Genomic DNA, 72,089 nt, shown 5'->3' with positions numbered 1-72,089 from the left:
ATCTACTCACCGCCAGCGACGCCAATCCCCACTGTACTCGTTGCTTGCCGTGCCTCCATTGCTACCCAGCATAGAAACACAGCGCATCATCAGCTACACAGGTCCTGATCCCCAACAGGCGACATCCGTCAAAGGTGTGAACATACCTTTAGGTGACAGTGGTGTGAGAGTGCTAGCTAAGAAGTGCTATGCTAATTACTTTTGGAAAGAGTAACTCTGCTCTTGTAAGTTACCTTGGTCACTATTGTATTACAGAGAAATCTTGCTGCAAAGGAAAGCATGCTTACATAATAATAACAGGAAAAATCCCTCATTGCTGTCCAAATGTAACTACAACATCATCTAATATGCAGGAGATATGAAAGGTCCATCTCCATTCCTCAGTATAACATCATCGCATCAACAAATGAGGAGGAGACACTGTACACCATATGAAACGCCCATCTCCATTCCTCAGTATAACATCATAGCACCAACAAATGAGGAGGAGATACTGTACACCATATGAAAGGTCCATCTACATTCCTCAGTATAACATCATAGTACCAACAAATGAGGAGGAGATACTGTACACCATATGAAAGGACCATCTCCATTCCCCAGTATAACATCATAGTACCAACAAATGAGGAGGAGACACTGTACACCATATGAAACGCCCATCTCCATTCCTCAGTATAACATCATAGCACCAACAAATGAGGAGAAGATACTGTACACCATATGAAAGGTCCATCTACATTCCTCAGTATAACATCATAGTACCAACAAATGAGGAGGAGATACTGTACACCATATGAAAGGACCATCTCCATTCCCCAGTATAACATCATAGTACCAACAAATGAGGGGGAGATACTGTACACCATATGAAAGGTCCATCTCCATTCCTCGGTATAACATCATAGTACCAACACATGAGGAGGAGATACTGTACACCATATGAAAGGCCCATCTCCATTCCTCAGTATAACATCATAGTACCAACAAATGAGGAGGAGATACTGTACACCATATGAAAGGTCCATCTCCATTCCTTGGTATAACATCATAGTGCCAACAAATGTGGAGGATATACTGTACACCATATGAAAGGCCCATCTCCATTCTTCAGTATGACATCATAGTACCAACAAATGTGGAGGATATACTGTACACCATATGAAACGCCCATCTCCATTCCTCAGTATAACATCATAGCACCAACAAATGAGGTGGAGATACTGTACACCATATGAAACGCCCATCTCCATTCCTCAGTGTAACATCATAGCACCAACACATGAGGAGGAGATACTGTACACCATATGAAAGGTCCATCTCCATTCCTCGGTATAACATCATAGTACCAACAAAGGGGGAGGAGATACTGTACACCATATGAAAGGTCCATCTCCATTCCTCGGTATAACATCATAGTACCAACAAATGGGGAGGAGATACTGTACACCATATGAAAGGCCCATCTCCATTGCTCAGTATAACATCATAGTACTAACAAATGAGGGGGAGATACTGTACAGTATATGAAAGGTCCATCTCCATTCCTCAGTATAGCATCATAGCACCAACAAATGAGGATAATACTGTGCACCATATGAGAGGCCCATCTCCATTCCCCAGTATAACATCATAGTACCAACAAATGGGGAGGAGATACTGTACACCATATGAAAGGCCCATCTCCATTCCTCAGTATAACATCATAGCGCCAACAAATGAGGAGATACTGTACACCATATGAAAGGCCCATCTCCATTCCTCAGTATAACATCATAGCGCCAACAAATGAGGAGGAGATACTGTACACCATATGAAAGGCCCATCTCCATTCCTCAGTATAACATCATAGTACCAACAAATGAGGAGGAGATACTGTACACCATATGAAAGGGCCATCTCCATTCCTCAGTATAAAATCATAGTACCAACAAATGAGGAGACACTGTACACCACACAAAAGGTCCATCTTCCTGTGATCAGGTCTAGACCAACTACACATTCAACTAACAATAACATTTTCTTTCCAACAGATGTACAGAATATGGGGAGCCCCTCAGAGGGATGTCTTATCTCCCCTCCAGATGATAATGGACAAGATAATGGTGTCACACAATGTTCTTTAGGAAGAAAGCTCAGTATTGGAAACCCACATCACAGAGATTATAATGCAGATAGTGGAATGGATCCCTTTAGTGGCTGGAAGGCTCATGAGAAACCCTATTTGTGTTCAGGCTGTGGGACAGATCGTAAATTGAAGCCACCACTTTACAGACATCAAAATGGTCTCTCTGTGCAAGGGGGGTGCCCAGCATGTTCTGAGTGTGGGAAATCATTCAGTTCAGGCATAGACTTTGTTGAGCCTGAGAGCATTAATAGTGATGAGAAGCCGCATTATTGTTATGAGTGTGGGAAACCATTCAGAAAAAAAGCAGACCTTGTACGCCACCAAAGAGTTCACACCAGTGAGAGGCCCTATCCTTGTTCTGTGTGTGGGAAATCTTTCAAAGCAGCAGGACAACTTCGTACGCACCAGAAAATCCACACTGGCGAGAAACCTTATCGTTGTTCTGAATGTGGGAAATCATTCAGATCCAAATCAGAACTTGTCAGCCACTACAGAGTCCACACTGCAGAGAGGCCATACCCCTGTTCAGAGTGTGGGAAATCATTTAAAACAAAGTCAATTCTTCTTACACATCTCAGAGTTCACACCAATGAGAGGCCTTATCCTTGTCCTGAATGTGGAAAATCATTCATTCTGAAAGCAAAACTTGTCATTCACCAAAGAGACCATACAGGTGAGAGGCCCTATCCCTGTTCAGAGTGTGGGAAATCTTTCAAGTCCAATTCTGAACTCCTGAGCCATCAGCGAATTCACACCAATGAGAGGCGCTATCCTTGTTCCGAGTGTGAGAAATCCTTCAGAACAAAGTCCCACCTTATTACTCACCAGAGAGTTCACACGGGCGAGAGACCCTTTGACTGTTTTGAGTGTAAGAAATTATTCCGATCAAGATCAGAGCTTCTTAAACATCAGAAGGTCCACACGAGTGAAAAACCTTATTCTTGCTCTGAGTGTGGAAGATTTTTCAGAAAAAGGTCCGATATTCTTAAACACCAGAGAGTTCACACTAGTGAGAGGCCCTACCCTTGTCCTGAGTGTGGGAAATCATTCAAAACACCAATACAACTTGGCACGCACCAAATACTTCACACAGGTGTGAGGCCTTATCATTGTTCTGAGTGTGTGAAATCGTTCAGATCAAAGCCAGAACTTCTCAAACACCAAATCGTTCACACTGTGGAGAGACCATATTCATGTTTTGAGTGTGGGAAATCATTCAAAACAAAGTCCAATCTTGTGACACACCACAGAGTTCACACCCGGGAAAGGCCCTACCTTTGTTCTGTGTGTGGGAAATCATTCATGGCCGTGGGACAGCTTAGTACACACCAAAAGCTTCACACTGGAGAGAGGTCTTATCTTTGTTCTGAATGCGGGAAATCATTCAAATCAAAGTCTGACCTCCTTAAACACCAGGCAGATCACACTGTGTAGAGGTCATGTTATTGTTTTGGGAGTGTCTTCAGACAGTTCACCCTGGTGAAACACCCTATCCTCGTTCTGAAAGTGGGAAATCAAACTAGTCGATAACTTGGTAGAATCAGGAAATGATCAATGAAATGCTACTTTCCGAAGCTGATGCAATGTTCTGTTGCAGCTTATATGCAGTTTGGATATGGGCCAATCCAGTTCTCCGTAACTGCCTTGGGCTGTCCCAAAGGTGAGAAAAAAGTTGCAATTCATTGATTATCTTTCAAGTACATAGTAAATAATTCACACTGGTGAGAAGTCCGACCATTCTTGTAAGTGTGGCAAAACATTTAGATCTTATTAGTCACCAGAGAATCAGAGCTGAATCATCCACAAGGCAACTAAGGCAGGTGCCTGGAGAGAGAAAATGGGCCTGGTTGATGCTAACCTCCACCAAAACTATCCAATAAAACAGAGGTGGCCATCAGGGATGGGCCAAAGTTGCCATCTTGCCTCATTTCATCTTAATCAATGTCTGCAGAGAATTCAAGCTAATGAGACATTATCCTTGGCCTGAGTATGGGAAATACTCTTAATGGAGGTCTTGGCCTGAGTATGGGAAATATCTAAAGGGAGGTGTTGGCCTGAGTATAGGAAATACTGTAAATGGAGGTCTTAGCCTGAGTATGGGAGTAATAACCTCTTTGATCAACTTGATTCAATATAAAAAACTTTACAAAGACAGGAGACTTGCTTAGACACACGATCGTCCGCTTAAAAGTTTACCTTTTAATGGTCTGTAAGCAGCAATCTAATCTTATCATGCAGCGGGTGTAAGCACTCACGGGACCAGCAGGTGGCAGCACTGCACAGGCTGAATGGCTTTGTCCGTAGTATGACACGGTAGATTCTGATATGTCAATTTGAGTTTTACAGGAACTGGACATTTGTGGCCATTGAAGCCGAAATTAAGATATACAAGACCGGTTTATATGCATAATAGACAAATATATGCACGCTCCATGTTACAACCAGGGCTAAAGGATATAATGTCCAAAGTAAACCAGTTCACCGATGCCACTGTCAGACAGTAGGAGGAGGGAAAGTAGCTTCCAGAGCAGCTCTAGCAGAGGTGGGATTTGACTGGTGTCTGTATCAGAAAAAGGAGAGAGAAGAGAGCGCTTCTATGGTGCAATGCCTTTATTTCAGTTTGCAAATTGCAAAAGAAATGCACATGCAAGATAGCAAAAGTGTACAAGCGTTTCTCACATGCTTTGTGAAGCTATGAACACGCCTATGCAACAACTGAAAGAAGCAGTGACTGACAGACACATCTGGCATGCAGAAGTACATATGGTCACAAAGAGACGAAGTCAACTAAACAAATGAAGAGAGAGAGACAGATATCACATGCCAATGTTTGACTCATTGGACATCAACCGTGGCCAGCGGGGGCATCAACAAAGATATGTGGGAGATCTAGATCCCGACTGGATAAAGACACACCGGTGTGTGGAAATGTGTTGTCACTATTTCCCGGGACACGGAGCTTGCCTGGCTTCTAGACTTCTGCATGCCAGATGTGTCTGTCAGTCACTGCTTCTTTCAGCTGTTGCATAGGCATGTTCATAGCTTCACACAGCATGTATGATAAGCTTGTACAAATTTGCTATTTTGTACTTGCATTTCTTTTGCAATTTGTAAACTGAATTAATGGTATTTCACCATAGAAGCGGTCACTTCTCGTTCCTTTTTCCTATATAGATTAGCCGCATGCCTTTTCCAGGTGGGTGATTCACACTTTACTAACCAGAGAGATCAGCAGGACTGCCAGGCAACTGGTGTAGTTTAAATGAAAATAAATATGGCAGCCTCCATATCCCTCTCGCATCAGCTGAGCTTCAAGGGAGTTCGAGGCGAGAGGGATATGGAGGCTGCCATATTTATTTCCTTTTAAACAATACCAGTTGCCTGGCAGCCCTTCTGATGCTGTGTCTTTAATACTTGTAGCCATAGACAATGAACAAGCATGCAGCAGATCAGGTACTCTGACTCAGCCGACTCAGGTTCTACTGGATTAGCCATATGCTTGTTCCAGGGATTTGACTCAGACACTATTTATGCCAGATGATCAGCAGGGCTGCCAGGTAACAGGCATTGTTTATAAGGTAATAAATATGGCAGCCTCCATATCCCTCTCACCTCGGGTTCCCTTTCAATTCCTGTTGAACCAGAGTCATCAGAAGGGGCTCCTGTACACAAGTTTAATCCAGCATACGACACAGTATTTTCCTCAGGTGCAATCATCTTTTTACAATCGAGTTGTACAGAAAACCACACGGTATGTGTAGAAAATTGACGTGAAATGATTCTATGGTTGATTGAAATACAGAATTTTGTCGAATGTTGGATTTTACAGTCCTATCTGAAGAGAGCAAGTTGCCCTAAGCAACACGTTTATTGTAACAATTGGTAAATTACCTTCTGATTACTTCTGATCCTGCAAATCTGATTAAACATTCGCGTCTGGGGAAATATTGTACAGTTACTGGCCACCTTAAGAGAGTGGAGTCATGTGAGTAAACGCTGAGATGTTGTTGCTTAGGAGCCCCTCCCATGATGCACCAGAGGTTTTTTTTTTGGTGGGGGCGGTGACAATCTGCTGATTGGCTACTCACAGTTATGTATTATTTACATGCTTTTATTAACTGTATGTAATTCTTATATCTTCAGGCTTTGAAGTTTCCTGTACTGGATATTGCATTATTTGCACCACTGCTGTGTTGTGTTTCTGATATGTGAATGTTGCTGGTGTCACTGTTTTCCATGAGCGGTCTGTGGCAAATGCAATAAAAGATGACCGTAAAACACAAAAATCGTGTACATCCAGATCTATTCCATGTATGGCAGGCTGATGTCTAGGGGAGGAGCTTTGGGGGATAGGAGAGGTAAGTGTGTGTAAGAGAGGTCAGGTGCAGCTGAACTCCCTCTTTCCGTGGTTGTTTGGAGTTTCTAGACGTTCAGGCTGATATTAGCAGAATTCATTGCTATTGAATTCCCTATGGATATTGTAGTAAATATATCCCATATGGAAACAAAACGTCTAGGAATAAAAAAAAGTCCTTTATGGATGATTGGAAAGGTTGCCTATAAGGTCCTAAAATGAACGCCTATAAGGTCCTAAAACAGGAGGGGACCGAGGCTGCATTAAGTAATTATAAGGAGTGCAATAAAAGTTGTAAAAAATAAATTAGGCTGGCAAAGATTGAAGCTGAAAATCAAATCGCTAGGGATGTCAAATCCCAAGAAGTTTTACAAGGAAATCCACTCTAAAAAAAGAAAGGTGAACTGTATTGGACTCCTAAAGGATGAGGCAGGAATCTCGATAGTGAATGACCAAAGTAGGGCAAAGCTTTTGAATGATTGCTTTATTTATTTATGTATTTATATAGAGCTGACATATTATGCAGCGCTGTACAGAGTATATTGTCTTGTCGCTAACTGTCCCTCAGAGACGCTCACAATTTAGTCCCTACCATAGTCATGTGTCTATGTAAGTATCGTGTAGTGTTTGTATCAGCTTTGCTTCTGTCTTCACAAGGGAAATATCAGTGGTGCAAATCACAGATGTAGAAGGGTCCGAATCTTCTATTTTTAACATTAAATACTTAATGTCAGAAGGAGTGAAGGCAAGACTAAATAAAATCATAACTGACCAGGCACTTGGCCTGGATGGCATACATCCCTGGGTGCTAAGGGAATTAAGTTCAGTTATTGATAAACCCCTTTATCTTGTGTGACTGTTCTAAGTGGGATAGCTCCAATAGACTGGCATACAGCCCACTTTTTCCCATTATTTAAGGAGGGCAAAAAAGATCTGGGAAAATTAGAGACCTGTAAAATAAACATCAGTTGTGTGCAAACTTTTGAGGGGTTCCTAAGAGATGCTGTACAAGACTTCATAGCAGAGAATAATCAAATTTCTCAGTAGGGATGGAAATGCTTAGAACAGGGCTGCCCAATGTGTCTACTAGGTAGATGGCGAAGTACTTGAAAATAGTGCACCAGACGCTGACTATGCAGTGCCGGCGTACCATCTAATTGTGCTGCTCTGCTGCCCTACGCAGAGCAGCACATAGCCTATCAGAGGAGGCGAAGGGAGAGCCGGGGGCGGACCTTTTACCTCTTCTTTCCGGGCCCACCCCACTTCCTCCACAGCCACCGCTTAGCCTCTCTTTTCCGTACTCTGGGATCCTTCTCGTTGTTGCTGCATGCTGGGCTTGGAGACCTCAAATCAGCGGCGACCCGCAGAGGAGAGCTGCGGCGTAGGAACGGCGCATATACGTGCTGTTAGGTCTCTGAGCTCGGCATGCAGCCACAGCGAGCAGGATCCCATTGTGTGGAGGAGAGTGGTGGCTGCAGTGGAGGGGGGTGGGGGGCAATACCTGGCTACCTATGGCCACATATGCCTGGCAACCTATACTGGCCACATCTGCCTGGCTACCTATACTGGCCACAATTGCCTGGCTATCTGTACTGGCCACATATCCATGGCTACCTGTGCTGGCCACATCTGCCTGGCTACCTGTACTGAGTTACCCCTCCCCCTGCCTCCCAACCTTTTTATCCAGGCCCCTTCTTCTTCCCTTCTCCCACCCAATGCTGACAGTACAGCATTTCAGCAGAAAACAAATGCAATTTGGGCAGCATTTCAGCAGAGAACAAATGCAATTTGGGCAACATTTCAGCAGAAATGCAATTTGGGCAACATTTCAGCAAAAAACAAATGCAATTTGGGCAACATTTCAGCAGAAAACAAACGCAATTTGGGCAACATTTCAGCAAAAACACGCAATTTGGGCAACATTTCAGCAGAAAACAAATGCAATTTGTGCAACGTTTCAGCAGAAAACAAATGCAATTTGGGCAACATTTCAGCAGAGAATACACGCAATGTGGGCAACATTTCAGCAGAAAACAAACGCAATGTGGGCAACATTTAACCTGGAAAAAAAAGAATTTACTCACCTGACAGAAGTCCCCTCACCCGGCCGCCCTCTGGCACGCAGCTCCCTCAGAGATCTTGCTCCTCCAATCTCCCGTGCTGAATGGAATAGCAGGGCTACAGGAAGATGGCGCCCGAAGCTCTACTGGAGATACAAATGGTCTCCAGTACAGGGCTTCGGACGCCATCTTCCCGTAGCCCTGCTCTGCCTGCCGGAAGACTATCCGGGCTGGAGCGGGGCTGCGGGCTATGAACTGGCACGGCATCTATTAGACACCGCAGCCAGTTAATGCAATGGATGGTGGCCAGAGTCCCGAGGCCGGCGGCTAAAAGTGGGACGGACATAGCGCAGCCTGGGACAGGGGACCCCGAATCCGGGACATGTCCCGGCTGAAGCGGGACGTCTGGTCACCGTAATAATGGGCACCAGCAGGTGATTTTATTCCTTTTATTGACTTTGCCGGAGAAACGTCTGTACAGCCACCCAGTGCTTATCCTTCTCTGCCTGCACACCCTCCCAGTGCTTATCCCTTGCATCTACCCAGTGCTTATCCCTTGTCTGCCTACTCAGCCAACCAGTGCTTATTCCTTGTCTGCCTGCACAGCCACCCAGTGCTTATCCCTTGTCTGCCTGCACAGCCACCCAGTGCTTATCCCTTTTCTGCCTGAACAGCCACCAGTGCTTATCCCTTGTCTGCCTGCACAGCCACCCAGTGCTTATCCCTTGTCTGCGTGCACAGCCTCCCAGTGCTTATCCTTGTCTGCCTGCATTGCCACCAACCTTTATTCCTTGTCTGCCTGCACAGCCACCCAGTGTGTATCCCTTGTCTGCCTGCACAGTCACCCAGTGCTTATCCCTTGTCTGCCTGCACAGTCACCCAGTGCGTATCCCTTGTCTACCTGCACAGCCTCCCAGTGCTTATCCCTTGTCTGCCTGCACAGCCACCAGTGCGTATCCCTTGTCTACATGGACAGTCACCCAGTGCTTATCCCTTCTCTTTATGCATGCACAGCCACCAAGTGCGTATCCCTTCTCTGCCTGCACAGCCACCCAGTGCTTATCCCTTGTCTGCCTGCACAATCACCCAGTGCTTATCCCTTGTCTGCCTACACAGCCTCCCAGTGCTTATCCCTTGTCTGCCTGCACAGCCACCAGTGCTTATCCCATGTCTGCCTGCACAGCCACCCAGTGCTTATCCCTTGTCTGCCTGCACAGCCACCCAATGCTTATCCCTTGTCTGCCTGCACAGCCACCCAGTGCTTATCCCTTGTCTGCCTGCACAGCCACCCAGTGCTTATCCCTTGTCTGCCTGCTCAGCCACCCAGTGCTTATCCCTTGTCTGCCTGCACAGCCTCCCAGTGCTTATCCCTTGTCTGCCTGCACAGTCACCCAGTGCTTATCCCTTGTCTGCCTGCACAGCCACCCAGTGCTTATCCCCTCTCTGCCTGCACAGCCACCCAGTGCTTATCCCTTGTCTGCCTGCTCAGCCACCCAGTGCTTATCCCTTGTCTGCCTGCACAGCCTCCCAGTGCTTATCCCTTGTCTGCATGCACAGTCACCCAGTGCTTATCCCTTGTCTGCCTGCACAGCCACCCAGTGCTTATCCCCTCTCTGCCTGCACAGCCACCCAGTGTTTATCCCTTGTCTGCCTGCTCAGCCACCCAGTGCTTATCCCTTGTCTGCCTGCACAGCCTCCCAGTGCTTATCCCTTCTCTGCCTGCACAGTCACCCAGTGCTTATCCCTTGTCTGCCTGCACAGCCACCCAGTGCTTATCCCCTCTCTGCCTGCACAGTCACCCAGTGTGTATCCCTTGTCTGCCTGCACAGCCACCCAGTGTGTATCCCTTGTCTGCCTGCACAGCCACCCAGTGCTTATCCCTTGTCTGCCTGCTCAGCCACCCAGTGCTTATCCCTTGTCTGCCTGCTCAGCCACCCAGTGCTTATCCCCTGCCTGCCTACACAGCCACCCAGTGCTTATCCCTTGTCTGCCTGCACAGTCACCAGTGCTTATCCCTTGTCTGCCTGCACAGTCACCAGTGCTTATCCCATGTCTGCCTGCACAGTCACCCAGTGCTTATCCCTTCTCTGCCTGCACAGTCACCCAGTGCTTATCCCTTGTCTGCCTGAACAGCCACCCAGTGCTTATCCCTTGTCTGCCTGCTCAGCCACCCAGTGCTTATCCCCTGCCTGCCTACACAGCCACCCAGTGCTTATCCCTTGTCTGTCTGAACAGCCACCCAGTGCTTATCCCTTGTCTGCCTGCACAGCCACCCAGTCCTTGTCTGCCTGCACAGCCACCCAGTGCTTATCCCTTGTCTGCCTGCACAGCCTCCCAGTGCTTATCCCTTGTCTGCATGCACAGTCACCCAGTGCTTATCCCTTGTCTGCTTGCACAGCCACCCAGTGCTTATCCCTTGTCTGCCTGCTCAGCCACCCAGTGCTTATCCCTTGTCTGCCTGCACAGCCACCCAGTCCTTGTCTGCCTGCACAGCCACCCAGTGCTTATCCCTTGTCTGCCTGCACAGCCACCCAGTGCTTATCCCTTGTCTGCCTGCACAGCCACCCAGTCCTTGTCTGCCTGCACAGCCTCCTAGTGCTTATCCCTTGTCTGCCTGCACAGTCACCCAGTGCTTATCCCTTGTCTGCCTGCACAGCCACCCAGTGCTTATCCCCTCTCTGCCTGCACAGCCACCCAGTGCTTATCCCTTGTCTGCCTGCTCAGCCACCCAGTGCTTATCCCTTGTCTGCCTGCACAGCCTCCCAGTGCTTATCCCTTCTCTGCCTGCACAGTCACCCAGTGCTTATCCCTTGTCTGCCTGCACAGCCACCCAGTGCTTATCCCCTCTCTGCCTGCACAGTCACCCAGTGTGTATCCCTTGTCTGCCTGCACAGCCACCCAGTGCTTATCCCTTGTCTGCCTGCTCAGCCACCCAGTGCTTATCCCTTGTCTGCCTGCACAGTCACCAGTGCTTATCCCTTGTCTGCCTGCACAGTCACCAGTGCTTATCCCTTGTCTGCCTGCACAGTCACCAGTGCTTATCCCATGTCTGCCTGCACAGTCACCCAGTGCTTATCCCTTCTCTGCCTGCACAGTCACCCAGTGCTTATCCCTTGTCTGCCTGAACAGCCACCCAGTGCTTATCCCTTGTCTGCCTGCTCAGCCACCCAGTGCTTATCCCCTGCCTGCCTACACAGCCACCCAGTGCTTATCCCTTGTCTGTCTGAACAGCCACCCAGTGCTTATCCCTTGTCTGCCTGCACAGCCACCCAGTCCTTGTCTGCCTGCACAGCCACCCAGTGCTTATCCCTTGTCTGCCTGCACAGCCTCCCAGTGCTTATCCCTTGTCTGCATGCACAGTCACCCAGTGCTTATCCCTTGTCTGCTTGCACAGCCACCCAGTGCTTATCCCGTGTCTGCCTGCTCAGCCACCCAGTGCTTATCCCTTGTCTGCCTGCACAGCCACCCAGTCCTTGTCTGCCTGCACAGCCACCCAGTGCTTATCCCTTGTCTGCCTGCACAGCCACCCAGTGCTTATCCCTTGTCTGCCTGCACAGCCACCCAGTCCTTGTCTGCCTGCACAGCCTCCTAGTGCTTATCCCTTGTCTGCCTGCACAGTCACCCAGTCCTTGTCTGCCTGCACAGCCACCCAGTGCTTATCCCATGTCTGCCTGCACAGCCACCAAGTGCTTATTCCTTCTCTGCCTGCACGGCAACCCAATGCTTATCCCTTGTCTGTCTGAACAGCCACCCAGTGCTTATCCCATCCCCAATTTTTGGGCATGCTGTGTAATATTTACATGCATATTTGCAACTTTCTTAAGAATTCCCAACCTTTTCCCTGCATGGTTGGAAATTCTCCTGACGACATCATGAAATCTGGTCTTGTAGTGAGTGTCTGGTATAAGGAGTGTTTTATGTGCTGCTCCATTTGTTGGAGATAGACAGGGTGAAGGTAGAAGACGAGGGATGATCAATGAGTTGAAAATCGTTCTGCTTTTATACAGCCTTATGCCAAATGTGTTTCCAAATTGATGCAGTTTGAAAACGGACCAATCAAATCCCGGTGAGGTGGCATTTTCAAGCTGCATAAATTATTATGATCCTGTAAGAATCTGAACGTTTTGCATCACATTGACCATCCCCATAAAACCTTGCTTCATTTCCACCTGTTCTCACCTCTTGATCCTTACTCATCCGATACTGATGAACATGTAACAGGGTGAAACAGCTACAGAAAAGAGGCACCAAAATAGAATAAAATGTACTAAAACAGTTTAAAAAGGGAGGTAGAGGTGGACTTACCGCCCTAAAACAGAGTCAGAAAGTCGCTATTTTTGGCTCACTGTTCAGCAAAGCTGCCCCTTTTATTGTCCTGAAGAAGCGGGTAGATGCCTGCGAAATGTGTTGCCTGTTTGGAACTTTTTTTTTTTTTTTTTTTTTGGGATTAAAGTCTAAATTTATGCTGAATCGCAACTTCCTGAGTCTATGTTTGAGGAAGTAAGTCCACCACTGCCTCCCTTTTTAAACTGTTTTGAGTACATTTTATTATATTTTGTTGCCTCCGTTTTACTACCAGTAGTTAACTCTTGGTGGAGGGGTGTCACTCCTTTTGTTGTTTTTCAACATCAACCACCCGTCTTTGCAGTGGTTACCTTGGTGGTAACCCACACTTGTGAGCATTCGTTCACTACGCTAAATTGGAGATTCTCTCACTTAACTATCACTGCACTATCAGTGGGACTCGATTGTCTCCTTTTTATGTGACGGAGAAATAATGAAAACTGTTCTTTGTAAACAATGAAATGTATTTATTGATAATGTCGACTATATTTCAATATCAAAGGTTCCAACTGAGCATCATAATAAATGAATGAATGCCAAGATATCAAAATAATACCTTTAGGTACCTCAACCATTACTGTGCGATTAAGGAAATTATTTTCTGATTTGGACCAGAAACCATCAAATGGCCCATGATTTTCAGGCCCAGTCCTGCCCTCGCTCCTAGCGGGTGCTGTATGGCACCTCTCCCTCCTCCATGCAGTATGGGTCTCCTGTGCCCTTCCTCTCTGTCATCTAGCCAGTCACTGAGCACATAAAGTATATGCAACCACTCCACACGACCCGCACCATCAATAGTCCATATTTATTGTTCAATCCATAAAATACAGTACATAGTAAAATCTGTATGGGTAAGTATAAGGTGACGCACAGGCGTAGTTTCAGACTATTGCAGTCCTTTGTCAAACCATCACAGACCCACATGTGGGTCTGTGATGGTTTGACAAAGGTATGTGGGTCTGTGATGGTTTGACAAAGGTATGTGGGTCTGTGATGGTTTGACAAAGGTATGTGGGTCTGTGATGGTTTGACAAAGGTATGTGGGTCTGTGATGGTTTGACAAAGGTATGTGGGTCTGTGATGGTTTGACAAAGGTATGTGGGTCTGTGATGGTTTGACAAAGGTATGTGGGTCTGTGATGCAATAGTCCGAAACTTCGCCTGTGCGTCACCTTATACTTACCCATACAGATTTTACTATGTATTTTATGGATTGAACAATAAAGAAGGACTATTGATGGTGCGGATTGTGTGGAGTGGTTGCATATACTTGTGACTCCAAAGTTGATCTCGGCACATTGAGACCATTGGTGCAGAAGCAATTACCAAAAAAACTGATCACATAAAGAACATCCTCATTGATTGGACGTTAGGTGAAGGGGGAGGGGCATGGGAGCATAGCCGGATTTATACTTATATCGGCCCTAGGCCAAGTATGTTGGGGGCTCTCCTTCCATGCGCATCAGCACTCCTCCCATTCCATGTGTAGCCCCCTCTTCCATGTGTAACATCTATATATATCTACATATATATATCTACATATATATATATACATATATATATATATATATATATATATATAGATAGATATATAGGTGTCCCCTTGAGCAGTAGCCTTTCCAGAAATCCGGTCCAGCACAGGAGAGGGAGGGGAAGCTGCTGCATGATGCCCCCATGCAACAGGTAAGGTAAAGGGCTCCCTGCCCCAGGTATGCCATCTGCCATGTGGATCTTTCATTGTCAGATACATCACTGGGGGTGCATCACAAGGAGAAAACCATCACTGGAGGTTCTGTCACTGAAACGGTATATCCACTTGCACAATCTGTCGTGCATTTTGGAATGATCACTGTACAGATGCTGTTTGGCTTCTTACTGAGCAATGTGTTCTGCTCTATGGATTATGAGGGGTGGGGCTGGGGGGCATCCAAGCAGCGGAAGAAAATGAAAAGTATTTGTGTAGCTTTAGTGATCTATGATTAATGCACTGCAGAAAGGGGCTCGGTCGGGAGGGGGGGGGGGATCTCTACCCAATGGGTAATCTGTGATTACTGGGCACTAACACATAACATTATATTGGGGAACAGTATACGGGGGTATTATGATGGGGGTGCTATAACTATGACATTATTATGGGAAGCACTATTACAGGGGAGCACAACATAACGTAGTATTATATTGGGGGCGCTTTTATATGCAGTACTATAATGAGGGACCACCATTACAAGTGTACCAGTATGAAAGGTACTAAAGTGAGGGTACCATTGTTGGGGGCATACTTCCAGGGGCACTACCATGGGGGAGGGGGCACTAAAATGACAATTATTGTAACTGTGAACTATAATTGACAATACTACAGTGGTGGCATTATGAAGGAGGAAGTGACATGGGAACCACTGTAATGGGGTGATAAATTGAGGGAAGTGAGGCAGAAGTCTGGAGGATAGACACCAGCCCTTTGTATATAAAGTTTTGTCCCGCAGCAGCATATATGAATTCTTAATATCTGTATATAGCCAATATAACATGTGACCTGCCCCACTGTGCCCCGCCCCCACTGACATCAATCAACAGCAACACAAAGACTTGTGTGTGTGTGTGGGGGGGGGGGGGGGGCGGAAGGGCAATAGCTACTAGTGTTTGTTTGAATTCAGGATCCTGCATTTGGAAACCCAGATTATGCTGAACACCACACTTCAGTGACTCCGCTAGTGGACAGGGTCACGGGTTGCAGATAGTGGATAGGATCACGGGGATGCAGATAGTGGACAGGGTCACGGGTTGCAGATAGTGGACAGGGGCATGAGGTTGCAGCTAGTGGACAGGGATATGAGGCTGCAGATAGTGGACAGGGACACGGGGATCCAGCTAGTGGACAGGGACATGAGGTTGCAGATAGTGGATAGGATCACGGGGATGCAGATAGTGGACAGGGACATGAGGTTGCAGCTAGTGGACAGGGATATGAGGCTGCAGATAGTGGACAGGGACACGAGGATCCAGCTAGTGGACAGGGACATGAGGTTGCAGGTAGTGGACAGGGACATGAGGCTGCAGCTAGTGGACAGGGACACGGGGATGCAGCTAGTGGACAGGGACACGGGGATGCAGCTAGTGGACAGGGACACGGGGATGCAGCTAGTGGACAGGGACACGGGGATCCAGCTAGTGGACAGGGACACGGGGATCCAGCTAGTGGACAGGGACATGAGGCTGCAGGTAATGGACAGGGACATGAGGTTGCAGGTAGTGGACAGGGACATGAGGTTGCAGCTAGTGGACAGGGACACGGGGATGCAGCTAGTGGACAGGGACACGAGGTTGCAGGTAGTGGACAGGGACATGAGGTTGCAGGTAGTGGACAGGGACATGAGGTTGCAGGTAGTGGACAGGGACATGAGGTTGCAGCTAGTGGACAGGGACATGAGGTTGCAGCTAGTGGACAGGGACATGAGGTTGCAGCTAGTGGACAGGGACACGGGGATGCAGCTAGTGGACAGGGACATGATGTTGCAGCTAGTGGACAGGGACACGAGGATGCAGCTAGTGGACAGGGACACGGGGATCCAGCTAGTGGACAGGGACATGAGGCTGCAGGTAATGGACAGGGACATAAGGTTGCAGGTAGTGGACAGGGACATGGGGATGCAGCGAGTGGACAGGGACACGGGGATGCAGGTAGTGGACAGGGACATGAGGTTGCAGGTAGTGGACAGGGAAGACGGGGATGCAGCGAGTGGACAGGGACATGAGGTTGCAGCGAGTAGACAAGGACATGAGGTTGCAGGTAGTGGACAAGGACATGAGGTTGCAGGTAGTGGAGAAGGACATGAGGTTGCAGCGAGTGGACAGGGACACGGGGATGCAGATAGTGGACAAGGACATGAGGCTGCAGGTAGTGGACAAGGACATGAGGTTGCAGATAGTGGACAGGGCCACAGGGATGCAGCTAGTGGACAGGGTCAGGGGGTTACAGCTAGTGGAGGAGGGTCACAGGTTTGCAGTTAGTGTACAGGATCACGGGGTTGCACCTAGTACACAGGGTCCTGGGGTAGCAGCTAGTGGACAGGGTCAGGGGGTTGCAGCTAGGGGACAGAGGGTTGCAGATAGTGGACAGGGGACAGAGGGTTGCCGATAGTGGACAGGGTCAGGGGGTTGCTGACCACGTCACCCTATACCTGACTCCAGAACGATTGGAGTGACTTGTAGCATGATGTGAGTGACCTACCCGTGACCCTGTCCACTGCTTCAGGTGCAGAGGTGTGTTGTTTGGCATAAATTGGTGCAGGATCCTGAATTCAGACACCAACACTAGTAGCTACATCACCTGATGTCAGTGGGGACTCTAGAGGCCAACAAAAGGAAAACTCCATTTATTCCAGTTCTGTATTCATTCCGTCATCACTGCATGCCATTGTATTTACTGCCTGAAATCAGTCAGCTTCCCATCACCCCCTGCTCAATAGGAGTGTCAGCTCTGTGACCCACTCCATGAAAACAATGTAGCTGATATCTGCATTATAACCATCTAGTATAAAATACAATGCAGACACTATGACATGATTCAGGCACTGGGGATGGAGGGACATAGCAATCACCAATCTGTAGTCCAATGAGAAGGCTGGAATCCTGAGAGGTGACACAGGAAGTGACAAAGCTGCAGGAGCTGGATAGTGGTGTCACCCTCCTGGTGCATAATCTGTTAGGGTAGAGTTAGCATATATACTTGTCACTACATTATCCACAGAAATGGTTCTGTCATTCAGGAGAATGTTGTGTGTAAGAGAAGAAACCCGAGATCTGCCAGAGATATAAAAAGACAGGATGTGACTCCGCCCATCAAACTTCATCTATAAGTGAAATCATTTTCCCTGGACGGGCCTCTCACCTGCTCCTCTGCTAAGTAGTAAACTTTACTAAACATACATCAATTCAAGTCATAAAATTCCACTTCTCGCATGAGTTTGGCATTAGCGTCTGTGTATTTTCTGGTGTCGAATTAGGTGTTCTTTCCGGGTAAAATATTTCCCACACTCGAGACATGCAAAAGGACGCTCCCCTGTATGAATTCTTTGGTGTATGAGAAGGTCTCTTTTGTGAATGAAACAGTTCCCACACTCTGAACATGAGAAGGGACGCTCCCCCGTGTGGCTCCTCTGATGTATAAGAAGGACGTTTTTTTGACTGAAACATTTCCCACACTCTGAACAGGAAAAGGGCTGCTCTCCTGTGTGACTTCTCTGGTGTGCCAGGAGATCTCCTTTCTGATTGAACCATTTCCCACACTCTAAACAGGAGAAAGGGCGCTCGCCCGTGTGACTTCTCTGGTGCTTACGAAGGTTTCCCTTCTCGGAAAAACTTTTCAGACACTCTGGACAGGTAAAAGGGCGTTCACCCGTGTGTATTCTCTGGTGTGTCAGAAGGTCTCTTTTGTGACTAAAGCCTTTCTCGCACTCTGAACAAGAAAAAGGGCGCTCCCCTGTGTGATTTCTCCAGTGCGTAATAAGACTTTGCTTGTGAGTGAAACATGTCCCACACTCTGGACAGGAAAATGGCTTATCTCCAGTGTGGAGCTGAGAATGGTTCACAAGAGTCTTCCTGTGAGAAAAACTTTTATGGCATATGGAACAAGAAAAGGGCTTCTCTCCAGTGTGAACCTTCTGGTGACTGATAAGGTTTGACTTGGTGGTGAACGATTTCTCACACTCTGAACAAGGATAGGGCTTTTCGCCGTTGTGAACTCTCTGGTGTATAACAAGGGCCGACTTGCATCTAAAATATTTCCCACACTCTGCACACAACAATGGCTGCTGGTGTGCGTGCCTCTTCCGATGCTCAGCTAAGGTTGCCTCCGATTTACAGCACTGGCTGCATTCTGGGCACGGAAATCTCCGAGTGTGTTTTCTAGTGGCACACAGAGATATGTCACAAGCGGATTTGTCCAGATTAGACGGATCTGTTGCTGCACTGGCTCTGCGACGTGGTGGACGGACATCTGAGGCAACAGCTTGTGATTCCTCACAAGACTCCTCACCATTAGAGGGAGCTGTTGGCCTTTCTTCACTATAACCTCGGAGATGGATGTTTCCAATAATAGGATTTTCTCCAGTAGAACATTGAGTGACGCCTCCATCTTCTGTGGTATCACCTCCATGTGAAATAGGACGTCCCTCCGAGGGGTCCCTAGGATTAAGTCTGCCTGTTGGAGGGAAATATGACTGTTAGACACGTTACTGGTTCATCTTCTGCAATCAGGAGTCATGTACGTTGGCTTAGTAGGTAGCAGAGCTCTATCATAGATCTAGGGAATTATATGAGGGAATGTGTACTGTCTACTTCGTTGGGCTCTAAATAATATATAATGTAACGTCCCAGCAAGCCTTCAGATGAGATTCAGCCTCCGTAGTAGTGGCCTCTTCAAACTGCAGACTGCACATGAGGTCATGTGGTATTGGTTAAATAGGGCTAGATTCATCAAAGTGCGGTATACCTACAGCGCTCAAGCAGCGGGAAATAAAATGAGCGTGCATACGCAGTTCTGGCAGCATAGCGTGTGCTCTATAGTTACAGTTGTTCCTTCTTAATGCCACGTGATAGTGACATAGGTTGACCACGATACTTCAATATTGTGGCTGCTACTACATTAATATAGTAGTGGCCACTCTGGTGAAGTATCGCGGCCATGCTATGTCACTATTGCGATAATTTTATCTCTGGCTGCTTAGTCATATAATATAGATATGTTACAGGTAAGCAAAAAAATCAGGCATTCTATAGAATGCCTGAAGCAATTAGGCAAAGTACGAAATGTCTGTTTCGTTATGTACTTTGCCTAGGCATTCTATAGAATGCCTGAAGTCGTTCAGGCAAAGTGTTCTCTATAGAATGCCTGATTTTTTTTCACACTTTGACTGTAACAGAGCTGCATACCTATGATGTCAGTGAGGAGGCTAGTGATGATGATGGGAGCATGCATGCTGACATTTACTGTTTGTGGAAAGTACTGCTGTGAAGGAGCCTTCAGGTGCTGCCAGGGGGGAGCCAATGAGAGGAAAGAGGAGAGAAAAGCTATACCGGTTGCCTGGCTACCCTGCTGATCCTCTGCCTCTAAAGGCTCATACACACATCAGACCATAGTCTTTCGAAAATGATCACAGACCAATTTTATCCCCTTCCATGTAGTATGAGAGCCATACCTACACAGTCTATTCTATGGAGCTAAACTCCCCATCAGATAGAAATCTTTGCAAGATGCTGCACACAAAGATGCTGTAGACATTCAAAAGATCAGTATCTGCAAAAGATCTGTTCCTGCAAAATGCATTCATAGTCTATGATATCTGCAGATCATCATACACACCTTGTTTAACAGATATTCATCTGCAGATCAGATCCACCAGGATGGATTTTCAGATCTGCAGATGATTGTCTGATCTGCAGATGAATGTCAGTTAAACAAGGTGTGTATGATGATCTGCAGATCTCATAGACTATGAATGCAATTTGCAGGAACGGATCTTTGGCAGGAACAGATCTTTTGCAGATACAGATCTGTTGCATGTGTACAGCATCTGTGTGTGCAGCATCTTGCAAAGATTTTTTTCTGATGGGGAGTTCAGCTCCATAGAAAAGACTGTGAAGGTATGGCTCTCATACTACATGGAAGGGGGTAAAATTGGTCTGTGATCTTTCATTTTCAAAAGACTATGGTCTGATGTGTGTATGTGGCCTAATACTTTCAGCCACAACCCCTGAACAAGCATGCAGCTGATCAGGAGTCTCTGACATTATTGTCAGATCTGACAAGATTAGCTGCATGCTTGTTTCTGGTGTTATTCAGACACTTCTGTAACCATACAGACCAGCAGGGCTGCCAGGTAACTTGTATTGTTTGGAAATAAATATGGCAGTCTCCCTATACTTCTCGCTTCAGGTTCCCTTTAACAGCTGTGTGCCAGGAGGTAAGTCCTCCACTTGTCATTAACTTTTAATCTGTTGTGAATTATTTTTAAGCATTGGCCCATCGTAGCATATGTATTAGCCAGAAGAATTATCATAAAATGCAAAGTCCACCTTGTAGGTATCACACTGTCTTAAACAACTCAAGAAGTTAACCACTAAACGACCGCGTCACGCTAACAGGTGCGAACGCAGCGGCAGCCCCAGGACCGCCTAGCGCCAATTGGTGTCAAGTCCTGGGGCGGGATTTTGCAGGAGATCGCGTGCGCCGGAGCGCGCACATCTCCGCTTGAATGACACAGCTCCACTCTGTTATCAGTCTCCCGACGGCAATCGCCGCTAGGAGACTGTTAGACGGCGAAATCGATGACTATTTACTCTGTACAGTGCTGCGATTTAAGGCAGCGCTGTACTGGGGACAGCCATGTGGGGAGGAAGGGAGGGTGGGTTAAAAAAATAATTAAATAGTGACATTTATTTAAAAAATAAAGAAATAAATATTTATTAAAAAATATACAAACACCCCAGCAGAAAAAGGGGGGGGGAGTGAATCACTTGTGTGCTGAGTTGTACGGCCCTGCAGCGAGCCCTAAAGCTGCAGTGGCCTAAATAGAAAAAAATAATCTGGTCACTAGCGAGGTGTAAGCCTTCAGTCCTGGAGAAGTTAAAGCAAAACTTTGGGCTTGTTTAAAGAACATCAGCTTTAGGGAGAAAGCATCTTATTTACCTCCTTGGGAAGACTCTCTCTGGGCGTATATGAGCCAAATGACGACTCCCCCGTCTGAGTCGTCGCAACTCAGAGGGAGAAGTAATTTGGGGTCTGGCGATCACCAACACACGAATTACACTGCTGTGCAGCCACAGGCATAACATTATGTCTACAGCGGCGCCCAGGTCAGGCGCAGCTGTTGAAGAGAGCATCCCTCCTACTTTGGTGTAGGATAAACACACCCTTGTCTCTCACCTGGAAAGCTACCAAAATGCAATCACCAAGAAAAAATCCTCCTACCTATCACAGGAGATCGCAAAGGCCGCTAACAGACCAGCCCAACTATTCCGCACAGTTGATAGACTATGTAACCCATCCTGCCTTAAGCCTACTATAACTCCCTCAAAGGAGCTATGTGAGAAATTTGCTTGCTACTTTGCTGACAAAAGTATCCTCTATTCGGTCTCTCATTCAGTCCACAGCACCCAAGACTCATGCAACTCCTGGAAATAGCTGCAAAAACAACCTAACACCCTGGACTGACTTCAAAAGTATTAGTGAGGAAGAGATCTTAGACATCCTCCGCCGCCTCCGCAAGACAACCTGCAACCTGGACCCTGGACCAACTAAACATATGCTGAAATGCCCTGACCTGCTTGGTCCAGCATTTCACAAAATAGTAAATTGCTCTCTGCAAGCAGGGAGGTTTCCTACCTCTTTAAAAGAAGGAATCATCAAGCCCCTTCTTAAAAAAACCTTTCATGGATCCAGATGCAATGAGCAGCTACAGACCTGTCTCCAACCTCCCCTTCTTAGGTAAAGTTATTGAAAAGGCTGTCTATCTGCTACTTGAAACCAGCCTGTCAGTAAACAACATCCTGGACCCTCTACAATCTGGCTTTAAGAAACACCACAGCTGTGAAACAGCCCTCATCCAAGTCTGCAACGATCTGCTCATGGCAAGGGACAGAGGGGAATGTCCCATCCTAATCCTGTTGGATCTCTCAGCAGCTTTTGATACAGTTGACCATGAAATCCTGCTTAACAGACTGCAGGAGTACTGTGGCATCAGTGGATCAGATTATTCCTGACTGACAGAACACAGAGAGTATCCCTAGGTCCTATAATGTCCAAACCTGCATCTCTACAATTCGGAGTGCCACAAGGATCAATCCTATCCCCTCTGCTGTTTGCAATCTACATGTTGCCACTCGGTACACTTATCCAACGTCATGGCCTGACGTACCACTGCTACGCCGATGACACACAGCTATACCTGTCCTTCAAACCTGGTGGAACAGACCCTACTCCAAAAATAAATTCTTGCTTAGCTGAGCTACAGGCATGGATGAATGATAACTGGTTGAAACTGAATGCTGACAAAACTGAGGTCCTCTTTGTCCAAAGCCAGTGCTCACCATCAAAACAGCTCTATCCTAAAGCAACACCAATCAGGATTGGGAATTCAGACATAAACAGCTCCAACCTTGTGTGCAGCCTTGGCGTACTAATCGATGGGGATTGGAGTTTCAGAAACCAAATTTCATCTGTAGTGAAATCTTCCTACTTTCATCTGAAGAACATTGCAAAGATTAAACATCTGATTCCCCCAGAGGATCTTCCAACCCTAGTCCACGCCTTCATCACATCACGACTGGACTACTGCAATGCCCTTTATGTTGGCCTCCCCAAAAAGGACCTGCGTCGCCTGCAATTAGTGCAGAATGCTGCTGCCATTCAAATCCCTGCACAATCTGGGCCCTGGATACATGAAGTACTAACTGAAGCTGCACCACACCTCTCCCAACCTCAGATCAGCAAGTTCTATAAACTTGGTCACTCCCAGAGTGCACCTCAAAAAATCTGGAGATAGAGCCTTCTGTCATGCTGCCCCTACTCTTTGGAACTCCCTGCCACAACCAGTAAAGACAGCACCATCCCTGGAGCTATTCAAATCCAGACTGAAAAGCCACCTGTGTAGCCTGGCATTTCCGGACTTATAAAATTCTTCTTCTGTACCACGATGGTCTGAGCCATGCTTATGCGCTTTGAGTCCTATGGGAGAAAAGCGCTCTACAAATGTTATTTGTTGTTGTTGTTGTGTAACTGTTACAGCAGCAAGGATTCTGCATGTATTTCTCCATGCTTGCTACATCCCACACTGAATAATGATTGGCTCTGAGGTAAAGGTTGGGGAGGGGCATGGAAGTAGAGCAGAAGAGGGCCAGGAACTGGTAGGAGCCTTCATTCAAAGGTGAGTATTTTGTCTCTCTACAATTTTATGAAGCCCAAAGTCTTGCTTTAACTTCTCGTATTTTCTATAAGATTTCCTCCCCCTGTAGAGACAGGATGTAAGTAAAGACATGAACATGTTCAATAATTACCTTTGCTGATACTTGCAGGACATTCTGCCTGTTCTCGACACTTTTTACTTTTCCTCTTAATTCTACCCTTCTCTGTAGACGTCTGATCACCCCTCACACACACGCCGTCCGTTTCCTCCTTCACTATCCTCATTTCATCCACCATGACAGATCGCTGGTCACCCATCATATATGTCTCCTCTTCTTCCTCTTTAATTGTCCTCATCATGTCATCCTCTTCTGAAGATTGCTGATCACTCCTCACATAAGTCTCTTCTTCCTCTTTGTATGTTCTCATCGCTTCAAGCTTCTCATTAGGTGGTTGATCACTCCTCACATACATCCCTTCTTCTTTAATTGTCCTCATCATGTCATCCTCTTCTGAAGATTGCTGATCACTCCTCACATACGACTCTTCTTCCTCTTTGAATGTTCTCATCGCTTCAAGCTTCTCATTAGGTGGTTGATCACTCCTCACATACATCCCTTCTTCTTTAATTGTCCTCATCATGTCATCCTCTTCTGAAGATTGCTGATCACTCCTCACATACGACTCTTCTTCCTCTTTGAATGTTCTCATCGCTTCAAGCTTCTCATTAGGTGGCTGATCACTCCTCACATACATCCCTTCTTCTTTAATTGTCCTCATCATGTCATCCTCTTCTGAAGATTGCTGATCACTCCTCACATACGACTCTTCTTCCTTTTTGTGTGTTCTCATCGCTTCAAGCTTCTCATTAGGTGGCTGATCACTCCTCACATACATCCCTTCTTCTTTAATTGTCCTCATCATGTCATCCTCTTCTGAAGATTGCTGATCACTCCTCACATACGACTCTTCTTCCTCTTTGAATGTTCTCATCGCTTCAAGCTTCTCATTAGGTGGCTGATCACTCCTCACATACATCCCTTCTTCTTTAATTGTCCTCATCATGTCATCCTCTTCTGAAGATTGCTGATCACTCCTCACATACGACTCTTCTTCCTTTTTGTGTGTTCTCATCGCTTCAAGCTTCTCATTAGGTGGCTGATCACTCCTCACATACATCCCTTCTTCTTTAATTGTCCTTATCATGCCACCCTCCTTTGTAGACTGCCTCACGTGCCTCTCTTCTCCTTCCTCCTCTTTAACTGTCCTCATCATTTCACCGTCTTCTGTAAAATTCTGATCACCCGTCAGATACGTTTCTTCTTCCTTCATATCAACTTCCTGTGTACAATCTCAGGAATAAAGAGGACCTTTTAGGTTCCTGTTACTGAATCCAGCTGTTGGAAAAACAAACAGTGATTGAACACATAGGTGTTGATTCACTAGCCTTTACTGTGAGGGCCAGCGCTATCATAGGGGCACCCTCTGCTATTGCCAAAGGGCCCCAAGCAATTCCAGGCCCCCTCAGGTCTCCCATAACTTTGGTCCCTGCAGTGTAGCGACTCACCTGTCTTGAATAGCGGGCTCCTTCATTAGCCTGCGGCTCTGTATGTTCCGGTCTTCACCCCCGCTGGACGCATCTTCTCAGTGACCCGTTGGCATAGTACGTAATAATATTTGCCAGGTCACGGAAGACAGGAAACCCTGCCAGGATGAAGATGGGAACACAATGGAGGAGCGACTAAAGGAGGAGTGTGTCCGCCAGGACAGATGAACCGCTACACTGCTGAAAACTGGGGACTACAATAAAGTTGGGGGGAGACTTGGAGGGGGCAGAAGCTGGCTCAGGGGTCCTGCGGGGGATTGTGGGGGAATGTGGCAGCGACGAAAGGGGCCCCTAATGCAAAATAAGGGGGGTATCAGGTCTGTCAGGTGGGGGGGTCTGTTGGGGGGCAGATTAATTTTACCCAGGAGCCCCATTGCAGCTTGAACTGGCACTGTTTACTGTGTGCTGACAGCCCACATAGATTAACGGGTGTTACACAAAGTGCATTACGGAAATTGCATAATTCAAAATGTCTTGTCTTACCCAGTGATGTGAGGGGCGGCGGACTCTCCAGCATGATGTCCTAATAGAGGTCTTTGTGTCCTTCTAAACCCTGCATCCCAAATGGAGATATAGACAAGGTCATCCTGATGGACATAATGATACCATCACCATCCAGACAAACCCCTCACTGGAAAATCTCCCATAATTCCCAGCACTGCTCACCGCTCATCATCACCAGAAGGATGTTGTTAATGGATTCTGGGATGTGGAGGCTGCCATATTTATTTCCTGTTAAAGAATACCAGTTGCCTGACAGCCCTGCTGATCTATTTGGCTGTAGTGGTGTCTGAATAACACCAGGAACAAGCATGCAACTAATGCAGTTAGATCTGACAATAATGTCAGAATCACCTGATCTGCTGCATGCTTGTTCAGGGTTTACGGCTAATAGTATAAAGCCCAATCTACACGATACGATTCTTTGTACGATTCGATTACAATTCTATTTACGATCTGATTAAATGCGGCGTGTCCGATCGGGATTCGATTCAATTCGATTTGCCATTGTTTTGCAATGGCAAATCAAATTGAATCAAATCCTGATCGGACATGTTGGATTTAATCGGATCGTAAATTGAATCGTAATCGAATTGTACAAAGAATCGTATCGTGTAGATTGGGCTTTAGAGGCAGAGAATCAGCAGGATAGCCAGGCAACTGGTATTGCTTAACAGGAAATACATATGGCAGCCTCCATATACCTCTCACTACAGGTTCCCTTTACATTTTCATGGCTTTCAGACAATGAAGTGAAGGAACTGTGATAAGGATGGGCTATGAAGATAGATGCTGCATGGAAAAAGCCCACTGCTTCATAGTCATAATTATTACCCAGAATTCACCTCCTCTCACTTACAGAGATAAAAGTCATGTGACATTCTGACCACTCTGGTGAAGCTTCTGTTTTATTAATAGTGATAAGAGCGATGTCATGGAAATCTCAGTCATCACTGTATTGCTTTTCTCCAACATAGGTGAGGGAAGGTCTTCTAGAGCGATTGCCTCCATAGCATAGCAAAAACTGGTCCAAAATCAGACAACAAGCATAGATGCCTAGCTGACCGCATCATTGGCACCTTCATCAATTCCATAGCTCCCAACTGTCCCTCTTTTGGAGGGACAGTCCCTCTTTGAGAGCCCTGTCCCTCTGCCCTCCTCATTTGTCCCTCTTTCAGGACTTTGTCCCTCTTTCTATGTAAAGATATTTATTTCTCTACTACAAAATGTGTTTTATTGACTTTAAACTTTATTCCCATCCTTTAAATTGATATATTACTAATTTTTAAATGTTAATATGAAGGAAAATGATGAAATGATGAAATCTTTATGGTATGTGTGACTAGGGGTGTGATGGAGGCGTGGTCAGGGGTGTGACTTAAGTATCACTCTTTCTCATCTCAAAAAGTTGGGAGGTATGCAATTCTACTCCTGGCCACTTCCTAATCTAGGCACTCTGCCCAAAACTACCCCTCCCTTATTGACGTAAGTCAGGCTTCGGCTATTGCCGGCGCCAAAATTACACATGGCGCCAAAATTACTTGTTTCGATGCCAGTAGCCCTCTGATGTGTATGGCTGGCTTAACTCACAGGGATATGGATGTTTCCTTTTAAACAATGGCCTCAATTCACTAAGATCATGCTGGAGATAATAAGGCAAGAGAAAACTTACCTCCACACAAGAGAGAGTTATCTTATCTCTTCATTCCTTAAGTTACCTCCTCTGTAGCTATTTTACCTCCTCTGTAGTTCATTTACCTCCTTTGTAGTTATTTTCACACGCAGTTAATAAACAGCCTGTCTTTAACTCTGGAGTTATTTTAAGGATTGAAGAGTTAACTTAAAGACAGGAGAGTTAACTTTAGGTTTGCCTGAGGTAAAATGTTTCCTGAATACTACATGCCTTATCACCACCATGGTGATAACTCTAGAAACGTTATTAAAGACAGGAGATAAGCTTAGTGAATTGAGGCCAATGTCTGTTGCCTGGATGTCCTGCTCTTTGGCTGAAGTAGTGGCTGAATCACACACCTGAAACAAGCATGCAGCTAATCTAGTCTGACTTCAGCCAGAGCACCTGATCTGCATGCTTGTTGAGGGGCTGTGGCTGAAAGTATTAGATACACAGGATCAACAGGAGAGTCAGGCAACTGGTATTATTTTAGAAGGAAAAATCCATATCCTTTTCAGTTTAGGTTCCCTTTAATCATACTGTTCAGTCACTATCGCTATAGATTGCTGTATGTCTGCAGCCAAATGGCATATGGGTAATTAGCAGCTGATGATGATGGCTAGACATGCTGAGAAGAGAGGTTCCAGGTATAAAGCAAACATAAGTAGTACATATGCATATAAAAAAAAAAATATATATAGTTCATTACCTCCTCTGCTGCCAGTCCCAGCAATGTCTACTCACTACTTCCGGTCTGTTTCCTCCTCATCTTTGTGTCTAGATCGCCATCTGGTGCGCTCTGACTGCCACAACAGCACCACACTGTGGCCAGTAGTGGTACTGCTTTGCAGATAATTTATTATGAAAAGAAAAACAAGTGTGCTTTCTTAAAACAGAAAGAATTTGCGATAATTCAGGTTGGAGTGAGCATGAGATGTCTCCCAGTGCATCACTGCTGAATACATGCAAATTAACCATTCCAACCTGAATTATCGCAAATTCTTTCTGTTCTAAGAAAGCAAACTTTTGTTTTTCTTAGCATCTTAGTAAGGGGGCTGTTAGGACCATTGTAGTCCTTTACACACTCCAATGAGTTCTGGGTCACCATGAGCTTGCTGGTTAGTCTGTACCGTATTATGAAAAGTTATGACTAGATGTGATCAATGAAAAGCAAATTTTGACTACTTGATGCAAATGTTGTGGCAGATGGCAAGTGGACCAATGATGCAGTTGCTGATTTGAGTGGCCCAATTGTAAATTGAATGAAATTTGTATGCAAGGCAAGCTAAAATGCAAGCCATAATTATTCAGCATCTCAGTGCCCACTTCTTGGGGGTGTAACACGAAATCACTGGACACCCTTTACCCCCAAATTACCAGTATTCGGTAGTCTTTAAGTCCCCAGATATCGGTATAGGGCAGCTTCCCACCCCCCACTTAAGATGCTAGCATGTATATTCCTCCACAGGGGTGATGCCCAAGCATGTATGGCACAACAACACGTACATGGCGCTCTGGCCCCAGGGCTTTTCAGCGCACAGTGAGCCAAATTACGTCTCTCCCTGCTGCTGCACAAATTCGGGGGGAGGGGTGTGTTACACTCCCCTTCCAAGTTGTCGCAATTAACTCATGAGGGGGGGTTGCAGACTATAGCATTACTGCTATAGCCATGCCAAGCTTCGGCGCTATGCAGCCTCGCAGCAGGAGCTGAAAAGCCCTGCTTCCTCCTCCTCCAGGTCCTTGCCAGAATCGTCCCATCTCTGCATGTCATGTGATATGCATAAGGGTGCCACAAGAAGTTACACTGTATGGCAGGGCTGGAGAGAGGAGTTAGGAAGAAGTGAAGCTAGCTCCACTGAATACAGGTGATGTAAGCCTTCAGCAGGGTCCTCCTCATGTCTCCTACCTGTTCCTGCACCTCTATTACCGTACACCCATCCTATGGAACTGAGTGAACTCTGCAGTGATGCTCGGATACCCCCCAATCACGGATTCAGCTATTTGGCCGTTATTGGAAAAAAAAAATCAGGAAATTCCGTGATTAATTTCCAGATTTGAAACAAACTCACAAATTTGACTCTTTCCTTGAATGAGGCAATCACGGAAATTCACGGCCGTGATCATGGAAACCACGGAAAAGCGTTTTAGCTAATACCAAGGCCCCCATACATGCTACAATCCCCCAAATTTCATGGATTATAAAGGTGATAAGGGGTTACAACTTAAACAAAAAAAAATCAAAAAATAACTTTTAGTTTTTGAGAAAATGGATTTTAAAGATAAAGCAACACTTTAAATGTGGCTAAATTGGTAATAAGTGGATTTAAACAGGGAAATACACTTTAAGCAATTACAGAGCTGAGTCCCAGTGGCACCTGGCGGTGGTGGTACCACTGGAGGAGGATGAGTGGCTGAAGCCACAAAAACACCCAGAGATGTTTTTGTAAATGTTTTTTTTTTTCCCTTGCAGCGATAGCAATGACATGGCAGCAGAGTTGTCCGTGGCCACTGGCGGCGGTAACGCAGACAGAAGTAGTGAAATAGAACATCAGCGGCAGCAGGATGAGGACTAAAGTGGTTAGTGCAGTAGCACATAACGGCCATGGCACCTCACAGCATGATACTGCTGCCCAAAAAATGACATGCATCCGCGGCTCCAATCCGTGGGTGGAAGTCACAGCAAGCATGGGGTTACTGCTGGGAGTGCTGCTCACAGCGAAAGTCTGGGATAAAGTAATGATGGGCTGCTTCTCCGTCATCATGTTTATCAATGCCTGTGAGTCTATCTCCTGAATGACCACACGGCGACCCAAGGTGCTGAAAATGGGCGACACCGGTGTCGGCTGACTCGGCACAGGCTGTGCGGCTGATGGACGCCTCTCTGCTGCACCCCCTACAGCTGAGCACCCTCTCCCTGGTTGTGGACCAGTCCCAGAAGTAGCGGAGGCAATGGCACTCCCTCTCCTGCTGCACCCACAACCCCTGCCAGACATGCTGTATACTATGAACAAATTTTTAGAGGTGGAGAAAGTGTGCTGCTTTTTACAGTCAATACGTGTGTGTGGGCCTGGGGACAGACGGAATATAACAGGAGGGGGCTTTTATTGATTTTTCAGAAAAGAAAAATAAAACAAACAAAATACTGAATACAGTAAAACAGAACATGAAAATCAGTGGACAGGGGCGTGGCTTGGCACCGCTCTGTGATGGCTGCTTGCTGAACGAGCTCCTCGTGTGCACCCATTAATACCAGGTTTCCAGCTTGCAAACCAAACATGAAGGAAGACAAGAGGCTACAGGGGGACCCCAAGACCCAGGGTGAACCCCCAGCTAACCCTCCGAAACAAGTACCGGGGATGTTCAGGACACAGAAGAACTCGAGCACGGGCCGTAGCCAACCTAAAATGGCGGCGACCTCTCCTAACCTAGCTGAACACTCCCCTCAAGGCTCCGGGGGCCCACAGAAAGTACTGGAGAAGCTGGATAATATGCCTACAGTCGCAATGATGCTGGATATAGCTAAAGATATCAAGGAGACCCTATCAGCAGCGATAGCGGACCTGAGAAGTGAAGTCTCTCACATAAATACGCGACTAGATACTCTGGAGAAGGAGGGGGAAGCCACACGATCACAAGTAAGTGGCCTGCAGTCTAAATCAGACCAGCATGACCTGAAGCTGTACGAGTTCCAACAAAAACTGGAAGATCTAGACAATAGAGGCCGCCGCAATAATATAAGGGTCAGAGGCCTACCAGAATCTGTGTCGCAGGAGCTTATCCTCCCCGCAATTTCCGCCATCTTTAATCAACTTCTAGAGCGCTCAAAGGACTCCCCTATAGAGATTGAAAGAGCACACCGAGCTCTTCGACCTAAAGGTCGTGAAGGGGGACCTCCTCGAGATATAATCTGTTGCTTGAACAGTTTTGCACTAAAGGAGGAAATAATGAAAAAAGCAAGGGAGCAGGATGAGATACGCTTTAATGACGCCACAGTTCAATTGTACCAGGATCTTTCCATCATCACCCTGCAAACCAGGAGAGCCCTGAAACCCCTGTTACAACAACTTAGAGAAAACGCAATATCTTACCGCTGGCGATTCCCCTTCTGTCTCCAAGCCACAAAGGGGACAAATATAGTCAATCTGAGACACCCGATGGACCTTGAATACTTCTGCAGAGCACTCAACATCCCCTCAGTGGATCTTCCTGATTGGCAACCTCTAGCCACAACTGACGGTCCTCCTACCTTATCAACCATGGAGCGGCCTAACCCGGCGAGAAGGAGAGATCGCTCATCAAGCGAACAAAGTTTCCAGCAACACTCCCGTAGGAGACGGCTGAGTCAGTCCTCGGAATCCGGAGAACAGGAACCCCCCGATCAAGCCGAAGGCTCAGATGCGGGAGACAGCGAGATTGATCAGCCTTCAACGGGGCCCGCTGAACTAGAGACCTGAATTTTCCCGTCAAGGGTTACGGTAACTCTTTGTTGTCACAAACCTCCCCGACCCTACATCAGCCCAAACTGAAATCTATCTGCCCCAGTAAACCCGAAGCCATTTAGGCCTACTCTCGGTATTACCTAAGCGAAAAACCCACTCTTTGCTGTCCTGTACCATTTGTCATGGCTCCCTAACTTCCCATATTAAAGTAAAACGTAGAGCCCAATGCAACAGCCCTAGCAAATTAGTCTAGGTTTACCTAACTGAACCCCATCTCTTCCCACAGACCCTGGAAGTTAAACTTAATCCTCTCTACTAGTTACGTTTCCTTCAAACGTTAGACTGCAGGTTGGGAACCATGTTATCTCTGTAATACCTGTATTTCTGCAATGTCTGCATTACTAATTAAGCCTGTTATAATTTTTTAGGAAACTTATAGTCTGTTAACACATGCATATGTTATTTGGTTATAACTACAACGCTGTACTTCTCATAATAGATAAGTCTTTATAGTAGTAAAATGTTATTATTGCGCATGTTAAATACAGGGTACAAGGGGAAGACATGGGGAATGTATACACGACAGATATGTGTTCTAAAGGGGGGTAAACAATAAACAAAAAACAAAAGACCCCATTGTTTAACGATCCTAAACTAGCTGCCTATCAGACTAACTCTCCCTCCCCCCTCCCCCCCCTACCCTCCCCCCCCTTCCCCTACCCTCCCCACTCTGTAGCCTAAGTCTTCCTAATATAGTACTTAGAAACCTTGGTATATATAATGGGGTAGCACCAACACGAACTAAGAGCTCTACCTACTGAGTAATTGTCACTTCATTACCCCAAACAGTGTATTTGCTTGCACTGACCCAATACCGGTCAACAACCTAGACAGTCCACTCAGTGGCCTGTCTACACCGTACCTTTTACTTTATACTTCTTTAGGGTAAAGTAGGCCCTCTTATACAAATCTCCACTTATCTCTACCCTGTCCAGAGAGCGTTCTGGCCAAATGCTAATATTTCACCTTCTCTTTCTTACTCTATATCTTTTTTCTAGTTCCCTGTCATATCATCTTCTCTCCTGTGGTGGGGGACCGACCTGGTGGAGTGGTGACTCATCACTAACTAATATGTCCTCTAAGAGACAAGAGACTGTCCGATGGCTAATTACTTCCCATAATGTCAACGGACTTAATACACCAGAGAAGAGGTCAGCCTTACTACACCTTCTCCAAAGCCAGAGAGTGATGATTGCAATGCTCCAAGAAACACACTTCTCAAACAAACATAATCCATATCTGAGAGACAAAAACTACACCAGAGGATACCACTCCACGTCCCCAACAGGGAAAACAAGGGGAGTATCCATTCTATTACATAAATCCTGCGAAATCCAAGTGAAAAATCACCTAACAGATCCAGAGGGGAGGTTCATATTTTTATTAGGCACATTGGGCAACAGAGAGATTACGTTAGTTTCCATTTATGCACCAAATGACAAGCAGGAGTCCTTCCTTAACATGGTCACCAATAAGCTGCTAGACTTTGCTAAAGGTATGATAATATGGGGAGATGATCTCAACATGCCTCTGCATCCCCCTATAGATACTTCAAATGGTAAATCACTAATTCCTTACAAAGCTATTAAAAGGGTAAAGGAAAAGCTCTCGAATCTTGCTTTAATTGATGTGTGGAGGGCCCTGAACCCTCAGGTAAAGGACTACACACATTATTCGGCGCCACACCAGAAATACTCGCGCATTGACCACTTAATGGTCACACAATTAGACCTCGATCTAGTAGTAAAAGCGTCAATTGGTTCGATAGCTTTTTCAGATCACGCACCCGTGTTCCTGGTGCTGGAAATACCGTTCCTAAAAACTTCACAATTTAACTGGAGATTGAACCCAGAACTTCTGGGGGATCCAGAGGCCTTCCACACAGTCTCCAAACTACTCTCAGATTACATGAAACACAACCTTCCCTGTGAGGCATCCCCCCTAGCCATATGGGAAGCCCATAAAGTTGTCATCAGAGGGGAGCTCATTAAAATAGGAGCAAGGAAAAAAAAAGACAAGTACTTCTATATTAATGCTATCTTAAAAGAAATCTCTCAACTTGAATCCCTCCATAAAAGCACCGCTAGTGTAGACATTTTGAATAAACTTCAACTCAAAAGACTAGACCTGAAATCAGTCCTCAATAGAAGAGCTAAAAGTGCCATCCTCCACTCAGAGAAAGCACTCTATGAATGGGACAATAAAATAGGATCCTTCCTAGCAAGAAAACTTAAAAAAAAAAAATGCTAAAAACCTGATTAAGGCAATCAAGAACCCCAAGGGCCCTGACAACATAACTACCCCCACAATCCTAGAAGCCTTCCGCAAATATTACATGAGCCTCTATAACTTAAATCTCGACCAGAAGAAAAATAGCTCACAGTCCCATAGGAGAACCCTGATAGAAGACTTCCTTAAACATCATGGCCTTCATGCCCTAAAACCTGAAACCGCCACAGAACTAGATCTACCAATCAGCCAATCAGAATTCCTCTCAGTGATTAAGGATTTAAAATCCGGGAAAAGCCCAGGCCCAGACGGTTTAACTTCCCAGTACTACAAGCTGTTCGCTAGGGTCTTGGCTCCATGCTTCACAAAAGCTTTTAACAATGTGACGGCTAGCACAATACCCTCCACGCAACTCCTAGAAGCCCATGTGGCTGTCATTCATAAAGAGGGTAAAGACCCGCATACATGCAATAACTACAGACCAATCTCACTTCTCAATTGTGATATCAAGATCTTTGCCAAGATCCTGGCGAACAGGCTCAACCCCCTACTCCCGCAATTGATACACCAGGACCAATCAGGATTCACGCCAGGTAGAGAGGGAAGAGACAACACTGCCAAGGCAGTGGGGGTCCTGCATTGGCTCTCTCGGCGTCGTGTGGAGGGGTTCTTTCTCTCCACCGATGCCGAGAAGGCCTTCGACAGGGTGGCATGGGACTATATTCATGCGGTTTTAGCTGACCTGGGATTAGGCCCACATTTAAAGGCCTGGATAGGCCTATTATACAGTAACCCAACAGCGAAAGTGAAGGCAAATCTTTCCCTGTCAAACTCTTTCCCAATCACAAATGGAACAAGACAGGGCTGCCCCCTGTCCCCACTAATCTATATTCTCTCCTTAGAGCCCTTCCTAAACTTAGTTAGAGCCAATACAGATATACATGGCATACAGATCGCCCAAAAAGAATACAAAATAGCAGCTTTCGCGGATGATATGCTTTTTTTCTTATCACAACCGCTGATCACCCTACCCAATTTAGTAAGAGCTTTAAAAGAATTTGGCATAATTTCCAACTTAAAAATTAATTACGACAAGTCCTATGCATTAAACATTTCATTAAAGGATCCTAACTTGACTCTTTGTAAGGAGAGATTCCCCTTTAAATGGGAGCAAACGGCGATTACCTATCTTGGTATTAAACTTCCAGCTAAAATAGAAAAACTATTCGAGCTAAATTACACCCCTCTAAGAGAGAAAATCATAAAAGAAATCACAGATTGGGATAAGCTTAAAGGACTCTCATGGTTTGGTAGGATGTCATCCATTAAAATGACTATCCTACCACAGCTGTTATATACGCTCCAAACTATCCCTATACACCTCCCAGCTGAGTTCATAAAATCCCTGCAAGGTCAGATTAATAGATTCATCTGGGAACACAAGAAAATTAGAATCAGCAACAAAACCCTCTCTCTCCCAATAGACAGAGGAGGAGCTGGTCTACCAAACCTTAAATTGTATTATTATGCCTCACACCTTCTCAGAATAATTGACTGGACAACTTACCCAATACAAAAAGACTGGGTACACATAGAACAGGAGATATGCGGAACTCAACTGGGAGGCCTCCCATGGATGAGCAATGTGTTACCCCTCAAAAAGACTAAACAAGATCACCCCTTTATACTAGCCTCCAAAGCAGTGTTCACTGCCTGCTGCAGCCAATACAAAATTTCATCCTTGACGGGACCCATGACTCCTATTATAGGAAACCCCCATTTCCTCCCGGGAGGTGACTCTCTCTATTTAAAAACTTGGGCAGAATCAGAATTACCTAGAGCTTATCACTTCACCTCTAAAGGTACCCTTAAAAAACAGGAAGAAATTAAGCACCCCACATCAGATCAGCCCATCCCTATGTGGACACTATTCCAACTACGGCATTTTCTTAACTCTAAGCATTTGAAATGCACAACTAGGTCCAATCTAACCCAATTCGATTTGAGATGTGTTTCAAAAGGAGTAAAGAGACATTCACTCTCCTGGCTTTACAACTTGCTAGTATATGCACTCTCGGCACCAGAAATACCTGCTAAAAAATACTGGAATAACGCTCTGGAATTGCCACTATCAGATGAACAGTGGAACACAATATACCTTAACGCACACAAATCTACCAGATGTGCCAGAAATAAAGAACAAAACTATAAGTTTCTAACCAACTGGTATAGAACCCCTCAAAAGTTACACAAATTCGCACCTAGCATCCCTAATTCGTGCTGGCGATGTGAAAACAGTCCTGGAGATCTACTGCACCTAACTTTTACGTGCCCGTTACTAGAAGCTTTCTGGAAAGATGTCCACAGGATAAGCCAACAAATATCGGGGCTTTCAATACCATTCCTCCCAGATACCTACCTACTACACAATTCACCAATCTCCCCCTCTCAATACAAAAAATCGGTACTCCCACACCTGATTACAGCAGCCAGAGCAACTATTCCTGCACTTTGGAGAACTAAATCTATCCCTACACTGAAACACTGGTTTTCTAGGGTAGAGAAAACAAAGGAGCTGGAAGAAATGGTTTTGACGGCTCACGATCAAGTTGATAAAATCTCTAAGATCTGGGCTTGTTGGTACGATTTCACTGACTCTGATGAATATAAAAATATAATGTCTTAAAAGAGTATAAGGAGACTACATGCAAGACCCTCCACCACTACCACGGCCATACCACCACAGGAATACCACAGGTATACCACAGGAACCCTTTCCCTAACCTCTACTTTAACTTCTCCTAGCTCTCTCTTAACCTTTCAACTTCTTAATATAACCACTACAATGATCTCTTACTTACCTAACTATAACCATCCACCCAGATGTCACCTATCCTCCATAGCAGATGGTGATCATAAGGCCATGTCAACTCAAGAACCCTCTAACACCTAAAATGGAATCTCACGAGATCTGAAACAATTAAGCAATCTCCTGAAGCAGATAACTTTAAACATTTGCAACTGTAAATTCCTGCACAAATCTGTCTTATTTCTTACTGAATTGAATCTATGTTTTTCTGGACAATGCTCTACATGTGTTATTTTTATAGTGTTGAACTGTTGAACTGTTGACATGTTAATTAATATGCATAACCAAATAAAAATATATTGGAAACGAAAATCAGTGGACAGCGCCGTGGTCTGCCTGCACTATGCGCACAGCAAATTAACCGGCTGCATGCTAGTAGCAAAGTATAAGGTCACCGACTAAACTTAGTGACTGAACAACTGTGGCAGTGACTGCAACTAACTGAAGTTGATCACTGGCTGGCTGGTTTAGCTAGCTAACAAGTATACAGTAATAGAGTAGTAGAATCAGTATGAAGTAGAACCTGCCTGCCTGCACTAAGCACAGCAATCTCTCTCACTGACAACTACACTGACTACAACTAACTTAAGTAATCACTCACTGGCTAGCTAGCTGAATACAAGTATCAGATACAGTATAAGGGCAATGTAAGAACTGAAAACGCTCTTGCTGATGTATAATATGGCCTGGAGATGATCCTCTCAGTGCCACAGGGTCTAGCAAGGATGGAGCTCTGGGAATGGCCCCCACTTTATATACAGGAGGGGAGGGCAGAGCCTCCCCTCCTATGATTGGTTGCTAGGGGCTGGCTGGGGGCCTCTGATTGGCCCAGGGATGTCAATTCTGCCCATGTCCGCCCAATCACGACCTAATCACGGATGTCCACAGTGATCACTGCCGTAACCGCATTCCGAATATATTTGCAATCACGGAATTTCCATGGCCGGTTTCCGTGATCCAGAATTGATCATGGATTTGGAAGTCGAATAGTGAAAAAGTGCTTGTGAATCACGACTATTCCATGATCACGAAAATTATCCGAGCACCACTGCTCTTGAGTGAACTTGACTTGTCTAATCTCCAAACTCCCATCCAGTGACTGACTAAGCATTACCTTGTACTCATACTGTTCTGCATGATCTGGTTTGCATGTATTCCTGTATTGCCTTATTGCTGTATGTCACCCCTAAATATTGTCTGTAACCTTAACTAATGTCCAGCGCTGCGTAATATGTTGGCGCTTTATAATTACAATAAATAAATGTATACCACTTCCACAATCTGCTAGCTCTGATGGTCAAATTTTGATTTTGCAGGAGGTGCAGCCGGTTCAGTTTTGCTAGGGGGCCGTCAAGTTCTAGATGTGTCCCTGAGTGAAATGTAGGGGTTTTGGTGTGTTAAGTATCCTAAGGACACCTAAACTGAGAGGCATAAGAACTATGCCATATTTATTTCCTTTTACAAAATACCAGTTGCCTAGCTGTCCTGATGTTCTCTGAGTACAGTAGTGTCTAAATCTGAGACAAGCATGAAGCTGATTTAGTCAGAGTTCAACAAACACAATTGCTAACTTCCAGTCAGAGCAATATCCTGCCTCTATCTGGCCAGCAGACGCTTGTCAGCCAATCAGGTGCACTGTCATACAACCTTTGCCTGCTGTACCATACCTAGCAGGAATTACATAGATTAGCATTCAGGTGGGAGGCTTCGGTTGGACGCAATCGTGAATTGCGTCGTTTAACAGGGACGCCCCGTGTAGGCACATCTCCCACACGGTCCCCTCCCTAACCACTCACCTGTCAACCGGAAAGGGTGTATGACAGTGCACCTGATTGGCTGACAAGCGTCTGTTGGCCAGATAGAGGCAGGATATTGCTCTGACTGGAAGTTAGCAATTGTGTTTGTTGCCGTTGGCATTCAGTTTAGAGGTGGTGGGGTGAGTTCCCTGGAGGTGAGAGGTCCAGGGCTTGCCCGCACTTCCCTCTAGGTGTCGCATAGTGGTTTGGGGGCCCCAGTGAGTGAGACCTGGGGCCCCTGGGCTGTCATGTGGACCAGTGTTTGTGATTTTAGTCAGAGTTCAGTCAGAAGCATCTGATCTGCATTGTAGGAAGGGAGGGTGCGTAGACACCCTGCATAGAAAAAGCACAGAGACCACGAGAGCCCCAATAGTGTAATGTGTCACACAAGAGTCAGAACAGAAGTATAAGGAAAAGTGGTACTCACAAAGGGAGGTTGCAGTGGCAACCAACCACAAGAGGCAGATGTAGAGATGTACAGTATAACCCGTTCCACTGGGACATCCAGGGCAAACAGGATTCAGTTGCACTTGTCATGTAAAAGATGCCACTGGTCCTGGTGATTAGCTCCAACAAGGGCCAGGGAACACCTCTCCAATGGAGTGTGAACAAGCACAAAAGGGAGGAGAAGAGGCGTGCAAGGGTATAATAAAACTAAGTTCAAAACCAAATAAAGGAGAAAAAGGATGAGGTGACTAGAAGACAACATTCATATGATAAATTAACTTTATTATGCACTGGCAGAGAGCCTAATAAAGTTATTATATACATTTTGTCTTCATTGAGGTAAGCCACCTCATTCTCTCTCGTTTGTTTGGTTTTAACTTAGTTTTATTATGCCCTTGCGCGCCTCTTCTCCTCCCTTTTGTTCCTGATCTGCATATGCTTGTTCAGGGTCTATGGTTAGTATTAGAGGCAGAGGATCAGCAGGAAGGGCAGGCAATATGCATTGTTTAAAGTTACACTGAAGTGAAAAAGACTTATGATTTAATGATTTGTATGTGTAGTACTGATGAATAATAGAAAATTGGTAGCAAATAAAATCATCTCGTATTTTTATTTTTAGAGATATAGCTTTTTATTTGTTATAAAACATTGCATAATTCTGTCATATTTGCAATGACAAGCCACACTCTGTATTTTAAACTTTAAAGCCAAGCTAATGACCCTTTCAACTTCCCTGCAGTAAAAATCATATCTGAATGTGTCTCTGACTGTTTCTTTGATGTATAAGTGCTCCAGAAAACAGTGACCGGCTTGGGTCGGAGAGCTCAGAGAAGCTTTTTTGCATGGATAACAACTGAAGTTTCTTAAAGGGGTTCTGTGGGCTATTTTAAAAACCAAAAACTGACACTTACCTGGGGCTTCTACCGGCCCCCTGCAGATAACCCGTCCCGCGCAGTCACAGAAGAATCCTCCGTTCCCCCGCTGCCGGTCACCATCCATTATTCATCTAACTAGATGAATGCAACTGCGCCTGCACACGTCCTCACTCCTGCTCGCGTCTCCGGAAGCTTCCTGTGCAGGTGCAGAGCGTTTTCTTGTACTGCGCCTGAGCAGGAAGCTCCCCAAGGCGTGAGCAGGAGCGAGGACATGCGCAGCCGCACAGTTGCATTAGTCTAGTTAGACGAATAATTGGACGGTGACCGGGGGAACAGAGGATTCTTCAGCGGCGGCGCGGGACAGGCTATCTGCAGGGGGCCAGTAGAAGCCCCAGGTGTCAGTTTTTGGTTTTTAAAATAGCCCAAAGAACCCCTTTAACTTTTCCTGTACTGGAAACAGTATGAGACTCATATCCTTTGCTACTAATGTTCTATTTCTTAGCTGTACTACACATACAAATCATTATATCATAAGTTTATTTTCACTTCAGATTCCCTTTAAAAGGAAATAAATATGTCAGCCTCCATATCCCTCTCACTTCAGGTGTCTTGTAATAGGTGGGAAAATTGATATCCTAGCTGTATCAGCAACATATAGGAGAAATGTAGACATAGGTTATCCCTCTCCCATGTAATAGTGTAAATGGTCCATGTTAGCCACTTTATAGTCCTCACAATGTTATGTAACCACTTTTTTTAAGTAATTAAAAGCGAAGTTTTAGGGTCCTTTCATTAATGTTCTCACACCAATTTCTCTTTGATCTTGATTGAAGACACCCCTTACACCCCCCATGGCAGTTTGGCAACAGCAGTGTGGTCCGCACCACCAAAAACAGGCCTTCAGGGATTACCACGTTATTACGCAATAATCCCAGTCTGGTATCTGGCCAACAGGCAGTGACGCTCACTTCCTGTTGGGCAATGGAGGACGGGCATGGAAGCGTATTTCTAAATGATGCTGAAAACTGCGGCAGGTTTTTTTTTTTAAAGATATGTGCATTACTAAAGACTCACATGACTTCTGGTCCGACACAGATCCCCGTACGGCAACGTAAGTTTGGACACGCGTTAGATAGGGCACTTCCGGCGCAGCATACCGCAACGTGGGGAGTGTGAACTCCCTCATAGACTTTCATTGCCCGAGGGAATGATGCGGTAAATTTACCGCACCGCACCAGTCTGAAAAGGCTCTGAAGTGAGAGCTATATGGAGGCTGCTATATTTAAAAAAAAATAATCATAATAATACACATTGCCTGGCTTTCCTGCTAATTTTTCTGGCATCAGTAGTGTCTGAGTCACAAACCTGAAATGAGCAAGCAGGAAATGCAGTCAGACTTCAGTCATAAACATCTGATCTGCATGCTTGTTCAGGGTATATGGCTAGAAGTATTATGGCCCGTACTCACGGGCTGCAGAAGTGGCCTGTCGCCAGCACACGTGAGCGTGCTAGCGACAGGCCGGCGACAGCTTCTCTCCAGGTCCCTCCGCGTACACACGCGGAAGAGGGACCAGCGGCGAGACGGAAGCTGTCGCCGACGTTCCTCCTCTCCCCGCCGGAAGCTCCATTTACCTCTATGGAGGTTGCTGTCGCTAGTCCACGTACTCACGCGGACTAGCGACAGTTGCGGGGGAGGTGCGGCGGCGACTGTCGCCATGCGATTGAAACTTTCAATCGCATGGCGACATGAGCGACGGGCGACAGTTCGGGGTGCGCGCGCGTGCGACGGCCCATACTCACGGGCGACCTGTCGCCGCAACACGCGCGCGCCGCGTGTTGCGGCGACAAAAGTCCCTCGTGAGTATGGGCCATTAGAGGCAGAGGATCAACAGGACAGCAAGGCAATGTGCATTGTTTGAAAGGAAATTAATATGGCAGCCTCCCATTTCAGGTGTCCTTTAAAAGTACTTGAAGTGTTTAAGTAAAAGCAGCAGTCAGCATCTAGAAATCCAACAGTGTGTGCTTTCCAGCCACTGTTGAGGTCTTGTATCTGTGCAGGCTGCTATTCATCAAATAATTTGGAACCCACCATTATGAGGCTTGTGGAATGAGGAAGCCCCCTTTAATAACAAGGGTGCCTCCACATATCTGCCCACTCCCAGTGAATTCGCAACGGAGATGTCAATAACCTCAGATAAGGATGCCGTGTGAGGGGTGGAGACTTCGCCACCTCCACTCCGCAGGGTACCCAGTCCTATGGAATTTGTGGATTGGTATTTCTCAGGGGGTGGAGCTCCATGAATTTCCAGTGGAATTGCTTGCAGGGGGGACAAGGGGTTAACACTTCTTGGGAGTGGGACAACACTCTGTTCCATACTTTGTATGTGCTTAAATTTTTAGTAACACAAACATGGAGAAGCTTAAAGGTCAACTGTAACGAGAGGAATATGGAGGCTGTCATATTTATTTCCTTTTAAGGTAAACCTGAGATGGCGGCAAAGCAAAAAATGTATACATACGTGGAGCTACCTCTAGCCCCCTGTGGCCTGATCCGTCCCACGCGCCATCCTCTGCCTCCTGCATGTTCTGTTATGGCTCCCGGTAACTTCGGGAGTTGGGGCTTACTGCTCATGTGCAGCCCAGCAGTGTGTGTGCCCTATTGCACCCCGGGCCGCAAGAGCCTGATGGCGGCACTATGCTGGCTGGCTGAAGTTACTGGGAGGATTATGGATGAACGAGGAGACGGCAGCGAGGGAGCGATCAGGCTGAAAAAGGCTGCCGCCATCAGGCTCTTGTATACATTTTTCCTTTACATTCATCTCCGGTACACTTTAAGCACATTTCTTGCCTGGCTGTCCTACTGATCCACTGCTTCTTATACTTTTAGTCATCAACCCTGAACAAGCATGCAGCAGATCAGGTGTTTCTGACATTATTATAAGATCTGACAAGATTAGCTGCATGCTTGTTTCTGGTGTGATTCAGACACTACTGCAGCCAAATAGACCAGCAGGGCTGCCAGGCAACTGGTATTGTTTAAAAGGAAACAAATATGTCAGCCTCAATATTCCTCTCACTTCAGTTGTCATTTAAAAGTCCAAAACAACCACAATCTGCTCAGGTTTAAGAGACAAGATTTCCTGCTAAAATTGTAAAATTGATTTAAAAAAAAAAAAAAAGTACAAGAACTTAATTTTTTTTGCAATGTCCAAAGTTGGAATCCAAACTGGAAATTGGTCTTAAAGAACGAATGAATGAAATAAACTATTGTATCTATCTTCCTTCTCCTACAAATTACTTTTTAAGACATTCCACAGTTTTATTTTATGTTTAAATCTACTTTTGAAGTTTTAACGGTTTTATTGTTTTTGCTCAATGACACATTCATTGAAGTATGCCAGAGCTAAAATCTATGAACCATTGACCCTTTTTATCTCTTTCCTGCTCTCAGAAGCCATTTTCTGCTAGGAATGTGTTTTATAGTTGGAACTTCTTTTCAGTGAGGGTCACACTGTAGTCACTTCCTGTCAGGACTGAGTCAGCCACTTACATACCTGATATTTAACTCTTCCAGGCAGAGAAAGAAAAAAAAGCAACAAAGCATAGTTATTTGTGGGCTAGGCACTGTACATACCCATGTCTATCTCATCATGTCACTTCGGGTATCCTTTAAAGGCCAGGACAGAATCCGCTGATGTCTGCCCTATACATTCCACCTGTGTAATACTCATCCATCACTCAACCCAATCATACTCTGCCTGCATTTGTGTGCACTGGTCTGTACCACATACTGTAAAGAGGTGTCCCTGTACTGGGGGCCACAGCGAATGAATGTCCTGGCGCTTTGAGTCCGCCAGGAGAAAAGCGCGATATAAATGTTATTTGTCTTGTCTTTTCCATCACTTCCATGCACTAATTCATGTTCATCCAAAAATAATAAACATTTAAAGTGTACCCAAGCCGAGGCTCAGAAACAAAACTACATACTTACCTAAGAAGAGGGAAGACTCTGGGCCCTATAGAGGTTCTCCTTCCTGTCTTCCGTGAGTGCAGACCCTCCAAAGATTACCAACAAGGTAAAACTCAATCTTTTAGTATACTAAAACTCTGTTATACATTGTTTCTTAGTTTATATACAAATTTATTACCTAGAACTGATCAGATTAGTATAAGAGAATGCAATCATTATACTCACCTATTTTTAGATTATCTACATGCACAAGATTCTTAAAATTGGTTACTTAATGTATGTATTGTAAACACTGACAATATTGTTATTATGTCAAGTATTATTAGCCTAATGACTTATCCTTTTGATATGTTTGTTTATGTAAAAACTGAATGTACAACAAATGTCATTAATATGACTGTATAAAAATTTAAAAATTCTTCAATAAAAAAAACTATTGAAACCGATTACCAACAAGGGCTTGTCAGTAATGTAATGGGGCCGAGGTTCTCTCCAGGCACAAGCGAGGCCATACTGTTCCTGCATGAGTCCAGCTGCGCCTGCATAGGAAGCCTGCTCCGCTTGTGCACCGGCGGCTCCATGTTATGGGGAAGCGCTCGAGCCAGAAGAGGATTGTGGCCCCGATCAGCTCGAGGGTCCACGAACGGCAACAGGGATCAGAGGACATCGAGGGAAGCCTCATTACTTTCCAGAGGCTTCCCTCTTTTTAGGTACGCATGTTTTTCTGAACCCAAGTTTCTTTAAATGAGACAACACAGGAAATAAAAATTTGCCGAATAAGCTTTAACGATTTTATTGATGACAGTGACTCTATCTGAACATCAAAGTTTTTAGCAACACATTAAAAAAAAGATTTAAAAAAAATGTAAAAAAAATGTAAAAAAAATGCATTAAACCCTTACACTACCCCACCCACCCCAAACCCCACCCCCTTCTGAACTCGCCCCCCCCCCCAACAGATACACCTTCCAGACCAGTGATGGGAATGATGGAGAAATGGTCATGCATAGATTTGGGTTTCAGGCTTCCAATCAGCTTTCCTTCTCTTTTGCTGAGAAGAGGTCCTGAATATCACCCTGCGGAGAGACTTTGTGACAGCAGTATCTTCACTTGTGGCCACAGAGTAAGAAGGCCCTGATAGTATACATGCAGAGGAGTCCATTGGTTAATGAGGAGGGCTCTACAAGTCTTGGCAAAATGAACTTCTATGGGTGAAGTAATCTCTTGGCTTCTTATAGGATTGGCAGCACAGTTTGGATCCCAGCCAGGGCACTATCTGCATGGAGTTTGTATATTCTGCCCGTATCTGTGTGGGTTTCCTCCGGGCACTACAGTTTCCTCTCACATCCCAAAAACATACAGATAAGTTGATGGACTTACCCCTAAATTGGCCCTAGACTACCGTAGATATATAAATATTGTAGAGATTAGATTGTAAGATACTCTGAGGAACAGTTAGTGACAAGTCTATGTATACACTCTGTAAGGCGCTGTGGAAGATGTTGGCACTATATAAATACAAAAATAATAGTAAAAAAAAGAAGAAGAATATTTCTAGCTAAGTATACATGCTGGATTAAACTCGGATGAGGCGGGTGGTAAAGATGGCCTCTGACGAGAACCTACTTTGTGTAAACTGTCACTTCCAATGTCATAATAATTACTATTTTGCCAGGAGTCAACAGTAAAAATATACCTCTGACTCAGCTTCTGGGCAGGAAGTCTGTCTTCTCACTGGAAGCAGAACCTACCACCCCTCCTCATGCAGTAACAGAGGCCCCACCCACCTTTTCCCACAGTGCACAGTAAGGTGAGTGAGAATGGGAGGGGCAGGATAAGAAAGATGGGCAGGATTAGGCAGGTCGGCAGAGCTGGAGAAGAAAGATTAGGAAGTTAAGCAGGAATGGGAGGAGCATCATTAAGAAGGTGGGCAACAATGGGAGAGAGCATGATTAGGAAGGTGGGATGGGAGAGGCAAGATTAGGAAGGTGGGTGGGAAAGGGAGAGGCAAGTTTTGGCAGGTGAGCGGGGATGGAAGAGGCAAGATTAGGAAGGTGGGTGGGAAAGGGAGAGGCAAGTTTTGGCAGGTGAGCGGGGATGGGAGGAGCTGGATTAGGAAGGTGGGTGGGAAAGGGAGAGGCAGGATTAGGAAGGTGGGCAGGGATGTGAGATGGCAGGATTAGGAAGGTGGGCGGGGATGGGAGGAGCTGGATTAGGAAGGTAAACAGGGATGGGTGAGGGCAGGATTAGGAATATGAGTAGGGATGGGAGATGGCAGGATTAGGAAGGTGAGCAGTGATGGGAGGAGCAGGATTTTGGCTTCTGGTTGGATTGGAAGTGAAATTTTCTGGTAGGCTCCTAGCAAAACAGTAACAGTTATGGCAAAGAAATTTACAGTTTTGGAACAGCATTGAATAAGCAGGATTAGGAAGGTGGATGGGAAAGAGAGGAACAGGATTAGGAAGGTGCAGGGCTGCCATCAGAAATTTTTGGGCCTCATACTGGAAAAAAACTACTGGACCCCCTTCCCTGCTATATTAAAGGTGACCCCCCTATATTTAAGGTGATCACCAAAGCACTGTGACACATGCAATTCTATGGGAGCATAACTTGCAAAGTGTGAAAATCGCAAACTCACTGCATGAAGCATTTTCTCAGCAATTGTGATGTGATTCTCATTTGCTGAAATGGGAATGGCAAAGCACAAGCATGGCAAAACAATAAAAAAAATGCAATGCAAAATCAGCAGGGCAGGTCGAACGGGATTAGGAATGTTGGCGGGGATGGGGGGAGCAGGATTAGGAAGGTGGGCGGGGATGGGAGGAGCAGGATTAGGAATGTGGGCGGGGATGGGGAGGGCAGGATTAGGAAGGTGGGCGGGGATGGGAGATGGCAGGATTAGGAAGGTGGGCGGGGATGGGAGATGGCAGGATTAGGAAGGTGGGCAGGGATGGGAGAAGGCAGGATTAGGAAGGTGGGCGGGGATGGGAGATGGCAGGATTAGGAAGGTGGGCGGGGATGGGGAGGGCAGGATTAGGAAGGTGGGCAGGGATGGGAGAAGGCAGGATTAGGAAGGTGAGCAGGGATGGGAGATGGCAGGATTAGGAAGGTGGGCAGGGATGGGAGAAGGCAGAATTAGGAAGGTGGGCGGGGATGGGAGATGGCAGGATTAGGAAGGTGGGCGGGGATGGGGAGGGCAGGATTAGGAAGGTGGGCAGGGATGGGAGAAGGCAGGATTAGGAAGGTGAGCAGGGATGGGAGATGGCAGGATTAGGAAGGTGGGCAGGGATGGGAGAAGGCAGGATTAGGAAGGTGGGCGGGGATGGGAGATGGCAGGATTAGGAAGGTGAGCAGGGATGGGAGATGGCAGGATTAGGAAGGTGGGCAGGGATGGGAGAAGGCAGGATTAGGAAGGTGGGCGGGGATGGGAGATGGCAGGATTAGGAAGGTGGGCGGGGATGGGGAGGGCAGGATTAGGAAGGTGGGCAGGGATGGGAGAAGGCAGGATTAGGAAGGTGAGCAGGGATGGGAGATGGCAGGATTAGGAAGGTGAGCAGGGATGGGAGATGGCAGGATTAGGAAGGTGGGCGGGGATGGGGAGGGCAGGATTAGGAAGGTGGGCAGGGATGGGAGAAGGCAGGATTAGGAAGGTGGGCGGGGATGGGGAGGGCAGGATTAGGAAGGTGGGCGGGGATGGGGAGGGCAGGATTAGGAAGGTGGGCAGGGATGGGAGAAGGCAGGATTAGGAAGGTGGGCAGGGATGGGAGATGGCAGGATTAGGAATGTGGCCGGGGATGGGAGATGGCAGGATTAGGAAGGTGGGCGGGGATTAGGAGATGGCAGGATTAAGAAGGTGGGCAGGGATGGGAGATGGCACGATTAGGAAGGTAGGCGGGGATGTGAGATGGCAGGATTAGGAAGGTGGGCAGGGATGAGAGATGGCACGATTAGGAAGGTGGGCGGGGATGGGAGATGGCAGGATTAGGAATGTGGGCGGGGATGGGAGATGGCAGGATTAGGAAGGTGGGCGGGGATAAGAGATGGCAGGATTAGGAAGGTGGTCAGGGATGGGGGATGGCAGGATTAGGAAGGTGGGTGGGGATTGGGAGATGGCAGGATTAAGAAGGTGGGCAGGGATGGGAGATGGAGGATTAGGAATGTGGGCGGGGATGGGGAGGGCAGGATTAGGAAGGTGGGCGGGGATGGGGAGGGCAGGATTAGGAAGGTGGGCGGGGATGGGAGGAGCAGGATTAGGAAGGTAAGCAGGGATGGGAGATGGAGTATTAGGAATGTGGGCGGGGATGGGAGGAGCAGGATTAGGAAGGTGGGCGGGGATGGGAGGAGTAGGATTAGGAAGGTGAGCAGGGATGGGAGATGGCAGGATTAGGAAGGTGAGCAGGGATGGGAGGAGGATTTGGCTTTTGGTTGGATTGGAAGTGAAATTTTATGGTAGGCTCCTAGCAAAACAGCAATAGTTATGGCAAAGAAATTTACAGTTTTGGAACACCTTTGAAGGGATACTGTAGGGGGGGTCAGGGGAAAATGAGTTGAACTTACCCGGGGCTTCTAACGGTCCCCCGCAGACATCCTGTGTTGGCGCAGCCACTCACCGATGCTCCGGCCCCGCCTCCGGTTCACTTCTGGAATTTCAGACTTTAAAGTCTGAAAACCACTGCGCCTGCGTTGCCGTGTCCTCGATCCCGCTGATGTCATCAAGAGCGCACAGCGCAGGCCCAGTATGGTCTGTGTCTGCGCAGTACACTCCTGGTGACATCAGCGGGAGCGAGGACACGGGCGTGCATGCGCAGTGGTTTTCTGACTTTAAAGTCAGAAATTCCAGAAGTGAACTGGAGGCGGGGCCGGAGCATCGGTGAGTGGCTGCGCCAACACAGGATGTCTGCGGGGGACCATTAAAAGCCCCGGGTAAGTTCAACTCATTTTCCCCCAACCCCCCTACAGTATCCCTTTAAATACCGTAAGCTCTTGAAGAGGAATTCAATCAATTAAAATTTCTAAATCTAAAAGAAATTAGTCTGTAAAACTCCACTATAAGTTTCTTGTCGGCATCATAAGCTGTGTGAGGTGTTGTGTGTGATGGTGAGTGGTGTAGTGTTGTGTGTGATGGTGACTGGTGTAATGTTGTGTGTGTGGTGTTATGTTGTGTGTGATGTTATATCACAGCCTGTTTCTGTGCAGAACATTTCCTCCTATGAAGAGGGCTAATGCAGCTTCTCAATTGTGAATTCATGTCTGTTTATCAACAGAATTTCTCAGTAAAAAACTTTTCCCACATAAGAACATTAAAACAGTTTTGTGTAAGTTCCTTTGTTTTCTCAAAGATCATTGAACTGTTTCCACCTTCAGATCTAATAAAAACAAAAAAAAAGCCATTCTCCATTATAAAATAACTGGCATCTGCGTAGAAAACCTTTGATGGTTTTCTATTTCCCACACTCTGAATAAGAAGCAGAGCGCTCACTTGTGTGATTTCTCTGTACAAGAAACAGTCCTTTCTGCATGAGATTTTCCCAAACTATGAAGAGGAAGGAGGCTCAGCTGCGTGGGTTTTCTCATGTGTATGAAGATAATCTTTTCGACTGAAACCTTTCCCACAATGTGAACATGAAAAAGGCTGCACTCCTGTGTGAATTTTCATGTGTGCATTGAGTTTTCCTCGCTCACTGAAAGCTTTCCCACACTCTGCACATGGAAAAGGACGCTCGCCTGTGTGATTTCTCTCATGTTTACGGAGCTGCCCTCTCTCAAGAAAAGCTTTCCCACACTCTGAACAGGAAAAAGGTCGATCCTCTATGTGAATTCTTTTGTGCCGCTGAAATGCTCTTTCCTGAATAAACAACTTACCACAATCATCACAATGAAAACGAGGCTCACCTGTGTGAATTCCTTGGTGAGCAAAAAGTTGTTTTTCATCTCTGAAACACTTCCCACACTCTAAACATGGAAACGGCCGCTCACCTGTGTGAGTTCTTCTATGCACATAAAGGTGCGCTTTGTTAGCATAACGTTTCCCACACTCTGAACAGGCAAAAGGCCGCTCCCCCGTGTGACATCTCATGTGTGTTACAAGGATTTCTTTTAGCCTAAAACATTTTCCACATTCTGAACAACAAAACGGCCTATGAGTCGAATGACTTCTCTCATGTTTACGAAGATGCCCTTTTGTGCTGAAACATTTCCCACACTCTGGACAAGGATGAGGGCGTTCGCCTGTATGACCTTTCTGATGGGCAACTAAGTTGCCTTTGTGGCTGAAAGATTTCCCACACTCTGGACAAGTAAAAGTGGGCCCACCTGTGTGACTTCTCTGATGCGCAAGAAGAGTTACTTTAAGCCTAAAACTTTTCCCACACACTGAACAGGAATATGGCTGTTCCCCTGTGTGAATTCTCTGATGCCTAATAAGGTCTCCCTTGACAATAAACGATTTGGCGCATTCTTGGCAGGAATATGGTTTCTCCCCTGTGTGTAGCATAAAATGGGTTTTGAGGTTTGTTTTGTGTGGAAAACATTTGTTGCATATGGGGCAAGAAAACGGCTTCTCACCAGTGTGGACTCTCTGGTGACGGCTGAGCCCTGATCGTCCAACGAAGGTTTTCCCACAGTCAGAACAAGTATAGGGTCGCTCACCGGTGTGAATTCTCTGGTGAGTAATAAGTTTTGACTTTATGGTGAATGATTTCCCACACTCAGTGCAAGGATAGGGCCTCTCGCCGGTGTGACTTCGCTGGTGTATCTCAAGCTTTGATTTCCATTTAAATGCCTTTCCACATTCTGTGCATGAAAAAGGCCAATTGTGTGTCTTCTGGTGCACAGCCAAAGCTGCTTCAGACTTACAGATCTTGCCGCATTCAGGACAGGGAAATCTCTGATTGCCTCTATGCGTGCTGTGATGTGACGTGCTAGAAGATTGCTCCAGATAAGACGGATCTGCTGCTGTATTACCTCTGTAATATAGCGGATGGATATTAGCATGTGATTCCTCATTATTTTCCTCACCATTAGAGGTAGATGTTGGTCTATCTTTACTTCTGAGATGGAATTTTCCAATCATAAGATTTGCTCCGGAAGGAAATTGTGAGATGCCTCCAAGACGTCCCTCCGAGGGGTTCCAAAGACCAAGTTTGCCTGCTGGAGGGAAATAATATTGTTAGACACATTACTGGTTCAACTTCTGCACTTAAAAGTCAGGCATGTTAGCCTAGATGCTACCACAGTAACTGAGTTCTACCATAGAACTGGCAACACTGAATCATCTATGGTGCAAAGAGGAACAATGTACAGTACATTCACGACATAATTACTTATCAAGCAATGGAGGTGGACCTATCCTCACCTCAGCTGATTAGGAGGTTATATTATATTGAGGAATAGTGTACAGTATCATTTGTTGGTGCTATGATGTTATACTGAGGAATGGAGATAGGCCTTTCATATGGTGTACAGTATCTCCTCCTCATTTGTTGGTACTATGAAGTTATACTGAGGAATGGAGATGGACCTTTCATATGCAGTACAGTATATCCTCCTCATTTGTTGGTACTATGATGTTATACTGAGGAATGGAGATGGGCCTTTCATATGGTCTACAGTATCTCCTCCTCATTTGTTGGGACTATGATGTTATACTGAGGAATGGAGATGTACCTTTCATATGGTGTACAGTATCTCCTCCTCATTTGTTGGTGCTATGATGTTATACTGAGGAATGGAGATGGGCCTTTCATATGGTCTACAGTATCTCCTCCTCATTTGTTGGTGCTATGATGTTATACTGAGGAATGGAGATGAGCCTCTCATATGGTGTACAGTATCTCCTCCTCATTTGTTGGTACTATGATGTTATACTGAGGAATGGAGATGGGCCTTTCATATGGTGTACAGTATCTCCTCCTCATTTGTTGGTACTATGATGTTATACTGAGGAATGGAGATGGGCCTTCATATGGTGTACAGTATCTCCTCCTCATTTGTTGGTGCTATGATGTTATACTGAGGAATGGAGATGGGCCTTTCATATGATGTACAGTATCTCCTCCTCATTTGTTGGTGCTATGATGTTATACTGAGGAATGGAGATGGACCTTTCATATGCAGTACAGTATATCCTCCTCATTTGTTGGTACTATGATGTTATACTGAGGAATGGAGATGGGCCTTTCATATGGTCTACAGTATCTCCTCCTCATTTGTTGGGACTATGATGTTATACTGAGGAATGGAGATGTACCTTTCATATGGTGTACAGTATCTCCTCCTCATTTGTTGGTGCTATGATGTTATACTGAGGAATGGAGATGGGCCTTTCATATGGTCTACAGTATCTCCTCCTCATTTGTTGGTGCTATGATGTTATACTGAGGAATGGAGATGAGCCTCTCATATGGTGTACAGTATCTCCTCCTCATTTGTTGGTACTATGATGTTATACTGAGGAATGGAGATGGGCCTTTCATATGGTGTACAGTATCTCCTCCTCATGTGTTGGTACTATGATGTTATACTGAGGAATGGAGATGGGCCTTCATATGGTGTACAGTATCTCCTCCTCATTTGTTGGTGCTATGATGTTATACTGAGGAATGGAGATGGGCCTTTCATATGATGTACAGTATCTCCTCCTCATTTGTTGGTGCTATGATGTTATACTGAGGAATGGAGATGGGCCTTTCATATGGTGTACAGTATCTCCTCCTCATTTGTTGGTACTATGATGTTATACTGAGGAATGGAGATGGGCCTTCATATGGTGTACAGTATCTCCTCCTCATTTGTTGGTGCTATGATGTTATACTGAGGAATGGAGATGGGCCTTTCATATGATGTACAGTATCTCCTCCTCATTTGTTGGTGCTATGATGTTATACTGAGGAATGGAGATGGGCCTTTCATATGGTGTACAGTATCTCCTCCTCATTTGTTGGTACTATGATGTTATACTGAGGAATGGAGATGGGCCTTCATATGATGTACAGTATCTCCTCCTCATTTGTTGGTGCTATGATGTTATACTGAGGAATGGAGATGGGCCTTTCATATGGTGTACAGTATCTCCTCCTCATTTGTTGGTGCTATGATGTTATACTGAGGAATGGAGATGGGCCTTCATATGGTGTACAGTATCTCCTCCTCATTTGTTGGTGCTATGATGTTATACTGAGGAATGGAGATGGGCCTTTCATATGATGTACAGTATCTCCTCCTCATTTGTTGGTGCTATGATGTTATACTGAGGAATGGAGATGGGCCTTTCATATGGTGTACAGTATCTCCTCCTCATTTGTTGGTGCTATGATGTTATACTGAGGAATGGAGATGGGCCTTCATATGGTGTACAGTATCTCCTCCTCATTTGTTGGTGCTATGATGTTATACTGAGGAATGGAGATGGGCCTTTCATATGATGTACAGTATCTCCTCCTCATTTGTTGGTTCTATGATGTTATACTGAGGAATGGAGATGGGCCTTTCATATGATGTACAGTATCTCCTCCTCATTTGTTGGTGCTATGATGTTATACTGAGGAATGGAGATGGGCCTTTCATATGGTGTACAGTATCTCCTCCTCATTTGTTGGTACTATGATGTTATACTGAGGAATGGAGATGGGCCTTTCATATGGTGTACAGTATCTCCTCCTCATTTGTTGGTACTATGATGTTATACTGAGGAATGGAGATGGGCCTTTCATATGCTGTGCAGTATCTCCTCCTCATTTGTTGGTACTATGATGTTATGCTGAGGAATGGAGATGGGCCTTTCATATGGTGTACAGTATCTCCTGCTCATTTGTTGGTGCTATGATGTTATACTGAGGAATGGAGATAGGCCTTTCATATGGTGTACAGTATCTCCTCCTCATTTGTTGGTGCTGTGATGTTATACTGAGGAATGGAGATGGGCCTTTCATATGGTGTACAGTACCTCCTCCTCCTTTGTTGGTACTATGATGTTATACTGAGGAATGGAGATGGACCTTTCATATGGTGTACAGTATCTCCTCCTCATTTGTTGGTGCTATGATGTTATACTGAGGAGTGGAGATGGGGCTTTTGTATGGTGTACAGTATCCCCTCCTCATTTGTTGGTACTATGATGGTATACTGAGGAATGGAGATGGGCCTTTCATATGGTGTACAGTATCTCCTCCTCATTTGTTGGTACTATGATGTTATACTGAGGAATGGAGATGGACCTTTCATATGGTGTACAGTATCTCCTCCTCATTTGTTGGTGCTATGATGTTATACTGAGGAATGGAGATGGACCTTTCATATGGTGTACAGTATCTCCTCCTCATTTGTTGGCACTAGGATGTTATACTGAGGAATGGAGATGGGCCTTTCATATGGTGTACAGTATCTCCTCCTCATTTGTTGGTACTATGATGTTATACTGAGGAATGGAGATGGACCTTTCATATGGTGTACAGTATCTCCTCCTCATTTGTTGGTGCTATGATGTTATACTGAGGAATGGAGATGGGCCTTTCAAATGGTGTACAGTATCTCCTCCTCATTTGTTGGTACTATGATGTTATACTGAGGAATGGAGATGGACCTTTCATATGGTGTACAGTATCTCCTCCTCATTTGTTGGTGCTATGTTATACTGAGAAATGGAGATGGACCTTTCATATGGCGTACAGTATCTCCTCCTCATTTGTTGGTACTATGATGTTATGCTGAGGAATGGAGATGGGCCTTTCATATGGTGTACAGTATCTCCCCCTCATTTGTTGGTACTATGATGTTATACTGAGGAATGGAGATGGGCCTTTCATATGGTGTACAGTATCTCCTCCTCATTTGTTGGTGCTATGATGTTATACTGAGGAATGGAGATGGGCCTTTCATATGGTGTACAGTATCTCCTCCTCATGTGTTGGTGCTATGATGTTATGCAGAGGAATGGAGATGGGCCTTTCATATGGTGTACAGTATCTCCTCCTCATTTGTTGGTACTATGATGTTATACTGAGGAATGGAGATGGGCCTTTCATATGGTGTACAGTATCTCCTCCTCATTTGTTGGTACTATGATGTTATACTGAGGAATGGAGATGGGCCTTCATATGGTGTACAGTATCTCCTCCTCATTTGTTGGTGCTATGATGTTATACTGAGGAATGGAGATGGGCCTTTCATATGATGTACAGTATCTCCTCCTCATTTGTTGGTGCTATGATGTTATACTGAGGAATGGAGATGGGCCTTTCATATGGTGTACAGTATCTCCTCCTCATTTGTTGGTACTATGATGTTATACTGAGGAATGGAGATGGGCCTTCATATGATGTACAGTATCTCCTCCTCATTTGTTGGTGCTATGATGTTATACTGAGGAATGGAGATGGGCCTTTCATATGGTGTACAGTATCTCCTCCTCATTTGTTGGTGCTATGATGTTATACTGAGGAATGGAGATGGGCCTTCATATGGTGTACAGTATCTCCTCCTCATTTGTTGGTGCTATGATGTTATACTGAGGAATGGAGATGGGCCTTTCATATGATGTACAGTATCTCCTCCTCATTTGTTGGTGCTATGATGTTATACTGAGGAATGGAGATGGGCCTTTCATATGGTGTACAGTATCTCCTCCTCATTTGTTGGTGCTATGATGTTATACTGAGGAATGGAGATGGGCCTTCATATGGTGTACAGTATCTCCTCCTCATTTGTTGGTGCTATGATGTTATACTGAGGAATGGAGATGGGCCTTTCATATGATGTACAGTATCTCCTCCTCATTTGTTGGTGCTATGATGTTATACTGAGGAATGGAGATGGGCCTTTCATATGATGTACAGTATCTCCTCCTCATTTGTTGGTGCTATGATGTTATACTGAGGAATGGAGATGGGCCTTTCATATGGTGTACAGTATCTCCTCCTCATTTGTTGGTACTATGATGTTATACTGAGGAATGGAGATGGGCCTTTCATATGGTGTACAGTATCTCCTCCTCATTTGTTGGTACTATGATGTTATACTGAGGAATGGAGATGGGCCTTTCATATGCTGTGCAGTATCTCCTCCTCATTTGTTGGTACTATGATGTTATGCTGAGGAATGGAGATGGGCCTTTCATATGGTGTACAGTATCTCCTGCTCATTTGTTGGTGCTATGATGTTATACTGAGGAATGGAGATAGGCCTTTCATATGGTGTACAGTATCTCCTCCTCATTTGTTGGTGCTGTGATGTTATACTGAGGAATGGAGATGGGCCTTTCATATGGTGTACAGTACCTCCTCCTCCTTTGTTGGTACTATGATGTTATACTGAGGAATGGAGATGGACCTTTCATATGGTGTACAGTATCTCCTCCTCATTTGTTGGTGCTATGATGTTATACTGAGGAGTGGAGATGGGGCTTTTGTATGGTGTACAGTATCCCCTCCTCATTTGTTGGTACTATGATGGTATACTGAGGAATGGAGATGGGCCTTTCATATGGTGTACAGTATCTCCTCCTCATTTGTTGGTACTATGATGTTATACTGAGGAATGGAGATGGACCTTTCATATGGTGTACAGTATCTCCTCCTCATTTGTTGGTGCTATGATGTTATACTGAGGAATGGAGATGGACCTTTCATATGGTGTACAGTATCTCCTCCTCATTTGTTGGCACTAGGATGTTATACTGAGGAATGGAGATGGGCCTTTCATATGGTGTACAGTATCTCCTCCTCATTTGTTGGTACTATGATGTTATACTGAGGAATGGAGATGGACCTTTCATATGGTGTACAGTATCTCCTCCTCATTTGTTGGTGCTATGATGTTATACTGAGGAATGGAGATGGGCCTTTCAAATGGTGTACAGTATCTCCTCCTCATTTGTTGGTACTATGATGTTATACTGAGGAATGGAGATGGACCTTTCATATGGTGTACAGTATCTCCTCCTCATTTGTTGGTGCTATGATGTTATACTGAGGAATGGAGATGGGCCTTTCATATGGTGTACAGTATCTCCTCCTCATGTGTTGGTGCTATGATGTTATGCAGAGGAATGGAGATGGGCCTTTCATATGGTGTACAGTATCTCCTCCTCATTTGTTGGTGCTATGATGTTATACTGAGGAATGGAGATGGACCTTTCATATGGTGTACAGTATCTCCTCCTCATTTGTTGGTGCTATGTTATACTGAGAAATGGAGATGGACCTTTCATATGGTGTACAGTATCTCCTCCTCATTTGTTGGTACTATGATGTTATACTGAGGAATGGAGGTGGACCTTTCATATGGTGTACAGTATCTCCTCCTCATTTGTTGGTACTATGATGTTATGCTGAGGAATGGAGATGGGCCTTTCATATGGTGTACAGTATCTCCTCCTCATTTGTTGGTGCTATGTTATACTGAGAAATGGAGATGGACCTTTCATATGGTGTACAGTATCTCCTCCTCATTTGTTGGTGCTATGTTATACTGAGAAATGGAGATGGACCTTTCATATGGTGTACAGTATCTCCTCCTCATTTGTTGGTGCTATGATGTTATACTGAGGAATGGAGGTGGACCTTTCATATGGTGTACAGTATCTCCTCCTCATTTGTTGGTACTATGATGTTATGCTGAGGAATGGAGATGGGCCTTTCATATGGTGTACAGTATCTCCTCCTCATTTGTTGGTACTATGATGTTATACTGAGGAATGGAGATGGGCCATTCATATGGTGTACAGTATCTCCTCCCATTTGTTGGTGCTATGATGTTATACTGAGGAATGGAGATGGGCCTTTCATATGGTGCACAGTATCTCCTCCTCATTTGTTGGTGCTATGATGTTATACTGAGGAATGGGGATGGGCCTTTCATATGGTGTACAGTATCTCCTCCTCATTTGTTGGTGCTATGATGTTATACTGAGGAATGGAGATGGGCCTTTCATATGGTGTACAGTATCTCCCCCTCATTTGTTGGTACTATGATGTTATACTGAGGAATGGAGATGGACCTTTCATATGGTGTACAGTATCTCCTCCTCATTTGTTGGTACTATGATGTTATACTGAGGAATAGAGATGGGCCTTTCATATGGTGTACAGTATCTCCTCCTCATTTGTTGGTGCTATGATGTTATACTGAGGAATGGGGATGGGCCTTTCATATGGTGTACAGTATCTCCTCCTCATTTGTTGGTGCTATGATGTTATACTGAGGAATGGGGATGGGCCTTTCATATGGTGTACAGTATCTCCTCCTCATTTGTTGGTGCTATGATGTTATACTGAGGAATAGAGATGGGCCTTTCATATGGTGTACAGTATCTCCCCCTCATTTGTTGGTACTATGATGTTATACTGAGGAATGGAGATGGGCCTTTCATATGGTGTACAGTATCTCCCCCTCATTTGTTGGTACTATGATGTTATACTGAGGAATGGAGATGGACCTTTCATATGGTGTACAGTATCTCCTCCTCATTTGTTGGTACTATGATGTTATACTGAGGAATAGAGATGGGCCTTTCATATGGTGTACAGTATCTCCTCCTCATTTGTTGGTGCTATGATGTTATACTGAGGAATGGGGATGGGCCTTTCATATGGTGTACAGTATCTCCTCCTCATTTGTTGGTGCTATGATGTTATACTGAGGAATGGGGATGGGCCTTTCATATGGTGTACAGTATCTCCTCCTCATTTGTTGGTGCTATGATGTTATACTGAGGAATAGAGATGGGCCTTTCATATGGTGTACAGTATCTCCCCCTCATTTGTTGGTACTATGATGTTATACTGAGGAATGGAGATGGGCCTTTCATATGGTGTACAGTATCTCCCCCTCATTTGTTGGTACTATGATGTTATACTGAGGAATGGAGATGGACCTTTCATATGGTGTACAGTATCTCCTCCTCATTTGTTGGTACTATGATGTTATACTGAGGAATAGAGATGGGCCTTTCATATGGTGTACAGTATCTCCTCCTCATTTGTTGGTGCTATGATGTTATACTGAGGAATGGGGATGGGCCTTTCATATGGTGTACAGTATCTCCTCCTCATTTGTTGGTGCTATGATGTTATACTGAGGAATGGGGATGGGCCTTTCATATGGTGTACAGTATCTCCTCCTCATTTGTTGGTGCTATGATGTTATACTGAGGAATAGAGATGGGCCTTTCATATGGTGTACAGTATCTCCTCCTCATTTGTTGGTACTATGATGTTATACTGAGGAATGGAGATGGACCTTTCATATGGTGCACAGTATCTCCTCCTCATTTGTTGGTGCTATGATGTTATACTGAGGAATGGGGATGGGCCTTTCATATGGTGTACAGTATCTCCTCCTCATTTGTTGGTGCTATGATGTTATACTGAGGAATGGAGATGGGCCTTTCATATGGTGTACAGTATCTCCCCCTCATTTGTTGGTACTATGATGTTATACTGAGGAATGGAGATGGACCTTTCATATGGTGTACAGTATCTCCTCCTCATTTGTTGGTACTATGATGTTATACTGAGGAATGGAGATGGGCCTTTCATATGGTGTACAGTATCTCCCCCTCATTTGTTGGTACTATGATGTTATACTGAGGAATGGAGATGGACCTTTCATATGGTGTACAATATCTCCTCCTCATTTGTTGGTACTATGATGTTATACTGAGGAATAGAGATGGGCCTTTCATATGGTGTACAGTATCTCCTCCTCATTTGTTGGTACTATGATGTTATACTGAGGAATGGAGATGGACCTTTCATATGGTGTACAGTATCTCCTCCTCATTTGTTGGTGCTATGATGTTATACTGAGGAATGGAGATGGACCTTTCATATGGTGTACAGTATCTCCTCCTCATTTGTTGGTGCTATGATGTTATACTGAGGAATGGAGATGGACCTTTCATATGGTGTACAGTATCTCCTCCTCATTTGTTGGCACTAGGATGTTATACTGAGGAATGGAGATGGGCCTTTCATATGGTGTACAGTATCTCCTCCTCATTTGTTGGTACTATGATGTTATACTGAGGAATGGAGATGGACCTTTCATATGGTGTACAGTATCTCCTCCTCATTTGTTGGTGCTATGATGTTATACTGAGGAATGGAGATGGGCCTTTCAAATGGTGTACAGTATCTCCTCCTCATTTGTTGGTACTATGATGTTATACTGAGGAATGGAGATGGACCTTTCATATGGTGTACAGTATCTCCTCCTCATTTGTTGGTGCTATGATGTTATACTGAGGAATGGAGATGGGCCTTTCATATGGTGTACAGTATCTCCTCCTCATGTGTTGGTGCTATGATGTTATGCAGAGGAATGGAGATGGGCCTTTCATATGGTGTACAGTATCTCCTCCTCATTTGTTGGTGCTATGATGTTATACTGAGGAATGGAGATGGACCTTTCATATGGTGTACAGTATCTCCTCCTCATTTGTTGGTGCTATGTTATACTGAGAAATGGAGATGGACCTTTCATATGGTGTACAGTATCTCCTCCTCATTTGTTGGTACTATGATGTTATACTGAGGAATGGAGGTGGACCTTTCATATGGTGTACAGTATCTCCTCCTCATTTGTTGGTACTATGATGTTATGCTGAGGAATGGAGATGGGCCTTTCATATGGTGTACAGTATCTCCTCCTCATTTGTTGGTGCTATGTTATACTGAGAAATGGAGATGGACCTTTCATATGGTGTACAGTATCTCCTCCTCATTTGTTGGTGCTATGTTATACTGAGAAATGGAGATGGACCTTTCATATGGTGTACAGTATCTCCTCCTCATTTGTTGGTGCTATGATGTTATACTGAGGAATGGAGGTGGACCTTTCATATGGTGTACAGTATCTCCTCCTCATTTGTTGGTACTATGATGTTATGCTGAGGAATGGAGATGGGCCTTTCATATGGTGTACAGTATCTCCTCCTCATTTGTTGGTACTATGATGTTATACTGAGGAATGGAGATGGGCCATTCATATGGTGTACAGTATCTCCTCCCATTTGTTGGTGCTATGATGTTATACTGAGGAATGGAGATGGGCCTTTCATATGGTGCACAGTATCTCCTCCTCATTTGTTGGTGCTATGATGTTATACTGAGGAATGGGGATGGGCCTTTCATATGGTGTACAGTATCTCCTCCTCATTTGTTGGTGCTATGATGTTATACTGAGGAATGGAGATGGGCCTTTCATATGGTGTACAGTATCTCCCCCTCATTTGTTGGTACTATGATGTTATACTGAGGAATGGAGATGGACCTTTCATATGGTGTACAGTATCTCCTCCTCATTTGTTGGTACTATGATGTTATACTGAGGAATAGAGATGGGCCTTTCATATGGTGTACAGTATCTCCTCCTCATTTGTTGGTGCTATGATGTTATACTGAGGAATGGGGATGGGCCTTTCATATGGTGTACAGTATCTCCTCCTCATTTGTTGGTGCTATGATGTTATACTGAGGAATGGGGATGGGCCTTTCATATGGTGTACAGTATCTCCTCCTCATTTGTTGGTGCTATGATGTTATACTGAGGAATAGAGATGGGCCTTTCATATGGTGTACAGTATCTCCCCCTCATTTGTTGGTACTATGATGTTATACTGAGGAATGGAGATGGGCCTTTCATATGGTGTACAGTATCTCCCCCTCATTTGTTGGTACTATGATGTTATACTGAGGAATGGAGATGGACCTTTCATATGGTGTACAGTATCTCCTCCTCATTTGTTGGTACTATGATGTTATACTGAGGAATAGAGATGGGCCTTTCATATGGTGTACAGTATCTCCTCCTCATTTGTTGGTGCTATGATGTTATACTGAGGAATGGGGATGGGCCTTTCATATGGTGTACAGTATCTCCTCCTCATTTGTTGGTGCTATGATGTTATACTGAGGAATGGGGATGGGCCTTTCATATGGTGTACAGTATCTCCTCCTCATTTGTTGGTGCTATGATGTTATACTGAGGAATAGAGATGGGCCTTTCATATGGTGTACAGTATCTCCCCCTCATTTGTTGGTACTATGATGTTATACTGAGGAATGGAGATGGGCCTTTCATATGGTGTACAGTATCTCCCCCTCATTTGTTGGTACTATGATGTTATACTGAGGAATGGAGATGGACCTTTCATATGGTGTACAGTATCTCCTCCTCATTTGTTGGTACTATGATGTTATACTGAGGAATAGAGATGGGCCTTTCATATGGTGTACAGTATCTCCTCCTCATTTGTTGGTGCTATGATGTTATACTGAGGAATGGGGATGGGCCTTTCATATGGTGTACAGTATCTCCTCCTCATTTGTTGGTGCTATGATGTTATACTGAGGAATGGGGATGGGCCTTTCATATGGTGTACAGTATCTCCTCCTCATTTGTTGGTGCTATGATGTTATACTGAGGAATAGAGATGGGCCTTTCATATGGTGTACAGTATCTCCTCCTCATTTGTTGGTACTATGATGTTATACTGAGGAATGGAGATGGACCTTTCATATGGTGCACAGTATCTCCTCCTCATTTGTTGGTGCTATGATGTTATACTGAGGAATGGGGATGGGCCTTTCATATGGTGTACAGTATCTCCTCCTCATTTGTTGGTGCTATGATGTTATACTGAGGAATGGAGATGGGCCTTTCATATGGTGTACAGTATCTCCCCCTCATTTGTTGGTACTATGATGTTATACTGAGGAATGGAGATGGACCTTTCATATGGTGTACAGTATCTCCTCCTCATTTGTTGGTACTATGATGTTATACTGAGGAATGGAGATGGGCCTTTCATATGGTGTACAGTATCTCCCCCTCATTTGTTGGTACTATGATGTTATACTGAGGAATGGAGATGGACCTTTCATATGGTGTACAATATCTCCTCCTCATTTGTTGGTACTATGATGTTATACTGAGGAATAGAGATGGGCCTTTCATATGGTGTACAGTATCTCCTCCTCATTTGTTGGTACTATGATGTTATACTGAGGAATGGAGATGGACCTTTCATATGGTGTACAGTATCTCCTCCTCATTTGTTGGTGCTATGATGTTATACTGAGGAATGGAGATGGACCTTTCATATGGTGTACAGTATCTCCTCCTCATTTGTTGGTACTATGATGTTATACTGCGGAATGGAGATGTGCCTTTCATATGGTGTACAATATCTCCTCCTCATTTGTTGCTACTATGATGTTATACTGAGGAATGGAGATGGACCTTTCATATGGTGTACAGTATGTCCTCCTCATTTGTTGGTGCTATGATGTTATACTGAGGAATGGAGATGGGCCTTTCATATGGTGTACAGTATCTCCTCCTCATGTGTTGGTGCTATGATGTTATGCAGAGGAATGGAGATGGGCCTTTCATATGGCCAATGCGCTGCATGATGCTCTCTATCTTCCAGACACTTCTGAATTTGGGTTGTGATGGAGGAAGTGTTTGGAAGATGGAGTGTAGCCTGAGTTGCAGAGACCCTGGAGTGCCAGAGGAATATGGGTACTGGTCACACCTCTTCCATACTATAACATGGTCAGTGCACAAGCAAAGCTAAGTCTTTGAATTGCGCTGTCCCCGAGCTTTTGGTTAAAGAGGAGTGTGAATTTCTGCATGCCAGCTATTGCTTCAAAGCTTCATCCTTGGGCAAGCATCTTGGCCCCTACAGGTGTCACATGCTCCACAGCACTCCTCGCTTCCCCCACAGGTGAGCATGTCATCTCCCTACAATTTTACTACATTTGCAGTATCACTTTAACTTCTGGTCATTTCTATAAGATTTCATCCCCATAGGTTTAATGCGTTATTAACTGCAGAAGCGGAATGTAAGCAAAGACATGAACATGTTTAATAATTACCTTTGCTGATACTCGCAGGACCTTGTTTTCGACCCTTTTTACTTTTCCTCGTAACTCCACCCTTCTTTGTAGATTTCCGATTACCCCTCACATAAACGCCCTTCGTTTCCTTTTGCATTATTCCCGTTTCATCCACCACGACGGACTGCTGATCCCCCATCATATATGCCTCCTCTTCATCTTCTTCTTTAATTTTCCTCATTATTATACCCTCCTCCATAGACTGTTGTTCATCCCTCATATATGACTCATCTTCTTCTTCCTCTTTAATTATCACTTTCAATTCATGTTCCTCTATAGACTGCTGATTATCCCTCATATACGCTTCATCATCTTCTTCCTCCTTGATTGTCCTCATCATGGCACCCTCTTCATCAGATTGCTGATTGTATGTCTCTTCTTCTTTCAGTTTTACCTTAACAATCATATCAACATTTTTAAGATGTGAACTCTATTAAAAGTCAAACTGAAGCCAGCTAAAAAAAAAAATAGTTAGATATTCTCCTATGTAGAAGGAAGGCTTTGGATCCTACCGGGAAGGACCTCTCTCTGTGCCTTCAGCCCCGCTGCCCCCCCCCCCTCCAAAGTTATTAGACCTTCTGGTCAAATAAGCCTTTGGGGAGGCCTTGGAAGGCTTCAGAAGCACTTGTGTACCCAAGTGCTTCGAGTAGGTCCATATTGTGCACATGTGAGTGCATGCTCCTGCATACAGAGCCTTTCGAGGACTTCCGGAGGTCGAGATTTGAACGGGGGAAATCGGGAGAACGAGGACACGGAGTGAGGACTGGCATAGCTCTATTTGATTCAGAACCTTCCCTCCACATAAGCGAGTATCTAACATTTTTTCCAGCTTCGCTTCACATTTGCTTGAAACAAACAACACCCAGAAGAGTATAAGATACTGGGGAAAAAAACACAAAGACAACGGGAGCCCAAATGGTGCCGTACGTTACAGGTGAATGAATATGTGAGAAGGTATTTGACAAATGAATACTCACAAAGGTGAGTTGCACAAAGGGGGCAACCGACCACTTCAGGCAGGTGAAGTGACTTAAACCTAACTCCACTCAAGTATACCAGCAGTCCTGGAGGCGGTCGCTCTCTAGAAAAAACTCCAGCACTCTCACCTATGCGAGGTGGCGGAAGTCCACCTTAGGTTTGGTGTATGAGACTCCCCTCACTATAGAGCACATGTGTAGAACTCCAGGCCTGGAGGGCCAGATCCATGCCAGTGTTTAGGATGGACTGAGAAAGAAAGGAATGTGTTCTACCCGATGGACCACACCTTGCCTGATTCAGACCCATCAATTCATTTGAGCTGTATCAAAAATGTGTGAGGATCTTGGCCCTCGTAGGACCAGTTTGACATACTTGCTATAGAGCGAGGGAAGTATAGGCAGCAAGGAGGGTGAAGTGGCGTCCAGTGGATATAAAAACACTAAAAATAAAAGGATGAGGCAGCTTACCTCATAGAGTAGACGACAAATCACTTACAATAAAATAATTTATTAGAAATAAGTACAGGCAACACGTTTTGTGGGATCTTGCCCACTTCCTCAGGCCAAATAAAGCGCCACTGTATATGAAAAGCCGCATATGGGGCGCCTCTATGCAGCTTTTCATATACAGCGGCACTTTATTTGACCTGAGGAAGTGGGCAAGATCCTATGAAACGAGTTGCCTGTGCTTATTGTTTCTAATAAATTATTGTATCGTAAGTGATTTGTCGTCTGTGAGGTAACCCACCTCATCCTTTTATTTTTAGTGTTTTTAGAGTGTTTTATATCCACTGGGCGCCTCTTCACCCTCCTTGAACACCCAGAAGAAAACAGTCTTAAACCTCTGGAGCTGTAATTAAACTACAGACCCTCAGCTTCACTTACCCGATAATGGTGGGGGATGGTGGGATCTTCCTGTGTAAAACTCCGGGAGTAAAGAGGACCTGTCCGTCTCTCTGGTGGGTTTCTGTTACTGGATCTACCTGTAGGAAGCAGAAACACAAACTAAACAAGCAGGAGTTGATTCACAAATACTCACTGTGCACTGACAGCCTATGTAAGGATTAGTGGTCATTACATAAAGTACAGTACAGAAAAAGCATGACTTGCATTATGTCTGCAAAATTTACATAGCTGCTCTCCTCTTACCTACTGATGTGAGGGGCAGCTGATTTTCCATCGTAATGTCCTTGTAGAGGCTCTTAGGTCGTCTTCAATATTTCCAATCCTGCATAGAGAAATAGACAGTGACATCCTCACACCTTACAGGAACCGGACATACCTGATGATAATCACCACCCAGACACACCCCTTCCTGTCCCATAATTCCAAGCACCACACACCTCCCCCCATCATCACTTGAAAGATCTTGTTAACGGCTCCTATAATGTTCTTTTGAATTCTCAGGGAATGAAGTGAAGTAACTGTGATGGGGAATGGGACGTGAAGACATCTTTCTTGGGCGGCGGAGAATATTACGGAATAGGATGCTCAGGTTGTCATCTGAACAACCACCAATAGCATTCCAGGGTATTTCCTTCACACTGCCCCCTTACACTTGGCGGTATGACACTTCCAGATCACTCTCTTCCTGTCTTTTCCTAAACTACCTCCTTGGCAGAGATATGTGCAATGGGGGAAACGCACTTATTGGAAGAGGTGCCCTAGGATGTAGTACTAAGGGAGGAGAGTTTATCTTCTTATAAAAGACACATCAGTTTTGAAAACACCTTTATACACAATGTGTTTCGCTGGACACAGCCAGCTTCATCAGGTGAAATCTTTGTAATAGCTGTGCTTAGTCCACAAAAATGAAATAAACCAATCAAAAAATAGTTACTTGTGCTGTTTCAATAAAGCAGTCCCCATATTTTTAAAGTCATATATACATATCTGATTGTGACTGTATATATAATGTGAACACAGGAATCTTTTTTTATATACTAAATAACATCTATGCTGCAAGAATAAAGCCTGATGTGTAGCTGTGTCACTAATATAGATGGTCAATGAGATGGAAATAATTCTGCGTAGATGCTGGTTTATGCAAATTTATGCACTCCCTTTGCTCATGCAATCAAATAATTTGATGTGTTGTTAAAATTTGGTTTTGTGACTCTGAATTAAAGGGTACCTGAGACAGATGAAAACAGAAGTTTTATACATACCTGGGGCTTCCTCCAGCCCCCTTCAGGCTAATCAGTCCCTCGCTGTCCTCCTCTGCCACCTGCATCTTCTGCTATGAGTCCCGGTAATTCATCCATTAAGCACAGTCCGCCCGCGTGCCGCTCCCACAGCCAGGAACATTCTGCACCTGCATAATAGTGCTGCCCAGGTGTAGTACGCTCCCAGCGGCAGAGTGTGTGCATGCGCACTACTCCAGACTGAATCAAGTGCCTGGACTCATAGCAGAAGATCCAGGTGGCGGAGGAGGACAGTGACAGACTGATTAGCCTGAAGGGGGCTGGAGAAAGCCCCAGGTATCTATAAAACTTTAATTTCATCTGTCTCAGGTTTACTTTGTTACACAGTAGTATAGGGCTGCACGATTTTCCGGTTTTAAACCGAAACCGCGGTTCCTGAGAAGACTATCTGGGGATCGTCAGTATCCGTCGGTTTTCGGTTTAGTGCCCGTGCTTGGCCGCATGGTCTGCCTACCGCTACGCGCTGAGGGGAGACGCCGTAGTGCATATTCCGCCTACCGCTGCCGTCATACCATCGCTATCCAGTGATTGGTGAAGCTGTGTGTGCCGCTCCGGACTGGACTCGAACAGCCCCCCCGGCTCATTAGCAATCATGAATATGCACTGCTTCTGTCAGTGGATCCGCCCCCCGCTGCCCGGCTCATAAGAGTCCCGTACGCCGCACATTAGTAGTACCGCACGCACATTGTTAAGCCGAGGGGTCATCATAGAGGGCTTCAGACTTTATAAATGTGCATTGCCTGAAATGCAATGCGAATGCACAGCAAAATTTTCTGACACAGAGCCCGCCATAGCTAGGCTCCTGACCCTGCCCCCCGCTAAAGCTTGTTTTGAAAAAAAAAATCGTGAATAAATCGAAATCTCAATTTCTAACAGAAAAATCACAATTTCGATTTTTACCCAAAATCGTGCAGCCTTACAGTAGTACTATACTCTACATATGCACGCCCCACAGAGCTGCAGGGAATCCACTGAGAATGCTGTGCACATTGAACACAGAGGTGTTGTCTATCACCCATAAACCTGGTTCAGATTGTACATGAAGAATGTGTAATAGAGGAAGAATCCCCTCATTCCCCTTCAGAGTACATCACTCTGACGGTCCATTCACACTTTAGCGGAAATCGCGTAATTCTCGCTCAAGGAAAACTGCTAGCGGATTTTAAAAACCGCTAGCACATGTAACACTATGGCAGTGTTCTCACTGCCGCATTTGCGGGTAGCGTTAACCGCAAACGTGTTACATACAGCGGTTTGCCAGCGATTCCAGAGCAATCATGATTAGCATGTATAGAACCGCTGATCGTGATCACCCCCAAACTGCTACAGTGTCCAGTGATTTTTCTGCGTTAATCGCCAGCGTTTTGGCGGTTTTACGTGTGAATAGAGCCTTACATGTACCCACAGTTACATTGCTTAGGGCCAGATAGATGTTTTTTTCCTGTATGTACCTTCTACAAGTACTCTTACCAAGGATTAGTTTTAGCCTATGACTAAAAGTATTAGAGGCAGAAGATCCGCCGAACATCCAGGTAACTGCTATTGTTTAAAAGGTAATAAATATGGCAGCCTCCATATCCCTCCCACTTCAGTTGACTTTAAAAATTCCTGTTGGCAGTTAATCGATGCATTTCATGTTACATACTTTCAATCAACAATTAACAGATTGTGATCGGTTTCATTCTGAAATCGATTCACAATCTGTTTGCAGTAAAGGCAGCCATACGATCCCTCTCTGATCAGATTAGATCAGAGAGGGATCTATCTGTTGGTCGGTCTGATGGCAAATCGACCAGTGTATGGCTACCTTTAGATTCCACTGTTATTTTTATTTTTTTTTGTACAATGGACAATCTTTAGCTTAATCAAATGGTTAGTAGAGTATGGATTTTTCCTCACTCAGTTTCATCCTCAATTGTCTACATCAAGCATGTCGATCTTCATGTGCCCCCAACAAGAATGCAAGCTGTTGTAGGACCCCTTAAAGGACAACTGAAGCAAAAGGGATATGGAGGCTGCCATATTTATTTCCTTTTAAAGCGGACCCAAACCAAACATTTTTTTAATTAAAAATATTTAGTTGCACCACTCTGACACATACAAAGATAAATAAACACTCCTTCGAACCTATGATAATTTCAGTGCATGCTTTTCACCCTTCTCTTTTCATAGCTAGGGTTATACTGGGGGCAGCCATTAGCAATTCCTCCATTGCCAGACACCATCTACTACACCAGTTTGCCGGAAAAATCCCAGCAATTTGAAAGGAAGGGAGGGGTTCCTCCAATAAATGTAAAATATTTTATATTTGTCATCAGGCAGCTGAAAAAAGGCTGCTATTTATTATTATAATTTAGAAAATAGATTTTATTTCTGAAATCTTGTATTTTTAGTTTGGGTCCACTTTAAGCAGTACCAGTTGCCTGGCTGTCCTGCAGATCCTTTGCCTCCAATACTAGCCCAAGACACTGAACAAGCATGCAGCATATTATGTGTTCCTGACATTATTGTCAGATCTGACAAGATTAGCTGCATGCTTGTTGCTGGTGTGATTCAGACACTACTGCAGCTAAATAGATCTGCGGGGCTGCCAGGCAACTGGTATAATTTAAAAGGAAATAAATGTGTCAGCCTCCATATACTTCTCACTTCAGTTGTCCTTTAAAATATGTAGCACAGGGTCTAAAGGTGCCTGCTAATGGTGAATTTTTTAGTGAACAATCATATTTTGGATTACATCATTTATATTGAAAGAAAAGATCATACTTAACTAATTCACAATATTAAAATGATTATATTTAAACCAGTTATAGCAATGAAAAAAAATAAATCATTTCTGTTGGACACTAGATCAGATAACTATCCCAGAGCTCCTTGCACTCTGCAAGAGGGGAGGGGGTGGGTGCAGAATTGGCAACGGGGAGGGAGGGGGGCGGAGCAGTGCTTTTCAGCGCTGCTAGATTTGGGCGCAGCCAGCGCCGCCATAGACTGTAATGGGAATCAGTCTATAGCGGCGCTCAGCGAGTGACGTCGGCGCTGTCAGAAGACGGAGCTGAAGTTGCTTAAAAACCACAATAATTTGGCCTCCAGCAATCGCTGGAAGCCGAATTATTTCATTCCCCCACTATCCATGGTGGCCTGGAGGGGGAATAGTAATTAATACGGCCCAGACTTGTGCAGAAGCAGGATCAGCTATATACCGCTGTATCCTGCGCCCAAGTCTACCGGCGCCAATTTAAAATGTAATCGTCATTGGCGGGCTACTAATTAAGTTTGCAGCTAAAGGATTTCATAAACAACCGTTCAGAACCGATTTAGACCATCAGCTCCTCTGTTTTCATATCTGATCAGAGATATGATAGTTCACTAAAAAGTGTACAGTTAATTGGGCACCTTTATGCTGATCTCTGCATGGATCAAAAATATATACCGACCAGGAGGTTCAAATTATCCAGTTCAAAAACAGGCAGCCAACATACATGCCTGGGTGACTGTATCATGTGTGCTTATGCGTCTGTATGTGTGTAATACTCCTCATAGGTTGGCCTGTGGTGAAATATGCCCTTTGATGCGTATGGCTGGCTTAATGATACCGATCAGTCACCATCACTATAGATCGCTGTATGTCTGCAGCCAGACGGCACTGGGGTACCTAGTAGCTGCTGCTGACGGCTACACATAGTGAGAAGGGGGGTTACCGGGCCTAAAACTAACATAAGTAACAATAAATATAACAAACACCACATAATACCTTATTACCTCCTCTGTTTCCAGTGCCAACAATGTCGGCTTATTACTTCCGGTGTGTTTGCCCCGCCTCATCTTTGTGTATAGATCGCCACACGGTGCTCTCTGCAACTTCCGCAACAGCACCACACTGTGGTCAGTAGTGGTACTGCTCTGCCGCTGAGAAAAAGGGTGACGAGAGATGAAACGCACACTTTGACGATTTGATGCAAATTTCCCTGAAGTTTGCAAAATATTATTGTGCCCGCCTACCACACAAAACACAGACACAGGCAGACACACAACAGTTTTCAGCTAGGTGCACATATAGCATAGCGTAAAAATGCTGCATTTTCCGCAGGTGCGTCTGCATTTTTCAAGCATTTTGTGTGCGCTAGTACGTGTTTGCGGTTTGCCAATAGAAAACGCCATAATGTAAGTTACGGCTATAGTGGCGCTCAGTCAATAATTTGGGTACAGTCAAAAGACAGAGCCCAAATTATGATAAAAACAGCGTAATTCAGAATTACGTTTTAGGCAGCCTAAAACGTAATTCTGAATTACGCTGTTTTTATCATAATTTGGGCTCTGTCTTTTGACTGTACCCAAATTATTGACTGAGCGCCACTATAGCCGTAACTTACATTATGGCGTTTTCTATTGGCAAACCGCAAACACGTTTCCACTTGTGCGGTGCGAATCGCCGCGGTAAAAATTCGCATGTGGATGCGGGTCTATGCGAATTCACATGAAAATTTGCATGGATGACGATGTATGCGAATTTAACCATGGCAGTGCTGGTGTGCTTTTCCATTGTTTCTATGCGAATTTTCATGCGAATTCGGTATGCGATAATAGGATAGCCAGAATGCGGAGTCCCGGCCACGTGGGGCTTCACACTCTGAGCTATACCAGCCCGCATGGTCCATGGTATGAGGGGGCTCTGGAGGAGAAGGGCGGCCAACCTCCCTCTCTCCCCCAGAGCCCTTGTCCAATCCATGGATAAGGGGCTCTTCCCCACCTCCGGTGCCCCAG

At 45.1% G+C, this 72,089-nt stretch overlaps 3 protein-coding genes across 8 annotated transcripts in view; 1 reads left to right on the top strand and 2 right to left on the bottom strand.

Moving 5' to 3' along the window:
- Nucleotides 1–4,732, top strand: part of LOC137535111 (zinc finger protein 271-like) — a 9,901-nt gene extending 5,169 nt beyond the window's left edge. For both annotated transcript variants that reach the window (XM_068256916.1, XM_068256917.1), the window contains exon 5: nucleotides 2,034–4,732. In XM_068256916.1, coding sequence (XP_068113017.1) covers nucleotides 2,034–3,562 — 1,529 coding nt within the window. In that variant the 3' untranslated portion in view covers nucleotides 3,563–4,732. The remainder of the gene's footprint in view (nucleotides 1–2,033) is intronic.
- Nucleotides 4,733–15,635: 10,903 nt separating this feature from the next.
- LOC137535087 (zinc finger protein 572-like) lies at nucleotides 15,636–28,327 on the bottom strand. 3 transcript variants are annotated; one of them, XM_068256875.1, is made up of 4 exons: nucleotides 28,274–28,327; nucleotides 25,875–25,944; nucleotides 23,938–25,182; nucleotides 15,636–19,084 (listed from the first exon to the last, which is right to left on the bottom strand). In XM_068256875.1, the coding sequence occupies exons 3-4, from the start codon at nucleotides 25,115–25,117 to the stop codon at nucleotides 17,856–17,858; spliced, it is 2,409 nt and encodes an 802-aa protein (XP_068112976.1). In that variant the 5' UTR covers nucleotides 25,118–25,182; nucleotides 25,875–25,944; nucleotides 28,274–28,327; the 3' UTR covers nucleotides 15,636–17,855. The 3 variants fall into 3 exon arrangements, with proteins under 3 accessions (XP_068112976.1, XP_068112978.1, XP_068112977.1); XM_068256877.1 differs by lacking the exon at nucleotides 25,875–25,944; XM_068256876.1 differs by lacking the exon at nucleotides 28,274–28,327 and having other exon boundaries at nucleotides 25,875–26,059.
- Nucleotides 28,328–49,212: 20,885 nt separating this feature from the next.
- Nucleotides 49,213–71,141, bottom strand: LOC137535096 (zinc finger protein 665-like). 3 transcript variants are annotated; one of them, XM_068256892.1, is made up of 5 exons: nucleotides 71,088–71,141; nucleotides 66,274–66,352; nucleotides 66,010–66,107; nucleotides 64,127–64,541; nucleotides 49,213–51,398 (listed from the first exon to the last, which is right to left on the bottom strand). In XM_068256892.1, exons 2-5 carry the CDS (start codon nucleotides 66,302–66,304, stop codon nucleotides 49,783–49,785), a joined length of 2,160 nt encoding a protein of 719 aa, XP_068112993.1. In that variant the 5' UTR covers nucleotides 66,305–66,352; nucleotides 71,088–71,141; the 3' UTR covers nucleotides 49,213–49,782. The 3 variants fall into 3 exon arrangements, with proteins under 3 accessions (XP_068112993.1, XP_068112992.1, XP_068112994.1); XM_068256891.1 differs by having other exon boundaries at nucleotides 71,080–71,129; XM_068256893.1 differs by having other exon boundaries at nucleotides 49,213–51,395; nucleotides 71,080–71,129.
- Between the last annotated feature and the right edge of the window lie 948 nt (nucleotides 71,142–72,089).

This window comes from Hyperolius riggenbachi, chromosome 10 (assembly GCF_040937935.1).
Source record: "Hyperolius riggenbachi isolate aHypRig1 chromosome 10, aHypRig1.pri, whole genome shotgun sequence".
Taxonomy (NCBI): Eukaryota; Metazoa; Chordata; class Amphibia; order Anura; family Hyperoliidae; genus Hyperolius; species Hyperolius riggenbachi.
This window is presented reverse-complemented; position numbering and strand designations above follow the sequence as displayed.

What these genes read in the sequence shown, in the direction of transcription:
- LOC137535087 (XM_068256875.1), bottom strand. Translation starts at nt 25,117, where the DNA reads ATGAAGGAAGAAGAAACGTATCTGACGGGTGATCAGAATTTTACAGAA. An exon ending in TCCTGCAAGTATCAGCAAAG is followed by an intron (nt 19,085 to 23,937) that starts GTAATTATTGAA and finishes TCCCTCCAACAG; the next exon opens with GCAGACTTAATCCTAGGGAC.
- LOC137535096 (XM_068256892.1), bottom strand. Translation starts at nt 66,304, where the DNA reads ATGGAAAATCAGCTGCCCCTCACATCAGTAG. An exon ending in GCTGCCCCTCACATCAGTAG is followed by an intron (nt 66,108 to 66,273) that starts GTAAGAGGAGAG and finishes TGCTTCCTACAG; the next exon opens with GTAGATCCAGTAACAGAAAC. An exon ending in TCCTGCGAGTATCAGCAAAG is followed by an intron (nt 51,399 to 64,126) that starts GTAATTATTAAA and finishes ATTTCCCTCCAG; the next exon opens with CAGGCAAACTTGGTCTTTGG.